We start from the raw sequence: 72089 nt of genomic DNA on the forward strand, positions 1-72089 counted from the left end.
ACCAGCCCAGACACTGGGAGAGTCCAGACACTAAGGGACTCCCATTTGCAGCACCTGCTGTGGGAAGTCACTAATATCAAGAGATACATCAGCAAAATGCAAAGCCAGACCAGCCCTCCAGTGTTATTCCTGTCCTCCAGTGCTGTCAATTTAGGTAAGAGAATGGCCTGTTTGTTATAATACATGGTAAGCTTCAACAAGAATGAAATTACAGGTGGACATGGTGGCACATGACTATAATCCCATCACTCGGAAGGCTGAGGCAGGAGAATCACCTGGGCTACATAGTGAGTTCAAGGCCAGCCTGAACTACATACCAAGACCCTGTCTCAAAAACAAAAACAACAACAATAAAAACAATAAAATCATAAAGCTGCTCATAATACAATTTGAAAGGAATTTTTACAACCTAAACTTCTTAACTGAATGACTTTTTCCCAGATATAATGATGTGCAATTGAAAACAGACCAGGATTAAAGGACACATACTAGGAAAAAATTCTACCTTAAAAAAAAAGTCTTACTTTATAATTTCTGATGCAAGAAGCTGTTGAGCTACAAAGCCTTCAAGGTCCCCATTGAAGCTTTAAGGAAACAGTGCTTGCACTACACTTCGGGGCAAACACTGGTCCCCCCTGCAGTGTTGTAATTAGTCTGTTTACTCCGAACACTCAGGGCAGAGTTTACAGGCTGCTGACTAAAGCCTCATTCACTTAAGTGCTGTGCCTCTCTCCACGAGAGATGTCAATTACGGCTTTGTAAATTGTGCCAGCTTCTCAGCAGAACAGCAGGCCTCTGTCCATGTGGACACCAGATGTGTCACATAACCTAAAGCAGAGGTGTTTGTGAGAGTAAGCTCCCAACAACAACCACAAAAGTCAGCCTTTAGGTAGCTTAATGAGTTTTCATGTTACAGATTTAGGTTCCTGCATCTTTCATGTGAGCAGAGTTCAGGATCCCCCCAGCAGGTACTGTGCTGGTCAGCTCTCTGTTACTATAACAAATGCCTGAGACAAGTCAGCTCATTAGGAGGAGAGGTTTATTTTGCCTAAGTTTCAGTCTGTGATCAATTGGCCTACTGCTTTTGGGGCTGTGGCGGAGGTGCTATCATGGTGGAGCACGGTCCAGAGGCGCTGCTTACCTTGAGACATCCGGGGATCAGGGCGGAGGAAGAGGAGGGCTGAGGTCCTAGCATGAAGATGATGACCTCAGTGCCCTCACTTTTTTCTACTAGGCCACAACTCCAGAAGGTTCTGTCACCTCCACAGCCTCTCAGGCTGGGGACTGACCTTCTACACAGAGGCCTTTGGTGGACATGTATTACCCTACTGATGGCAGTACCAAAATCTAGTTAGATGATAAGAATAAATGCTAGCATTTTACAGCACAGCAGAGTGATGCTAGTAAACAGCAATTTATTATATATTTTTCAAAGAATAGGATTTCAAAGAATAGCAGAAAGGATTTTGAAGGGATCCAACTCCATGAAGTGATAAATGCTTAAAGAGGCAGACATGCTAATTACCCTCATTTTGTGATTACGCATTATTTACAAGTATTGAATTATCAAACTCCATCCATAAATACGGGCAGTTGAAAATGAAAAAGTGGTGGGAAAAATCATGGCACTTAAGAAAAATATTAATCCTTATTAAGTTCCATGACTTGTATGTAACTTTCTAAATTGTTCCTTTTTTAAGTGTTAAAGGAAATAGCTTTAGCTATTCAAAATCACATTACTTGTGAAGATACTTTTTCTTTGAAACATGGATCTCTTAGTGGCTCAGGTTGGCCTTGAGCTCACTATGTAGTCCAGACTGGCCTTGAACTCTTGGCGAGCCTCCTGCCTCAGCCTCCTGAGTGTTGTAGATTACAGGCATGCACCATCATGCCCAACACTTTTTTAAAATTATTATTTTATTTTTCACTTTTTGAAGCCAAGACCTCACACATGCTAGGCAAGTGCTTTACCATTGAGCTACATTCCCAGCACAAAAATACTTTAAAAATTACTTTTGATATAAAAAGTAAATTTTAAAAATGTTGTTTAGCCCAGGATTTAAATCCCAGGAATGGAAAAGGAATCATCAATTCGGGATTACCACTGCATGTTAACCCAAAGTTAACACTCCACCCTGTGGAGTGTACTTCTTTTCCGACTTTTAATTGGCCCTCCCACACCATGTTTCTTTTCTTACTTTTAAAAATTGTAAAACGTTGCTGCCCTTTGCACTTGTTTTGCCCAATCCTTTGCTCAGCACAAGGAGGAACTAGGAAGAATCTATTAGTAGAAAGAAAGAAAAGAAACCAAGGCATGTGCTCCACAGGTCAGCTTTATTCCAGAACAAACCTGAGCGGCTGCTCTGGCCCCAAGACACACAGCTGGGGGGTCTTTTATAGGGTCATGGGGAGCTCAGTAGAAGAGGACTGTGGCTGCCTGCCAAGGTCGGGGCCTGAGAAAGGGCAATGGCTGCCCCAGGCGAGGCTTGGGAACATGCAGGGCGAAGTGCACTATCAGAGCCCCTGATAGTGCTGTGAGTCACTGGGTGCAGCTGTGTGGCGGGGCGGGCTCTGGAGTGGCCTCTGCAGGAGGGTGGGTGACTTCCTCTAGAGTCTGCAGGAGGAGTCCCCAGACGGTCGCTGTACACTGCACAATGGCCCGGCCAGCTCAACAGAAAGTTACAGTGTGGTGCCGGAAGTCTGAGTGAGTTTGCAAGGGGTCAGTTCCATCTCAGGACTGTGAGGGAAGAACTCACAGCTGCTCTTCTTGGCTTTAAGTGGCGTCTTCGTGTGATCTTGCCTCCCTCTCCATGTTTAAATCTTCCCTTTTAGCTGGGCATGGTGGCCTTGCCTGTAATCTAGGCATTTTTTCTTTTATTTTCTTTTATTTATTTTATTTATTTTTGGTACTGGGGATTGAACTCAGGACCTTGCACTTTCGAGGCCAGCGACAGAACCACTGAGCTAAATCCCCAGCCCGATCTAGGCATTTTAAATATTGAGGCAGGAGCTTTGCCACCAGTTTGAGACCAGACTGGGTTACACAGTGACACGCTGTCTAAAACCCCCAAAATATAAAGTCATCTTTCCTTGTAGGGACACTAGCTGTAGTAGAGTAAAGCTCATACCAATAACAGCGCTAACTTGCTTCCCTCTGTAAAAATAGCATCATCAAACATTCCAAAGCACTATGGCCTGAGGCTTCAACATGGGCATTTTTGGGAGGAAAAGGCACATTCGAAGACAGCAGTGCTCATGCAGGTCTGCTTTACACCGGACACAACCACTCACATCTTCTGTAGGTGTCATAGTCATTTCTGAAACTGCCTCAAAGGAAGCAGCCAGGTGCAAGCTTCCGAGGAGCTGAGAGGACCTTCTGCGGCAGGTCCTCGAGTGGCCATAGAAGACCCATTTGAAGCACCTGTTCCTCACCCTCCCAAGAAGAGGTGGAAAATGGAACTTTCTCCTTGGAGAAATCAGAGAGAGCCAGGAACACTGCAGTTATTGCTGCACAAAGTGAAGAAAACCTCCGAGTGACAAATCCGATCTCAGGCTGGTTAGGACTCTGCAGGGGAGAGGTCGGGGCTGAGGGGCGACCGTTTTCCTGTCCACTGGGAGAGCCACAGTCCCACCCTGGGGCAGCCTGGGCTGCACCCTCTTGGCCCGCCTTCAGCACACAGAGCAGCTCCCAGGTACGGCGCACAGAGCCTTTAGGTGGTTACCCTGGATTTCCAGCAGTTAAATTGCTAGGTGTTCACACAGTGTGTTATTTGCTCTACAGCACTTTATCTGTGTTTATAAACCATGTACTTAATGTTCCTGCCAACTTCAGTGTAGAGTAATTGAAATTAAAAAAAAAGAAAAAAAAGCAAGTGTCAAATCTGAAGTTCCCATCTATAAAACAAAAAGAAAAACCAGCCAAATTTCTAAGCTAACTGCTGCTCCATCTGGATCTGTAGTTTTAAAAACAAAATCAAGACAAGGAATGTCTTCTAATTACAAAGGAGTTTTGTACAATTGACAGAATGTAACTATAAATTCATTCATGTTTCCTTATCATGTTATCTTATATATACTCTATCATCTATGCATGTGAACAATAAGAATTCATCTATAATTGCACTATGATAAGGTTTAAGAAAGCTTTAAGTTTATTTGACCTATGAATTTTCAACTTGCACAGTGAAAATCTACATAAAGCTAGAAGTTGATTGGCTGGGCGTGGTGATGCACACCTGTAGTCCAGCACTTGGGAGGCAAAGGCCAGAGGATCCCTGTGAGTTAGAGACTAGCCTGGGGTACATAGTGAGTTCAAGGCCAGCCTGAACTACAAAGGGAGACCCTTTGTAGTTCCTTTTCAAACAAACAAAAAAAAGCCCCAAACACCCGCATAAAAACTAGAAGTTGGTGCCCAATGTTCTATTGTCTTCAGGATCATGAATAAGATCATGTTATTCCCATTCAGACATGCTTCTTTTAACTTCCTTCATTTTCTAAGTGGGGCTCAGTGATTTTGTTAATTACGGTTTACACAATCAGGACTCCAACTCGATCTATTTTATTTTTCAGTCTTTAATCTTCTTGTTAGCGTTTTGGAATCTTTTTTGTATATATGTATATTTTTTCTTCATGCTTTATTTTTATATGAGTCAGAAGAGGTAGCAGCAATTTATATGCCTTATGGTCTCTGTTTTCATACTTCTCTAATGCTAATCCCTTCAAAGAATTTCTGTAGCTCTCCTGGCCTGTTAGCCACTCTAGGAGCTGTCTGACCTACATTGTAAGCTTCTCCAGGCAGGGATCTTGTCACAGTGCTTTATAGTGTATTCTAGGTGCTCCTTACCAGACTCTGAGCAATCAGAATATGCAGACCAGTGTGATGAGAACATGAGTCTGGGAACCATAGTGTACATGACAGGTAATGTTCTGCACCTAGTGACGGTGCACTGGAGCCTCAAAGACAGTCCAAGGTAGGGAAAACTGTTAAAAGCAAACAGTGGAAAGAGAGCTATTAACAGGCCACAGAAGCCCAGTCTGTTGTGATATGGCTACCGATTAGTCCCAAGAAGTTGAGGACATTTGCAGGCCTGGAGAAGACAGGTGTGTCAGACAGGCTAAGCAAGAAAGTAAGAAAGCCCCCTTCTGCTCCGGAAACTGGAAAAGAAAAACTGAAAGTCAGTGAAGGCTTGGAAAGTGTAGTGGCAATGTGCTACCCTAATCGGAAAATGCTCTGACCTGTGACCCAAATGAACTTCTTTCCAGGCTCGAGATTGCTGCAGCTGCAATCACCATGACTTTGAGAGCTGGGGAAGTGACAAAGTAGAAACAGAGATTAGAGGCCCTCCTGGTGTGCCAGAGCACTTCTGGTCACTTCCCCACCAGTTTTATTAAATCAACTGGAGGACCATCCTCAAAACCCTTATTGGGGGTTGGTTGTGGTGACATACACTAACAATCCCAGATACGTGGGTGACTGAGGCCAGAAGATCCATAAGTTTAAAGCCAGCCTGGGCAACTTAGCCAACACTTGTCTCAAAAAATAAAAAGGGATTAGGGACGCACCTCAGTGGTAGAGCACTGGCCTAGCATGCAAGAGGCCCTGGCTTCAATCCCTGGTACTGGAACAACAACAAAAATCTTTAGTAATTATCTAGCAGACTAAATTTATAACTAACCATCCCTCCCTCGAAAAACAAAATAAGATAAATGAATAGAAGATAAAGGTTAAGAAATTGAAAAAATAATAATGTTCAGAAGAGGAATCGAGGCCTCCCCAGGACTTGTGGATTCTGACACTTCTGGCGACTGTCTTTGGGCAGGGCCGAGGCACCCTTGGGTGTTGCGATGGAGGCAGCTCCAGATGTAGCAGGGGTGTGGGCAGCTTATGGGAGGGGGCTGTCTGACCCCTCCCCAAAGGACAGTGTGCACCAGTCAGCTGAGAGGCTCTCCAGAGGGACATGTGGCCTGCAGGGAGATGCAGGCTGGGAAGAGCCTTCTGTGGGGAGTGAAGGGCTAGGGTGAGGCTTGCCAAGTCTTCAGCTGCTTCCCAGGACAGCCTGAAATAAAATCTAGTACAAAGGATCCAAGGGTTGGGGATTTAGCTCAGTGGTCCTGCTGCCGGCCTCGCAAACACAAGGTCCCGAGTTCGATAACCGGAACCCCCCCCCCCAAAAGGATGCAGAATATGTCCAGGAATCTGCTGGAAAATGTGTTTTGGGGGGAGAAGCTCACTTAATTTCAATGAGGACAAAATGAGCTTTAGTATTAAAATTGAAATAAAGATTAAAACCAAGAAAGTCCTGATTTAATATGTTTATTGTCTTTGTATATATCCTACTTGTGATTTAAAAATGTCCTTAATCAGTTCATCAGGAAATGTACACTCTGTAGCACTTCTGTTATTTCTGATTCAGTGTTGTGTGTAATCACGGGAACACTGAGATCATCAGACAAAGGGATAGATTGCCTGCCCTGGAATCAGGCTTTGTCCTCTTATATGCAATATGGCCAGCTTTGTCTCATTTTGTTACATATTCTATTTTTCATAAAATGAGCAACAAAACACACAACTCTGCTGGTATTACTTTATGTCTTTTCAACTGTCATTTAAAATTCCATTAACTATTACACTTTCTTTTATTATTTTATTTTTTGAGACAAGGTTCTTGCTATGTAGTTCAGGCTGGCCTTGAACTCACTATGTAGCCCAGGCTGGTCTTGAACTTGCAATAGTCCTCCTGCCTCAGACTCCTTAGTGCTGGGATTACAGGTGATTACATCATGTACCACCATGCCCAGCTCAAGATTGGTTATTTCCATTCCAAAACCTTTTCAAAATTTATATATTTGGTAGGTAAGCTGTTTTTGTTATTTAAAGCTAGTGCCTTCATAGATGCTTCTGAAAGAACCATGTGTTTATCACACAGCTTTCTTCTTTTCTTTGTGAGCGCCTGTTTTTAGATCAGGAGGAGTTTAGAAAATTCAAAGCCTGGGAATTTAAACAACACAAGGAGGTTTGACGTGTTGAAATGATACTTATTGGTAGGATCATCACCTTTGAGCTAAAGGAGTATGTAGATGTTTATATATAAATATATATGCATGCACATGTGATCACAAAAATTGTCTTCCTTATCCAATTAGCATTTCTTTTTAATTCCTTTTGTGACTGTATTGTGACCCTGACCATACTTTTCTTCCCAGAGTTTTGTGGAGAAGAATGAGTGTAAGAATTGAGGAGGAAGTTGTGGGGGCCGAGTTTGGTGATGGATTCTGGGGTAAACCCAGGGTTTGCCTTGCAGTTCCTCAGCTGTGCAGAAGCAGCAAAGTCCCTATATTAGCTGGAAGACTGATAGCTAGACCTCAGCTGGAGCCCAGATGATGGAAATCCACCGTCACCTGGGACTGGAACTCTTCTTGCCCAAGCTCACTGTGTGGAAGGAATTCATTCATTTATAAACTATTTCAAGTGAGATTTAATTTCCCCCTTCCACAGTTCCTCTAAAACTATTCTTTTAAAGGTTACAAGTCATTGATATTCTTTTTTTTTCGGTACCAGGGATTGAACGCAGGTCCTTGTGCTTGCAAAGCAGCTGCCGAAAACACTGAGCTAAATTCCTGGCCCAAGTCATCGATATTCTTGTTGTCAAACACAATAAACACTTGTCAGACAATATCTTGTCTGTTCACCAGCTGTCAATGCTGATGGCTCAGTCAGTCACCTTGGCTCCTGGGTTACTGTTCAGCATTTGTTTAAACCTAGGAGTCTCCTCTTTCTTCAGCCCTTCTTTGATGGGTTGTATTATGGTTTATATCTAGATGCCCCCACAAGCCAATGCACTCTTAGGTGGGGCTTTGGGGAGTGACTGGATCATGGGTGTGTGATACTGGATTAATCCACTGATTGGCTTAGCATATTTCTCAGTGTGAATGATGGACTTACAGAAGAGGAAAGAACCACCCTGGGTATGGGTGGCACCAATCAACAGGTTTGAGTCCAGATGGAATAAAAAGGCAAAGCAGAAGGAAGGCTGTTGCTTCCTGCCTGCCCTGCTATGGACTGTTTCTCCTCTGTATTGGCTTTCCACCATGCCATTCTGCATTGGAGCCACCTGACTGTGAACTGAAAGCTCTACAAACTGTGAGCTAAAGTAAATCTTTCCATCTTTTAACTGTGGGTGTTGGGTATTTTGTCCCAGCAATGAGAAAGTAACTAAGACAGCTTGCCTCCCAAACCTTGTCCTTATTCTAAATTTCCTGTCTTGGTTAGTAATAGAACTTACCCACCTTGGAGGTATGATATGATAGCATGACAGATAAGGCAGGTTGGTTGACTGACTTGGCTCTAAATCCTGTCTTTGCCACTTTGTGTGCCCTTGTGAATATTGCTTCTTGGACCACAACACCTTCATCTAAGTTGAGGTAATAATAAATATGTAATGGAGTTATTTATGGAGGTTAGACAAGGTTATGAATATATATAACAACATATAGTACATAAAAAATATTTAATAAGTGTTGGGTTCTTTTGTCTAAATTTTTTCCTAGTTGCTTCAGCCAGAAGCTTGGAATCATCTTAGGGTTTTTCTCATTCTGCCCCTAAACTCACTGAATTTCATGAGGTGATCACAAAGTGCTCTACTTCAACTTGCCAAAATTTTCTGAAATGTATTACTATCTACCAATTCTCATGACCTCATCATCTATTGACTGACTCATTGCCATAATTTCCCCAGTCATTTAATCCAACTCCCACAATACAGCAAAAATAAAATTTTAATTCTGCTGTGCTCCACCAAAAATTCACCTGGATTTCCTTGAAAATTTCTTACTTCCCATACCTTTCCACATGAGGTCCTTAGCACTTGAACTCCTCTTCCTGTTCCCCTCCTCCAGTTCATGTGGTAATCACGCAGAATTTCTGCACAGCTCAGGCTGTCACTCCTCCATGAAGGCTTCTCAATGAGAAGCACCAACATGGTGCATCTATCCTTTCTCACTGTTCTTTTCATACTGTGTGCACACTGTGGCCTCAGATGGACTGCACACATTTTTTTTTCTCACTGAATTAATGCTCTAACTTCTTCTTTAGACCAGCTGCCCTCTGGGAATGTTCTATATAAAGTATGTTTTATATATACTATATACATATATACATACACACATATGCATGTATATAATGAATAGAATGTTAAATTATTATTTAAATGGAATGGGTGGATGGAATGGCAAATTACTTGAAATTCTGAGAAAGAGCTAGATGGACAGGCAGAGCAGTCTTCATAGACTTCATAGCAGTCTTTTCTTTTTTAAAGGTTTTTTTTTTTTTTTTTTGGTATCGGGGATCGAACTCTGATCCTTGCGCTTGTGAGGCAGGCAGCATAAACACTGAGCTAAATCCCTGGCCTGCAGTCTTTTTTCTGATCTTTAACTCACATATGTGATTTCCATTAGATGATTTGGGGTTTTTTTTGGAAGGGTGTTGTTATCATTTCTTTCAACCATGGCAAACCAATATAAATTCTTTCCTTCTGATATCTGTTGAGGGTGGAGAAAGAAAAGAAATAAATTACAAAGTTTTACTCATTCTGATGGTTTATAGACTTTTGTATTACTATCCAAATGATAAATGAAATATTATTTCTCAGATAGTTGCATTTAAGAGGTATGACTGGAGCAGAGCTGCCCCCAGCACAGAGGAGGTGAACCTTCTGGCCCACTGTAGCACCACCCCCAGCGCTGAGAAGGTGAACTGCACAGATGCCAGCAGCACGCATCCCCCCACCCCACGTTGAAATGAGAAGACACTTAAAAAAGTCTCAAAACCAGACTCCCATATCACCTAAAACAACCCCAAAGGAAAATGAGATGGAATAATCTGATACTCAAACACCTGGACTCCCTGAACTGGCAATGAAAGAGGATCTGGAAAAAATGAAATCAGAAATAATTTATCAGATAACAGCAGAGATTATGCCCATAGTGCAAGACATGATTAATAAATCTAGAGTGGACACAGACAGAAAAATAAAGGAGCTGAGGAACATGATAGAATCCCAACATAGGAAACAAATGGAATCCATAAAACAGATGAAAACAGATTTCCAGGAGATTAAAAACTCCATTGAAAGTTTATGAATCAGAATAAGGCAATGTGAGGATAGAATTTTAGACATAGAAGATAAGATTGCAAATAGTGACCAGGAAAAGAAAAATTTCTTTAAAATACTATGGGACCTTGAGAAATCAATCCAGCAGCTGCTAGACAATGCAAAGAAGAATGACATAAGACTGACTGGAATCAATGAAGAAAGAGGAAAGAGTGCAGATGACATAAAAAAAACTGTTCTCAGAAGTGATGGCAGAAAACTTCCCAAGCAGGAAAGTGACATACAGAAAAGTAAGGCATGTAGGTCTCCAATTAGCCTTGCTCAAAAAAAATCTGCACATAGGCATATAATAGTTAACATTCCAGAAACCCAACAGAAGAATAAAATTCTACAAGCATTTAGAGAAAAGAAACAAACCACATACAAAGGAAATCCCATCAGAATCACAGCAGACTTCTCAACACAAACCCTCAAGGCAAGAAGATCTTGGAGTAATATATTTCAAGCCCTAAAGGAAAACAGCCTCCAACCAAGGCTGATGTACTCTGCAAGACTACCTTTCAAAATTGATGGAGAAATAAGATACTTTCATGACAAACAGTACCTTAGGAACTTCATGAATACCAAACCAGCACTCCAAAAAAATTTTAGACAATATCCTATGAAAAAGCAATGAGGAACACAACCCCAGGAAGCCCAGCAGGATGAATCTATCGGGCATGACAAGAAATTAAATGCAAAGGGGGAGAATCCAACAAAAAGAAAAAGTCATGACAATGTTAACATATATTATATATATATATATATATGTATCAGTTATATCCATCAATGTTAATGGTCTCAATTCACCAGTCAACAGAAATAGAGTGGTAGAATGGGTCAAGAAGAGAGATCCAACAATATGCTGCACATAAGAAACACACTTAATTCAAAATGAAACTCATAGACTGAAAGTTAAAGGATGAAAAACAATACTGCATGCAACAGGAACCCCCCCAAAAAGCAGGAGTAGCTGTCCTCTTTGCAGATCAAGTGGAGTTCAAACCAACACTGATTAAAAGAGACAAGGACACTACATCCTTGTAAAGGGAACAATCCAAGAGGAAGAGATGACAATCATAAACATATATGCACCAAACACTAGTGCACCCAAGTATATAAAACAAATACTAACAGACATGAAAAATCAAATAAGCACTAATACAATAAGAGTGGGAGATCTCAATATCCCACTGTCACAAATAGATAGATGAACTACATGAAAAATAAACAACAAAATACTAGAACTTAATCAAACTCTTGAACAAATGAACTTAACAGATGTTTACAATGTTCTACCCCCCAAAATCAGAATACACATTCTTTCCAGCTGGACAGGGGTCATTCTCCAAAATAGACCACATACTCACTCAAAGAACATGTTTAAATAAGTGCAAAGGAATTGAAGTTATCCCCTGTATATTATCAGACCATAGCGCGATGAAATTGGAGGTCAATAGCAAAAGAAACTGCAAGAATTTCATAAACACATGGAAATTGAACAACAAACTTCTGAATAATCAATGGGTCACAGAGGAAATGAAAAAAGAAATCAAACAGTTCCTTCAATTAAATGACAATGACAATACAACATATCAGAATCGATGAGACACAATGAAAGCAGTCTTATGGGGGAAATTTATAGCAGTGAATACTCATATTAGGAAAACAGAACGAGCCCAATTAAACAACCTGATGCTGAACCTCAAGCTTCTAGAAAAGGAAGAGCAGGACAACCCCAAAGCTCATACAAGGGAGGAAATTATAAAGATCAGAGGAGAAATCAATGCAATGGAGACTAAGGGAATGATACAAAAAATCAATGAAGCCAAGAGTTGGTTCTTTGAAAGTACAAAGAAAATTAACAAACCCTTAGCCAACCTTGTCAGAAAAAGGAAAGAAAAGGCCCAAATCCATGCAATTAGGAATGAAAAGGATAAAATTACAATGGACCCAGCAGAAATCCAGAAGATCATCAATATCTACTTGGAGACAATATATGCCAATAAGATGGAAAACTCGGAAGAAATGGAGAGATTCACAGACATGTATGAATTACCAAAGTTGAATAAAGAAGACCTAACAATTCTAAACAACACAATATTAATCAATGAAATTGAAAACATAATTAAAATCTTACCAACTGGGCCAGGGATTTAGCTCAGTGGTGCCAGTGCCTGTCTGGAAAGTGCAAGGTCCTGAGTTCAATTCCCGGTACCAAAACAAACAAACAAACAACAAAAACTTACCAATTAAGAAAAGCCTGAGTCCTGACGGCTTCACTGCTGAGTTCTACAAGACATTTAGAGAGGAACTACTTCCACTACTGTTTAAACTCTTCAATGAAATTGAAATGGAAGCAATACTCCCAAATTCATTCCTGGAAGTGAGCATCACCTTGATCTCCAAAGCAGAGAAAGACCCAACCGAAAAAGAGAACTATAGCCCAAATTCACCAATGAACATAGATGCAAAAATCCTTAATAAGATACTGGCAAATAAAATGCAGAAGATCATCAAGAAGATCATACACCCTGATCAAGTGGGATTCATCCCAGGGATGCAGGGATAGTACAACATACGCAAATCAATCAATGTAATACACTATATCAATACAGCCAAGGACAGAAAACATATGATCATCTCAATAGATGCAGAAAAAGCATTTGACAAAATCCAACATGCATTTATGTTAAAAACCCTACAAAAAATTGGAATAGATGGTCTCTATCTCAATCTGATAAAACCATCTATGAAAAACCAACAGCCAATATCATACTAAATGGTCAAAAACTGAAATCCTTCACACTAAAATCAGGAACAAGACAAGGATGTCCACTATCACCACTCTTGTTCAATATAGTTCTGGAAACATTAGCCATGGCAATTAAACAAGAGAAAAAAAATAAAAGGAATAAAGATATGTAATGAAGAAGTCAAATTGTCATTATTTGCAGATGACATAATACTCTATATAGAAGACCCCAAGAATTCCACCAAAAGTCTTCTAGACTTAATAACTAAATTCAGTAGAGTAGCTGGATACAAGGTCAACACACAAAAATCAATAGCTTTCCTCTACATGAACAATAGACTCACTGAGACAGAAGTAGGGCAAACAATTCCTTTCACAATAGCATCCCAAAACCTGAAATACCTAAGAATCAACCTAACAAAAGAAATCAAAGACCTCTTCTCTGAAAACCATGTCACTCTGAAAAGAGAGATTGAAGATGATATCAGAAAATGGAAAGACATCCGTTGCTCCTGTGTAGGAAGAATCAACATTGTGAAAATGGTCATACCTCCAAAACTACTATATAGATTCAATGAAATCCCAATTGAAATTCCAGCAGCATTTTTCACAGACCTAGAGAAAAAAATCCAAAAATACATTTGGAACAAGAAGAGACCCAGAATAGCAAAAGCAATTCTAGGCAACAGAGACCTGGCATGGGGTATCACAACCCCCAACTTGAAACTATACTACAAAGCTACTGTGATAAAAACAGCATTGTACTGGTAAAGAAACAGACCTGAGGACCATTGGAACAGATTAGAAGATGTAGAAAAAACCCAGACACACTCAGCCACCTCATTTTCGACAAGGGAGCCAAATACCCTCACTGGAGGAAAGATAGCCTCTTTCATAAATGGTGCTGGAAAAATTGGGCTTCAACTTGCCAAAGATTAAAACTAGACCTATATCTCTTACCATACACTAAACTAAAATTGAAATGGATTAAAGATGTAAATATTAAAACAGAAACACTGAACAGGCTGGAGCTGAGGTTAGGTAGAACTCTTGAAGACATTGTTGTAGGAAAAGATTTTATGAACAAAGCCTCAGTTGCCCAAGAACTAGCACAAACAATCAACAATTGGGATCTCTTCTTATTAAAAAGCTTCTGCACAGCAAGAAAAACAACCAATAGTGTGAAAAGACAACCCACACGGTGGGAAAAAATTCACCTGCTGTTCCTCAGACAAAGGTCTACTATGTAGAATCTATAAAGACCTTAAAAAAATAAGACCTTCCAAATTTAAAGACCCAATCCAAAAATGGGCATCTGAAATGAACAGACATTTCTCAGACAAAGAAGTAGAAATAACAAATAAACATATGAAAAAAAGTTCAACATCACTGGCCACTTGAGAGATGCAAATGAAAACAACACGGAGATTCCAGCTCACCCCAGAAAGAATGGCTGCCATCTAGAAATCAACCAATAACAAATGCTTGTTGGGCTGTGGGGAAAGAGGAACCCTGCTCCACTGCTGGTGGGAGTGTCAAGTGGTACAACCACTGTGGAAATCAGTATGGAGACACCTCAAAGAACTAGGACTGGAAGTCCCATTTGATCTGGCTATTCCCCTGTTGGGTATCTTCCCCAAAGAATTAAAAGAATCATACCACAGTGATATATGTTCACCCATGTTCATAGCAGCACAATTTATAATAGCTAAAACTTGGAAGTGGGCCAATTGCCCATCAACTGGAGACTGGATATAGAAAATGTTTTTTTTAAAAAATAAAATGGAGTACTACTCAGCCATAAAAAACAAGAAATTATAGTCATTTATAGCTAAATGGATGCACACTGAGGCGATACTCTTAAGTGAAATATATAGGACACACATGTGTAAATACCGAATAGTTTCTCTAGTGTGAGAAACTGAAAGTGTAAATAAGGACTGAAAGGTATAATAGATAATGTGAAATAGGAAGAAAAGGGGCAAAGGGGAAGGGGAAGTGGGAGGGGTAGGGAAAAGGAAAGAAGGGAGTGGAATTAATATGAGAAAATGAAAAAAATGAAAGCAAAGTCTTTGTAAATAGGGAGGGATGGAGGGGTTGATGGGTGTGGGGGTCCTTGCCCCCCCCCCCTCGCTAGTACTCTTGAGTGCCTTTTACGGGCATGTCTAAGCCTGCTGCAAGTCTACCCGGCAACAAGGAAGTACCCCAGTACCCTCCCCTTGCTCCCTCCCTCTAGCCCTACGGTATATATGCTGTAGCAGCTTCTGCAATAAACGAGACTTGATCAGAAACCTGTCTTGTCTCCATCTCTCGTGTCCCCTGTCCTTTGTCATTCTCACTCCCCCTCTAGGGTCTCTGTTGACTTACCCATGGGCCGGGACAGATGGGAGGGCAAAGGAATGGGGAAAAAATAAGAACCAAAAGAGATTATGAAAAGGTGCAAATTTCCAATGATGAATGTCATTATATTGTATACCTAAAATATACCAATAAAATTAAGTAAAAACAAACAAAAGATTTACCATACTTTTTCAATCCCAAGTATGTGCCCAAGGCTCATCCTCAGTAATTCCGTCCTCTGCCTGGGCTGTACCTCTTAACAATAGAAAAAAAAAAATAAAGAGCTATGACTGACAACAGAAGAAAACCACATACATGGAGATAAATGTAATTGTTGTACCATTTTAGTGTTCTGTCTTAGTTTAGAAATTGCCTTTTCTTTCCCTTTCTTTATTAAACCCTTTTTTCAAATATTTTCTTCCATGTTTAAAGGGGGCTTCCAGACAAAGACCTTCTTTGGGGAGTTAAGGGCCTCTCCAGAACAAGTTCCCACCTTATCTTCTCAGTGCTTTGTGTACTTTAGACAAATAAAACAGGTGGGGAACAATGTTTTGAGCCAAAGAACACAGTGCAGTTGGAAATACTTGCCTCATGTAGCCACAGCCATGTTTGTTGTTGTTCTAGGTAACAGACACTGGAGGACTGCAGAATGGCTGTTGGGGTTCCCTGGACACACTCTTCTCACCCTCACCCCGGTCCTACTGAGGTCCTGCACTACCCCTCTGCCCCTGTCTCTGCTTTGCAAACTCCTCTTTGTCTTTAAAACCTCAGGTCCCCTTGGAGACTCTGGTGAGTAGCACATTTTGGGGTGCCCTCCTTGAACTGCAGGCATCTCTGCATATCTGTCTTCTTGGCCAGGTTGTGAGTATCTGAGAACAAAAGCCCAAGTATTTCACAACCAGAGCCTCAGAGCCAAGTTCAAGGTGAAGTTGGCAGGCCGTGGTTACTCAAATGTTTGTTGAACTCATATTGAATAAATGTGAAGATCTCTCCTTAGTCTGCACTGATCAACACTTGCGATCACTGTTTCAGACAATACTATCCTAAGTAGATAAATTAAGCAATATGAAAACATGAGTAAGACTTTTTGTATACACACAAAGTACATTGAATGCAATTGTTTTAAATACGAGATAAGCATTTGGGTTGATGTATAGTAGTTCTGTAGAACAAGCTAGAAGTGTGGACTTCACAGTGCTCAGGACTGGGACCCTTACCATGTGGAGTTCGAATCCTAGGTTTTTAACAATGAACCTCTCTTACTTCAATTCCATTGTTTGTAAAATGAGTAAAACAGTCCCTCCCAGTTAATTTTTTATAATCAGAATATGTCAGCAAAACTCTGAACACATTAAGCAATAAGTGAATGGTTCTGTCATTAGTAGTGTTTCTGAGGCTCGATGTACTGCAGCACTGTGTGATGTTTCTCTGAGGCCTGTTTGCACACCGGTTTCCCCTGTGTACATCTTGTTGGCAGGTGCCAGGATCTGACTTCAGCCGCGTTGACACCAAGAATCACAAGGTCGTTTAAAGTGACAATGTTGTTGATATTTTCAAACCCAGGCCTTTTCACCCATTTCTTTTTCTGCCTTCTTCCTGCTGCAAAACTTTCCTCACAAAACTTGAAGTTGAGTTTGGGAGAGTAAATAGGTTGACTGCATATTTATATCTAAACTCTGTCCCAGATGTTAGGTTAGTCTTCTAGTCTTGGGTCCTAGGGATAGAACTGAGGACAGAAGCTTAGGTGGATCTAAGGTATAGCATTTAGTGGAGAAATTGATACAAATATCTAGATAAATAATTGAATCAGGATGTTGATTCAAAGGCATTGGACCAAGGTCCAGAATTTTTTTTTTTTTTTTTTTAGTACTGGGAATCAAACCCAGGACCTGGCACTTGCCAGGCAGATGGGGCACCACTGAGCTACATCCTCATCTCTAGGTGAAGAATTTTGAGCTGTGGTTATATAACTAGAAAACTAGAGAGAAATAGAGTTTGGAAATAAGGTTCAAGAAGGTCAGAATAGTGTGTCTGAACAACTCCCGAATCTGTGGAACATAATCACAGAGTAGCAAATTTAAGCTCAGCCTGGACAACTTTGTGACTTAGTGAGACCCTGTTTCAAAATATAAAATTTCAAAAAGGGTTGATGTGTTGGATGCAGCTCAGTGCAAAGGCTCTGGATTCAACCCTCAGTACCAGAAAAACAAAACAAAACAAACAATCAAGTTGCTAAACCCCACAGAGATATGGTGGCCTGTAAACAGTGGTTCAGATTTCACAGCCTGCAGCCATCTTTCTCTATCCAGGCTTGTTTTAAAGAGATAGGATAGAATTAGGTAAAAGCAAAAAATTTAAAAAACAATGACAGGAGTAGTCCCGTGAAGCTGAGCTGCCACTTAGCCAGGTAGGTGCTAGCTTTCAGAGTGGATGGGGTGCGGGTCTGATGCGGGCCTGGCCCTGCTGCCGGTGGTTTCTGACCCCATCTCTGGCTCTGGTCTGGGATGGCACAAGGGCGGACGTGGGGTTCCAGGGAACATGACCCCAGCATGGGCCTGTTTCCCTTGTTTTCTAGGAACAGATGTCTCCTTTCCTGATGCAGGAAATGAGCAGAGTTGGCTCAGCGGTACCTTTCCTTCTCGAGATGGCCAGAGTGCACAGCTGCAGTGCACGATGGTGAGCCAGGGAGGACTAGTGCAGCACAGCGTAGCTCTGCTCCTTTCTCTTGCATCTCCATCTCCTGGTTCCCTTTCTCCCTGTTTCCTTTTCCCTTATTCTCCATGTCTTTGTGTCACTCCTCCTTTCTAATCGGCACAGAGCCCTTGTCCATGGGGTGGAGCACTTTGGACAGACAGCACTTACATAGGATAACATTGTGTGGATCATACTGTAAATTCTATTGCTATTGTTTTTATTGAAGAGTGTTTAGTTCCTTTCTTGGGAATAACCTGCATCCACCTGAGGACATGTGGAGGTGCTTGATTCTGGATTTGCACAGAGCTGAGCCAGATGCAGACTGGCAAAGGCATAACAGAGTGCACTGTGCCCGCGAGTGCTGAGAGTGGCATGGGACAAATGTCTGCTGCTTTTTCATTAGCAATTCTTTGTTAGATATTATACATATCAGTGACTAAATATAGACAGAGGAAAGGGCTATTGATAAGTAAGAGATTATACTAAATGTATGCTTACATAGCCAGAGTCGCTTTCCAGGTGACTCATAGGGGCTTTATACAAAGGATCTCACATGTGAGAAACAATAACATGAGAATAGGTAAAGATCAAAATTCAGCATAGTCCTTTTAACTTATTCTTTTTCATAGAGTCCTATAGAAGGCATGAGAATGAATGAAGAAAAATTGCTTTTCTTTTTTTTGAGACAGGGTTTCACTATGTAGCCCAGGCTGGCCTTGAATTCATGACAATCCTCCTGCCTCAGCCTCCCAAGTACTGGGATTACAAATGTGCATTACCACAGGAGGCAGGAAAAATGTTTTTAAAATATGCTCTCCTCACCTTTTCCTTAAACAAGTTGTTTTGGCTACTGTTGCCATTTTTTCCCAATTTCATATATTTAAGTACTAAATGTCAGCTTTTTGTTGTCTTTCTGGCATGAGATAACTATTCTAAATCAACAATCTGTTTTCTTGTTTGTTTTTTTTAATTAAATTCTTTTATTGGTACATTGTAGGTATACAACACAATTACATTTCTCATTGGGAATTGTACCTTTACATAATGCATCTTGGTTCTTATTTTTTCCCCATTCCTAGCCCTCCCTTCATGCCCTCCACCCTGCCCTATTTACAAAGACTTTATTTCCATTTTTTCCACTTCTCATCAATTTTCCATTCCCTTCTTTCCTTTCCCCTGCCCCTCCCACTACCCCTACCCCTTTGGACCTTTTCTTCCTATTTTACATTATCGGATTATTCATTCTAATAATTGGTACATTTTAGGTATACAATATAATGACATTCATCATTGGAAATTTGCACCTTTACATAGTCTCTCTTGGTTCTTATTTTTCACCCTTGCCCAGCCCTCCCTTCAACCCCTCCAGTCCTCCCTATTTACAAAGATTTTGTTCCTATTTTTCCATTTTCTCATATTAATCCCATTCCCTTCTATCCTTTCCCTTAGCCCTCCCACTTCCTTCCCCTTTGCCCCTTTTCTTTCTATTTCACATTACCTATTATACATTTAGTCCTTATTTACACTTTCAGTTTCTCACACCAGAGAAACTATTGAGAATTTATTCATGTGTGTCCTATTTATTTCACTTAAGAGTATTGCCTCAATGTGCATCCACTTAGCTATAAATGTCTCTAATTTCTCATTTTTTATGGCTGAGTAGTACTCCATTTTATTAAAAAATCCGACATTTTCTTTATCCAGTCTCCAGTTTATGGGCATTTTGGCTGTTTCTGAGTTTTAGCTATTACAAACTGTGCTGCTGTGAACATGGGTGCACATATATCACTGTGGTATGATACTTTTAATTCTTTGGGGAAGGTCCCCAGCAGTGGAATAGCAGGGTCAAATGGGACTTCCAGTCCTAGTTCTTTGAGGTATCTCCATATTGATTTCCACAGAGGTTGAATCAATATACACTCCCACCAGCAGTGGAGCAGGGTTCCTCTTTCCCCACAGCCCTGCCAGCATTTGTTACTGGTTGATTTCATAATAGCAGCCATTCTTTCTGGAGTGAAGTGGAATCTCAGCATTGTTTTCATTTGCATCTCTCAAATGACCAGTGATGTTGAACACTTTTTCATGTATTTATTTGCTATTTCTACTTCTTTGTCTGAGAAATTTCTGTTCATTGATGCCCATTTCTGGATTGGGTCTTTAAATTTTGGAGGTCTGATCTTTTTAAGTTCTTTATAGATTCGAGATAGTAGACCTTTGTCTGAGGAAGAGTAGGTGAAGATTTTTTCCCACACTGTGTGTTGTCTCTTCACACTGCTGGTGGTTTCTCTTGCTGTGCAGAAGCCTTTTAATAAGAAGAGATCCCACTTGTTGATTGTGCTAGTTCACGGGCAACTGAGGTTATGTTCATGAAATCTTTTCCTACACCGATGTCTTCAAGGGTTCTACCTAACCTCTGTTCCAACTGGTTCACAGTTTCTATTTTAATATTTAGATATTTAATCCATTTTGATTTTGGTTTAGTGCATGGTGAGGGATACAGGTCTAGTTTTAATCTTTGGCAAGCTGAAGCCCAAGTTTTCCAGCACCATTTATTAAAGAGGCTATTTTTCCTCCAGTGAGGGTGTTTGGCTCCTTTATCAAAGATGAGATGGCTCAGTGTGTCTGGCTTTGTTTCTGCATCTTCTAATCTGTTCCACTGGTCCTCAAGTCTGTTTCTTTGCCAGTACCATGCTGTTTTTATCACAGTAGCTTTGTAGTAGAGTTGCAGGTTGGGGCTTGTGATACCCCCTGCCATGTCTCTGTTACCTAGAATTGCTTTTGCTATTCTGGGTCTCTTCTTGTTCCAAATGAATTTTTGGATTGTTTTCTCAAGGTCTATGAAGTATGCTGCTGGGATCTCAATTGAAATTGCATTAAATCTATATAGCAGTTTTGGAAGTATGGCCATTTTCATTATATTAATCCTTTGTACCCAGGAGCAGGGGATGTCTGTCCATTTTCTGATATCATCTTCAATCTCTCTTTTCAGAGTGCCATAGTTTTCAGAGAAGAGGTCTTTGATTTTTTTTCGTTAGGATGATTCCTAGGTATTTCAGTTTTCTGGATGCTATTGTGAAAGGAATTATTTGCCCTATTTCTCTCTCAGTGAGTCTGTCATTCATTTAGAGGAAAGCTATTGATGTTTGTGTGTTGACCTTGTAACCAGCTACTTGACTGAATTTGGTTATTAAGTCTAGAAGACTTTTGGTGGAGTTCTTGGGGTCTTCTATATAGAGTATAATGTCATCTGCAAATAATGACAGTTTGACTTCTTCATTTCCTATCTTTATTCCTTTTATTTCTTTCTCTTGTCTAATTGCCGTGGCTAATGTTTCCAGAACTATATTGAACAAGAGTGGTGATAATGGACATCCTTGTCTTGTTCCTGATTTTAGTGTGAAGGATTTCAGTTTTTGACCATTTAGTATGATATTAGCTGTTGGTTTTTCATAGATGGCTTCTATCAGTTTGAGGTAGAGACTATCTATTCCAATTTTGTGTAGAGTTTTTTATCATAAATGCATGTTGGATTTTGTCAAATGCTTTTTCTGCGTCTATGGAGATAATCACATGGTTTTTGTCCTTGGCTCGATTGATATAGTGTATTACATTGATTGATTTTCATATACTGAACCATCCCTGCATCCCTGGGATGAATCCCACTTGATCAGGGTGTATGATCTTCTTGATGATCTTCTGCATTCTGTTTGCCATTATCGTATTAAGGATTTTTGCATCTATGTTCACTAGTGAGATTGGCCTATAGTTCTCTTTTTCGGTTGGGTCTTTCTCTGCTTTGGGGATCAAGGTGATGCTCACTTCCAGGAATGAATTTGAGAGTATTGCTTCCCTTTCAATTTCACTGAAGAGTTTAAACAGTAGTGGCAGCAGTTCCTCTCTAAATGTCTTGTAGAATTCAGCAGTGAAGCCATCAGGGCCTGGGCTTTTCTTAGTTGATAAGTTTTTTATTACATTTTCAATTTCATTCGTTGACACTGGGTTGTTCAGAGTTTTTAGGTCTTCTTCGTTCAACTTTGGTAATTCATATGTATCTAGGAATCTGTCCATTTCTTCTGTGTTGTCCATCTTATTGGCACATAGGTTCTGGAAGTAGGTATTGATGATCCTGTGGATTTCTCCTGGGTCTGTTGTCATTTCACCCTTTTCATTCCTAATTGCATGGATTTAGGCCTTTTCTTTCCTTTTTCTGACAAAGTTGGCTAAGAGTTTTTCAATTTTGTTGATTCTTTCAAAGAACCAACTCTTGGCTTCATGGATTTTTTGTATCATTCCCTTAGTCTCCATTGCATTGATTTCTCCTCTGGTCTTTATAATTTCCTCCCTTGTATGAGCTTTGGGGTTGTCCTGCTCTTATTTTTCTAGAAGCTTGAGGTTCAGCATCAGGTTGTTTAATTGGGCTCATTCTGTTTTCCTAATATGCATATTGACTGCTATGAATTTCCCTCATAAGACTGCTTTCATTGTGTCCCATAGATTCCAATATGTTGTATTGTCATTGTCATTTAATTGAAGGAACTGTCTGATTTCTTCTTTAATTTCCTCTGTGACCCATTGGTTATTCAGAAGTGTGTTGCTCAATTTCCACGTGTTTATGAAATTTTTTGAGTTTCTTTTGCTATGGATCTCCAATTTCATGGCATTATAGTCTGATAATATACAGGGGATAACTTCAATTCCTTTGCGCTTACTTAAACATGTTCTATGTGTGAGTATGTGGTCTATTTTGGAGAATGACCCATGTGCAGCTGAGAAGAATGTGTGTTCTGATTTTGTGGGGTGGAAGGCTCTGTAAACATCTGTTAAGTTCATTTGTTCAAGAGTTCGATTGAGTTCTAGTATTTCAGTACTTATTTTTAGTCTAGTTGATCTATCTATTTGTGACAGTGGGGTGTTGAGGTCCCCCACTACAATTGTATTAGTGCATATATGACTTTTCATGTCCTTTAGCATTTGTTTTATATAGTTGGGTGCACTGTTGTTTGGTGCATAGATATTTATGATTGTCATCTCTTCCTGTTGGATTCTTCCCTTTACAAGGATGTAGTGTCCTTCTTCGTCTCTCTTAATCAGTGTTGGTTTGAAATCTACTTGATCTGCAAAGAGGATAGCTACTCCTGCTTTTTTGGGGGGGTTCCTGTTGCATGGAGTATTGTTTTCCACCCTTTAACTTTCAGTCTATGAGTTTCCTTTTGAATTAAGTTTGTTTCTTGTATGCAGCATATTGTTGGATTTTGCCTCTTGACCCATTCTGCCAGTCTATTTCTTTTGATTGGTGAATTGAGACTATTAACGTTGATGGTTATAACTGAAACGTACTGACTGGTCATTGCCATGACTTTTTCTTTTTGTTGGGTTCTCCCCCTTTCCATTTGATTTCTTGTCATGCCAGATGGGTTCATTCTGCTTTGCTTCCTGGGGTTGTGATCCTCAATGTCTGTTCCTAGGCTATTGTATAAAATTCTTTGGAGTGCTGGTTTGGTATTCACAAAGTTCCTAAGGTGCTCTTTGTCATGAAAGTATCTTATTTCTCCATCAAATTTGAAAGATAGTTTTTCAGGGTACATCAATCTGGGTTGGAGGCTGTTTTCTTTTAGGGCTTGGAGTATGTCAGTCCAAGCTCTTCTTGTCTTGATGGTTTGTGTTGAGAAGTCTGCTGTGATTCTGATGGGCTTTCCTTTGTATGTGATTTGTTTCTTTTCTCTGACTGCTTGGAGAACTTTGTTCTTCTGTTGTGTTTCTGGAATCTTAACAATTATATGCCTATGTGTAGATTTTTTTTTGATCAAGGCTATTTGGAGTCCAATATGCCTCACTTATCTGTATGTCAAGCTCTTTTCCCCTGCCTGGAAGTTTTCTGCCATTATTTCTGTGAAGAGAATTTTTATGTCATCTCCACTCTCTCCTGTTTCTTCATTGAGTCCAATCAGTCTTATGTTATTCTTCTTTGCATCATCTAGCAGTTGCTGGGTTGATTTCTCATGTTTCCTTATAATTTTGAAGCAATTTTTCTTTTCCTGGTCACTAATTGCAATCTTATCTTCTCTATCTGAAATTCTGTCCTCACATTGGCTCATTCTGCTGTGTAGACTTTCAGTGGAGTTTTTCATGTCCTGGAAATCTATTTGCATCTGTTTTATGGATTCCATTTGTTTCTTATGTTGGGATCCCATCATGTTCCTGAGGTCCTCTCTAGATTTATGAATCATGTCTTCCACTAGGGGCACAATTTCTCCTGTTATCTGAGAAATTATTTCTGATTTCATTTTTTCCAGATCCCCTTTTGTTGCCAGTTCAGTGGGTCCAGGTGGTTGAGTATCAGAGTGTTCCATCTCATTTCCCTTTGGGGTTGCTGTAGGTGATCTGGAAGTCTGGTTTTGAGACTTATTTACATGTTTTCTCATTTTGACTGGGCCGGGGTCTGTTACCGCCTGCAAAGATTACCTCCTCTGAGCTGGGAGAGGTGGGACAGGGGTGGGGAGCAGTGGTAGGGATGGTGACCCAAAAGCCCTTTCCTGTGGGCTGGGAGCAGCGGGAGTGATGGTGACCAGGAAGCCCCTTCCTCTGGACCAGGAGCAGTGGGATGGCGGCTCAGAAGCCCCTCCCTCTGGGCAGGGACCAGCGGGACTCAGTACCTTGGTCTGGTGGTCTGGTGTCCTCTGTGTCTTTGTATTGTATAACCAGGTGGCTGCCTGTCTGCAGCAGGGTGATTCAGCGTCTTCCATGGGACCTCTGTAGGGTGTGTACAGGCCTGCCTGTCTGTAGCGGGCTGATTAGGCGTTTTCCCCGTGACTGGGGACCTCGGTAGGGCGTGGACTGACCTGACTGTCTGCAGCGGGGTGATTCGGTGTGTTCTGTGAGACTCAGCACCTCGGTAGGGCGTGGGCATCAACAATCTGTTTTCATCTGAAAAGATTTACTTACATATAGAAAATATCATTGAGGTATAACGTATAACTATTGTTTATTTACTAATTTTACAAAAAGCTTTGGGGCCAGGGTTCACCCAGGGACTCACACATACTAAGCATGTGCTCTATCGCTGAGTCACACCTCTGGTGTTTGCTTTATTTATTATTTACTCATTTTTTCTGTACTGAGGATTGAACCTAGGGCCTATGCACTGTACTACATCTCCAAACCTTTTTGTTTTTTAATTTAAAAATTTAATTTAATTAAAAAATTTGAGACAGAGTCTCACTAAGTCACCAAGTCTCACAGGCTGGGTTCAAACTCGTAATCCCCCTGCCTCAGCCTCCCAGAAGTGCTGGGATTGCAGGTGTGTGTCACCACGCCCTGGGTGGGACTATTGGAGACCCTCAGACCTCAAGTCTAAGGCTCAGTGTGTGCATCTTGACTTGCCATTCATTTGCCATCTTGGGAAACTGAACTGTCTTTTCTGGGCCTCAGGTTCCCCCACTTTGAAAGGGGCCATGCTGCTTCACAGCGATTAACAGACCAAACAGACAGCATGGAAGATCCTAACCGCTTGGCAATTCCAGTTGTACAGCTCTTAGATTTCCTTCCTTCTAAAGTGCACGGATGGTGCCTGTCTCTCTCTCTCTCTCTCTCTCTCTCTCTCTCTCTCTCTCTCTCCTGTCTGTTTTTAATCCTCAGCGCTAATAATGAGCAATACACAGCAGGCCTGCAGAAGTGTGTATGGAGGGGTGGAGGGGCTCTTGGTATTTTCAAGGTGCCTGTGCTCAAGAAAGGCTGTGGTTCCTCCTCACTGAGCTTGCTGGCCCTTGGGTGGTGGGTGCCTTCCCACCCCGGCACCACCCGGCACATACTGGCTCAGCCCAAGGACTCCAGCAGGAAGGAGCCGAACCTGCTGAGGAAAGCAAAGGGCGCTGGGACCATCATGTGTGTTTGGCCTTCTTTGCAGCCACTTCAGTGAACAGAGGCCTTCCGGTCACCGATGCCAGGTAAACCTGGCGAGCACTCATAAGGAGAGAGTCTTGCAGGACACTGGGAATAGTAAATAACCCCAAAGAGATCACAGGTGCTGTACTGTAAGTGCTTCAGTAAACTCCATAGATCTGTTCCAAGGGAGAGAATACCCTGTAATAGCAGGAATTAGGATCTGTTAAAAAGCGCACACAGGGTCTGCAGAGGTCGCTGGCTGTGGATGAACACTGCTGGGCTGTCCAGCTACGCTCTGCAGCTAGTGAGGCTGTGCAGAGCCCTCAACCTGTCAGGGAGGCCACCGAATCACAGGGAGCCTGTGTTGGCCTACAGCTCAGCGCAATGGGCCAGAGATGTGGATTCCAATTCCTTTTCTGCTACTGGAGTATAAAATGAAAAAAAGCAAGTCAATCAGCCCCCATGGGCTTCCATTTCCTAACCTCTAAAGTGGGTATTAAAATATGTTTGCTCTACTACCTTGAGTGTAGCTGCAAGGAATGGAGGGTGCATTTAAAAGTGTTTGGAAAATAACCCCAAACTCTCTTTGCAGATATTTTGCAGTGACTCGGGCTATCGCTGCTGCTGTTTGCAAGCCTGTGTGATCTCGTTCATAGCCCTCAGTTAGGATTTTGACTGTGGGCATGGTTTTCACTTTGGTCACTGTGCTTTCTCTCCCCATGACCACGCTATTTCATTGTCATAAAAATCACCTCCTTAGCTCAGAGTGAAAGTTGGAGCTTTGACTTTATTTATTTATTTATTTATTTATTTGGTACCAGGGATCCAATTCAAGATCTTGTGCTTGGAGGCAGGTTTGATGCCACATCTTCTGAAATGGAGCCAGACACATAATACGAGGGCTGCTCAAAAACTATGGTTGTTTTGAAATTAAAGAATGGATTACAGTAAAATATGCATTGGCACTGACACCCCTCAAATTGTGGCCCCTACTCTGATTACACCTATCCCATCCTTTTTTCCCCCCTCTGAAGCAGTTCTGGGAGCCCTGTTTCATGAGTGTCTTTACAAGGTCTGATAAAAGACACAGCGAATGCTGTTGCCAATTGCTATACAACAGAAAGGCAAGCTTGTGGAAACAGAATGCTGTGTCCTCATCCCCCTCATTCACCTGATCTGGCCCTGTGTGGCTTCTGGCTCTTCCCCAAAGTCAAAATGACCATGAGATGTACACATTTTGAATTGATTCATGACCTCAAGGCAGCTGTGACAGAGCAACTAGAGATACTCACGAAAGAGAGCTTCCAGAACTGCTTCAGAAATTGGCAAGAGCCAAGTGAGGTGGTGCACACCTGTCATCCTAGCACTTGGGAGGCTGAGGCAGGAGGATGGCAGAATGTTCAGGGTCAGCCTGGGCTACCCAGTGAGTGAAAGTCCAGTCTGAATGACATAGTGAGACCCTGTCTCAAGAAAAAAAGAACAAAACTGGCAAGAATGTTGGGAAAGAGTGTTGAAGCGAGGAAGAATATTTTGAGGGACATTAATGGCAATATGTATTTTACTGTAATACATTTTTAAAAATTTAAACATTCTGTGTATATTTTCATCACACTTCATATATGCTCAATCAATATTTGTTAAACAAATGAATGAATAATCTCCATATTAATTAGGTGATTTTTCCAAAGAAGTATTTTTAAGCATCCTACAAGTTTCTTTGGAAAACTGACAGCTGGTGAAGAAAACTTTTTGAGGAACTATGATCAGATAACAGCTCTCATCAGTAGGTTAAGAGCAGTAGTGGATGGCTAAATGGATGGCCAGCCCTGGGCTCAGCCTGCCGTGACACCCTGTGGCTGCCGGGACTTGAACTCAGTGCATCAGGGCACAGGACACATGGGAGCTGTTTGCAGACATACGAGCTCAGAAGGGTTACTATGTTTTCGTTTTTCCTTATAGTGGGTGGAATTTTCACAAGGGGTTAAGAAATGTGGTTGTACATTAACTGGAGAGTTTCTGATGAATGAATCATCTTCATTTATTCAGCAATTCCTGAGTGTGCCTTGTGTATCAGGCATTGGCCTACAGTTCAAGGTTCAAGGTGACTAGGAAAGATGCATTCCTTGCCCTATGGGTCTCATTTTCACTTGGCAGATGACAGACACTTGAACAGGCAGGCACAGCCTTTGTGACAAGAGCCCTGGGAATTCCCAGCAGCATCACCCTGGCAGTCCGGTTCTGTTACTGTCATGGGATACCTGAGGCAGGCTAACTCTGCAGAAAAGAGGCCCCATTTTTCATTTGCTAGTGGACCCTAAATATTTGATAGGGATGGGGCTATTCAGTGGTGGAATGCTTGCCTTGAGTGCTCAAGGCCCTAGGTTCAATCCCACACATTGCACAGAATGAATAAACAAATAAATTAAGTAGCCTTGTCTGGACACACGATGAAGCTGGTGCCCATAAAGTCCCACGAAGGAATTCCACTGTTGAGCAGCTAGCAGAAGGGAGCAGGTCTGAGAGAATGGCAGCTCTGCTGGCTGTCTTGCTGTCTCATTCAAGGTGGGCCACCGTTCCCCCGAGGGAGGGAGAAATAGGTGTGAAAGAAGTGTGCGCTGCTGGGAGTGCCGAGCAGTGCACCTCAGGGGCTGTAGGTGGCTTTGCTGATTGCCCAGCAAGTGCAGCTTCCGGTCCTGTCCTTTCCACTGCCTGTACATGCCCAGCTTTGTTTAGAACTCACTGAGGCCCCCCAGCAGCAAATTCTCTTCCTACTGCACTGACTTGTGTTTTGTTTATAGATCACCCTGTTCTCTGAAGCCCTGACTTCTATTGTCTTTTCCATGCTGAGCATTATTCTTGTATATTCAGTTGTCATGCTGTGCATTTATTTTTTCATCAGATATACTTAATGCTAGTTGGGGATGGTAGCGCATGCCTGTGATCCCAGCACTAGGGCGGCTGAGGCAGGAGGATCACCATGATTTTGAGGCGAGCCTGGCTACATAGTGAGTTCAAGCCCAGCCTGAACTACACAGTAAGACTTTGTCTCAAAACACACACACACACACACACACACACACACATATAACACATATACATTTACTGCTACAATTGCTGAGAGTAAATTATATACTATATATCCTATAATCCTGTTGTTAGATTTAGATAGTATAGAATATTTTGAAGCAAAAACTAAAGGTTCTTTCTTCATACTACCTCTTGCAGTGTTCTATGCCTTCTGCAGTCACCTTGGCCGTAGCCTTCAATGACAAGTGTCCCTCTTACTGCTGTGGACCCCTCCTGCTCGGGACTTGCTGACTGCCCATCAGCCTGAGAAGTTCACAGTGCCTTTGCCGAGTGTCCGGAGCCCCCAGGAAAGGTGAGTCAAAGCAGAAAGGGAGCAGACTTGGGAGTCACCAAAACCTCGGTCTGGACTTAGGCTTTGCTACAGTGCGCTGCAAATATTTGGGCGATTATGTAATTTCTTTGCTCCTGAGTTTCCTCATCTACAAAAGAAAGACAATAAGGGCCGTCTTGCATGGCAATTGAGAAGAATGATTACAGTAATACACTTAGGGACATCCAGCACACACTCACAGTTCAGTGACAGCAGCCATAACGCAGTGTTCAGCACTTTCTCCTGAAAAGACCTGCAACCCAAGGCAGACAAGGATATTCTCTTGTATAAAATAGTAACAAGCATTCTCTCTCTCTTTCACTCTCTCTCCCTCTCCCTTGCCCTCTCTCTCTCTCTCTCTTTCTACTGAAGATTGAACACAGGCCCTTAGCACTGAGCTACATGTCTAGCTCTTTTTCTATTTTTTCATTTTGAGACAGGGTCTCACTAAGTTATTAGATTGCCCAGGCTGATTGCCCATGGCTGCATCCTCCTTCCTCAGCCTCCCAGAGGGCTAGAATTATAGGCATGCACCACCAAGCCTGGGTTCTATTATGCATCTAAATATAATAGATAAATATATACTACATGTAATAGCATATAATGTAATTTCCAAGGCTTATCTTGGAGGGAGAGGGGTAAGGAGGGGAGAGCAGAGGAAAGCAGAAAGACAGGATGTGTTGTGTACATGTACCAACTCCCCTTGATGAATGTAATCATTCCGTACTATGAACATGTGCTAATACAAATATAAATATGAAAGAAAATAAAGCAGAAGGATTGCTCCTTCAAATTTGTAATAGGGGATTTCAGATCTCTAAAAACTGAGATAATATTGCAATAAACATGGATACACCTTTTCTCTAGGTTCATCAACTATTATTAATCAATTGTTAATCATCACTAATAGCATTATACACACACTTTTTTGTTGCTGTTGAACTATCTTAAAGCAACTCAAAGACATCATTAGTCTTCATCTTTACACATTTTGGCACACAAGTCTCAGTGGTAAGAACATTTTTCTGGAGTGGTGCACTCCTATAGTCCCAGCACTCTGAGTCAGGAAGATCACAAGTTCAAGTCCAACTTGGGTAACGTAGCAGACTCCAATAAAAAACTTAAAAAGGGCTGGCGATATAGCTCAGTACCAAAGCCCTGGACAGTCACACACACACACACACACACACACACACACACACACGGACACACACAAACACACACACAGAAAAGAACACTTTCCTGTGTAACCCCCTGCATTGCACCTATGAGTGTAATAATGAGATCACCCGTAGGTGGGTGAAAGCCTCCATTATCCTTGTGCACCTCATATTTCAGCCCAAGCTGTCATGAAGAATCCCTATGGGTTCGGAGTCAGAGGCCGCCTGAGATGACAGCTTGGTGGGAAGCAGGACTTAAGGGCCGGTGGTGCTGGGGAGGAGCAGGCAGCCTTGCTGACCGCTGACCGCATTCTCTGGTCAGGCTGCATTCCCTGAGTCATCTTTCTTGCCCCCTGGTGTCTCTTTGCTTCCTCACCAGTTAGGTTCCTGACTCTGAAGTCGCTTTCCTTCCACCTGGGGGAACTGTGTGCCCGCCTTGGGTTTCACCTTCCCTGAAGACATCAGCTCACACCTTGGACTGCTATTGTACCTCTTGTGCAGCATTTATCGAACATGCTCTTACATTGTTGTTCTCAAATTGTCCTATATGGTGTTTATGAAACTAGACTTAGGTTCTGCATGTGTGGTGGTGCACACCTGCAATCCCAGTTATTGGGAAGGCTGAGGCAGGAGGATCGCAAGTTCTAGGCCAGCTTGGGCCACTTAGTGAGACTCCATCTCAAAAATTTTAACAAGGGTTGCCTCAGTGGTAGAGTGTTTGCCCAGTATGTGTGAGGCTCTGAGTTCAGTCCCCATTACTGGAAAAAAAAGACTTCAGCTCCATCTGGGTAAAGACAACACCTTCCAAACATAATAAGTGCTTAAGAAATATTTATTAATTGTATAAATTAAAATATTATTATATAATTAATATAACATTATTAGTTTGTTATTTATAGCTAATAAGACTCTGAGTAATAAATCCTGCACTGTCAATGAAAAAATGAGTTTGCACAACTCACACATGGTCAGCTGCACTCCCAGTTGCTTTGTCTTATGGGCTTGTCTTTATCAGTGACACAAACCCATCACTTGAGTCTACACCAGAATAGTGCTTTCAATTAGGTGGATGTGAAAATCCCGCCAGATGCCAGGTCTGCGACGTTATTCAGACAGCTTTGAGGTTGCAGTAATTCAGATGTTTCAGTAACTGAAATAACTGGATTGTCACATGATCTGCTCTATCGTTTCAACTATTATTATTTGACACATGGAAACACTACGCTTCCCCATGGCTTTACTTCTGGAACCGAAATATTGAATGCACGAATCTATATTCTTATTGATTCACTCATCCTATATTTACATTGGGCCTAAAATCAGACATGATTAAGTTCCCTAAACTTGTACATTTTACCATGATGTGGATGTTTAGTTAGCCACTACACATTTTTTAAAAGCTTTCAGTAAGACTTATTTCCATTTTCTTAAAAACTGGGATCATGGTAGACGATTTGTATTTTTCTAAAATGCCAGGAAAACTTTGAGTCTCCCCAAGTAGCACAGTTTTAGTCATAAAATGACTCCATTTAGGCTGCATAATTTAGGTTTAAATAACAGCAGGAGGTTTTCTTTAACTCTGTCTAATTATGAGTATGCTCTTGAAGGCAGTTTGTTATTTACTTCTGAGTTTTGATGCTTTTTTTTTTTGACGGGCATGTTTCTCTCCCTCTCCCTCTCTTTTTTTTTTTTGATTCTTGAGACAAGGTAGCCTAGGCTGACCTTGAACTCAGTCCTCCTGCCTCAGCCTCCTGAGTGCTGGGAGCACAGTTGTGCGCCACCGCACAGGCTCTGAGAGACTTGTTTCCAGAAAGCAGGAACCAATCAGCATTTCCCAGGGCTTGAGTGTGCTCCCCTCTTTGGGTTTTGGCCCTCCACACGCCAGTGCTGCAGCGGGCGGTGGGGTCACCCGGTGGCCTGCTGTTCCCTTCCTTTCTGTGTGGAGGTCTTCCGCAGCCTGCACACACAAACCTGGTGTTTACTCATCTCACCTTTATTTTGAATGTTTTCTGGTAGTGGGGAACGAACCCAGGAGTGTTGTATCACTGAGCTACACCTCTAGCCATTTTTATCTATTTATGTATTTTTAATTTTGAGACAATCTCACTAAGTTGCCCACGTAGCACTTGAACTTTTGATCCTCCTGCCTCACCCTCCCAGAGTGCTGGGATTACAGGCACGTGCCACAGCATCCACATAAACCTGATGTTTAAAAATTCGAATTTTGTTTGGGTTTTTTTTCTGTACACCTACCTAAGTTTGGATTCCATTGAATTTAACAGAAACAAAACAAAGCAAATTTATGCCCATCAATAGTTAATTTTACTTAAGTGATCTTCATAAATAATCAGTTTGGCTAATGTTACCATGATCCCACCAGTTTTGAGATACATTTCTTTAGAACCTTGTTATAATAAGCTCAGAAGGTAAGCTGTAGTGATGCAATCTAATACTTTCCCCACAGCTTCCTGTAGTGTTTAGCCACTTAGAGGGACTTACGCTTCAGCAGACACCATGGTCAGCCAGGTAAATGCCAAGCTCGTTTCTTCCTGAGGCCTTGTCCCGAGTACCTTCGTTCTCAGGCCGAGGTGAGTGACGGGTGACAAGGATCCATTCACGTACTCTCTGGGGCATTGCCTTCAGGGTGCAAACTTCCTCTAACACTCAAATACACAAGGGGTGGTGAGCAGTTTAAATTATGTGAGCAGTTTAGCTTTTAAAAATTCCTTGAAATGCTTTGTCACTGAACTTAGATTGAAATAGTTCATTGATAGAAAATTAGAATAAATCAAATTTAAATTCAAAATAATCAAAATTTAGTGAGCAAATGTACTTACCAAGTAGCTGGGATTAAAGGCGTTTGCCACCATGCCCCAGTCTACATATATTTCAGTACAAGGGAACACAGCAGAGGAAAGGTAAAGTATTATTTTCTTGGTAGGTTTCTCAAAAAGTGTTTATTTTTCCTTTCCTCTCCTCTGCTTTCTTTTTGAGACAGAGCCCCGCCTTGTAGTTTAGGCTGGGTTCAAACTTCCAGTGAGTCTCCTGCCAGTGCCTCCATGCCCAGCTTCCCCTGCTCTCTTTTACCCTTTCGAGCTGTTTCCAAGTTACTTTCAGTAAAAAAAGTCCATCTCTTGGAACAGAATGGAGGCATGAGCAGTCTTGCCATACCAAACCAAATTCATCATCTTCCTTTGTTCTCTCTCTTTGTTCACCTGTCTCAAAATGGTCTCTTTCTTAAACTAGAGTCTGAAGAGTGCTTTTTGTTGTTTTTAATCAAAAACATTTCCCATAGCATTTTTCCTTGTATGGTCTTCTTAAATTCTTTGACTTTAATTTCAGAAAAAGAAAAAAGTAAGCAAGCCAAAATCCCTCAGTACTACCAAATTCCAATTCCAGTCTTCAGAACACAGTTTTACTTTCTAAATTGTTTCTGGACTGCTCTTCCTTCCATACATTTCCAGTCTTATGTCAGCACTTTTGAGTTTTTCCCACTTGGCCTCCCTTCCCCTGGAAAACAGTCTGCCCATATTCACCCTCACCATCACGATTTTCTGCTTCGTGGTGGTCACTTCTTACGGAGACCTATGCACCAGTTGTGTATTAGGCTCTTCCACCTGGCAGGTGCTATTCTGACGACAGCCTATGAGGCTTTACAGGTGTGGAAACTGAAGCTAAGATAGTACAGTATGGTAGACAAAATGACAACCCCAGCCCCTGAAGATATTCATGTTCTAATCTGTAAAGCTTGTGCATACATAGATTATGTTATGTGGCAAAAAAAAAAAAAGGCCTTGCAGATGTAAATGAGGGTCAACATTTGAGGTAGGGACTCTATTATGGGTCAGCTGAGTGGGCCTACGCTAGTCACAGAGATCCTTAAATGCAGAGCACCTCTCCTGGGCAAATTAGAGAGAAATGTGACAACAGAGAGAGGCTATTGGTTTGGAAGCTTGAGGAAGGAGCCACTAGCAAAGACACAGGCAACTTCTAGAAGCTGCCAAAGGCAAGGAAACAAGTTTTTCTTTAGAGCTTCCAGGATAAACACAGCCTTGACTACACCTTGGTTTTAGCCGAGGGAGGCCCATGTCAGACTTCTGAGCTCCATAAATGAAGGACAACAGGTTGGTATTGTTTAGTTAAGCCATTGAGCTTGTAGAGCTCACCACAGCAGCTATAGGAAGCTAAACAGAGTGACTTGTTTGTAGCCATAAAAAGCTCTAAGAAATGGAATCAAAGTGGAGCTTGGTGGTGCAGGGCTATGATCTTAGCACTTAGGAAGCTGAAGCAGGAAGACATGAGTTCAAGGCCAGCCTGGGCTACATAGGGATGTCATGTCTCAAAAATCCAAACCAAACTAAAACAACACAACTGGACTCAAAATGTTACTGCTCTATTTGGCTATCTTCCAGGCCCTACTGCTGTCTTATTGGTATCCAGAAGATGGGAGCGAGGTCTCCTCAGCACATCATGAACCTAAGCCTGTTCTCTGCCTTGATTCTTCCTCTGCATCTCTGGACTGTCAATTCGTCCCTGCTCTTGACTAACCTGCACAGGGCATGCACTTCTCAACAAAAGCCAAGCTATGAATGGCAGCAGAAAGACGTCCATACTCTGTGTGCATGTCCTCTACTGCTCCACTAACAATGACGCTGAAAAACAAAAGATAGAAATTTAAAAAAGGTAAGTGGAGCCTGTATTGCCCATGTGGTATTTGCTGACAATAAAAATGCCTTTGGTTCTACATAGAAGAAAAGGCGTGTTCCATTCTATGGTGGCACACTTGAATTGAAATTACAAGTTAATTTAGTACTCAGGCTGCAGCTAGATTTATACCCACTTGCCATCTCACCGCTGTCCTTATGGCACTGTCTCTCTATTGCTCTATTTACAGAGGAAAAATGAAGACGGTGATTTGTAAATATTGACCTAACAGAGGACATTTTGGAAAGGATTGAAGGAACTCCCTGTACTTTCATACCCTCAAAGTGGCGGGAGCACACAAGTCATCTCAGTAGCCCGCATCTTGAGAGACTGGACTGCTCAGAGCTAACATTCAAGACAGAAAACAGCGATAAGTAGTAGAACAACAAAAATGATCAGATGACTGAAGCTATTCTTAAAATAATATGAAAGATCTTGTTTTGTACAGATATTCATGGGATAAGGTCTCTTCCTTTGCACTGTGGGAATCCCTGAACACTGCGTCTGAAAGCTGAATAAGAAACAGAGAGGTAAAGGATGAACAGGTATGTAAAGAGCTAATTACTTTTCTTCTCTAACAAAGAGATTGCTAAATACTGGAGCACAATGCTTAAGGAAATCATGAATGACAAATTTAATAGTTCTTTTGTTTTATTATTATAATTAATATTTGCAGTGCTGGGGCTCCAATGTTGGTCCTACAGCATGCTAGGGAAATGCTCTGCTGCTGAGTTACATTCCCAGCTTGTAAGAGTCCTTTTAGAATAGAACATATCCTTTATCTGTTAGTGACTGTTAAAGTAAAGCCGATTTTGGATCTGAGAGAATGGCTTAGTTGATTCCAATAATTTATTTTTGTAGAATTATTTGCTATTTTTGGTGGGTACCACTATCTTCTTTGTCTGTGAAGTTGAGAACTGAGATGGATTTTTCAGATTTGAAAGCATCTTCCAATCAATATGTAGCTTTAATGATGGCAAAATATTTTTTAAGTCAACTATTTTTTAATCACCAACTATTGGTGATGCAAGCCTGTAATCCCAGCACTCCAGGTGGCAGAGGCAGGAGAATCAAAAGTTCCAACCCAGACTGGGCAACTTAGAGACCTAGTGAGATCCTGTTTCAAAAACAAAAAGTAAAAAAGGGATGGGGATGTAGCTCAGTGTGAAGACCCTAGGTTCAATCTCCCATACTGCAAAAATGAACACACAAACAAATAAATAAAACTATCCTTTTCAAAAAATAATTTCTCTCCCAATAATTCATTACAGAAGGTGCCTCGGGTGGGCTCCTGACCTCTGCCTGCTCACTTTTCTATTTACAAGACAGACGCAGACACAGATGCCACGCGGGAGTCTGAGAATGGCCTCCCTCTCGGGAGTGGAGTCACAGCAGCCCTAAGGATCCCCTCCTTTGGGTTTTGTCTCCTTCCGTGAACTCTGAGGCAGAGGCTGAGACTCCTGAGCCTGGGGATCCCTGAGTCCTTCGAAACCTAACACTTTCCCGTGAATGTGCAGAGCGCACAGACCGGCGCAACAGTAAATATCTCGTGTGGTACACATGCTTCACTCCTGTTTACCTTGAATAAGTGCCCGCTACCAGTACACATTTTAACTTGGAAATAATTGTTTATATTTTTAAATTAAATGACATCTTTTTTTTAACACAAGATTGATATTTGTGTGTATTTTCTTCCAGTCTATAATAAGCTTTAATAAATACAGTGCAGTGAATACTCAGAGGTAAATGTGTTCTATTTCCAGGCACTTGAATGGCAGCAACTTCCGTGTTTAAAACAAAAGGGGTTGATCTTTTTTCCAGAACACTCCATGGTGCCTGAGCTGCCACTGCTTTGCCTTTTGCTCCCTCAGTTGGTGGATGGGTTCGATGAAGCATCTGGACAGGCTAGGGCTGACCAATAAACCCTACTCCCACTGCCTGCCCACCTGCAAAGGAGGAAGGGCCTGCGCAAATACCTGCAGCACTTACAGCCTGTATAACTTTCTTTCTTCTGTTTGCCACATTCTGCATACTCTGTGATGGGCCCCTGGCCCTGTCGCAGCCCCAGTTGGCTGTTCAGATTGAGATTTTGCTCCCTGGTACCCAGGTAGGTCTTGTCTCAGGAGTTGCCATCCCAAAGGGATTCTGCTAAGTGTGGCCCTGTGATCCGAGGTATGTGACACCGTCTGCATTAGGTCTTTTGCTGGTGCATTTGGGAAAGACATTCTTTCTGCCAGCAGCTATCCCAGCAGGACATAAGGCCAGAACTGTTGAGGATAAAATCCCGAATCACACAGAGCTGAGGACAGAGGCATGTTCCTGAGGAAACTCAGGGAATACGGGTCCAGCCATGACGTTCCCCTGGACTTCTGAGTTAGGTGAACCCGAAATTGTCTTTTTGCCCTTCAATTTCTTTGAGTTTCTCCTGAGTCAAGCTCTATTCATGATTAAAAGGGCAACACATCACAGAGATGTTCTGGTTGGATCACAAAGATCCCAAATGAAATCTGGACTCAAAATGATTTCCTCGTTCACTTCAGGAAATGCACTCTTGTCAGTGTCCAGTCATTTCCGTACCCATGACAGACACTGCTGATCAGTCAGTACAGACAGCGCAGAGTCCTACAAGGGGCTGGAGTGACATGGAAGGTGGCAGCACATCGGTACAGTGTTTTCTTAGAAGAAAAGAAGCTGCCCTGGGTGACAGGTGCTTCAAGGAAGAGCAAGCAAACCACGTGGGGGCCGTGGGGCTATGCTCCAACCTCAGGGAACATGGAGAGTGAGGCCTCTTCTGTCCCACGTCCTGCTCTGTTCTGTGCTTTCTCACTTCCCAAGTTTTAAATCAGGTAAATTCTTTGCCGTTACATCTCAACAGATGTTTACAATGTCTGCATAGAAATGTATTTATTTGGCAGGAAACATAAAAGATGTATTACGTCTGTCTTTATTTCCTTTCCTTTTTTTCAGTGCTAGAGATTGTACCCCAAGTCTCTGCCCTTCTAGGCAAACACTCTCCCAGTGCACTGCATCCTCAGTCCCTTTTATTTATTTTTAAAATTTTGAGACAGAATATCACTAACTTGCCTCAACTTACAACCCTCCTGCCTCAGCCTCTCTACTACCTTGGATTGCACATACACATTATAACACCTGGCTTACTGCATTGTTTTTTGGGGGCTGGTGGTGGTGAGAAAGCCTTGAGAAAATAGAACCATTGGTTTTTTACCTTTTTTTGTGGTGCTAGAGAGTGAACCCAGGCCTTTTGCACTGAGATACATTTCTAGCCATTTTAAATTTATTTTGAGACAGGATCTTGCTAAATCACTAAACTGCCCAGGCTGGGCTTGAATCTGAACTCCTGACTTAGCCTCCCAGGAGCCTGGCATTACAAGCATGGACCACCATGCCCAGCAAACTTTGTACACTTTTCCTGGCACCTTCCCATGTCCCTTACCTCCCAGACCATGGCCACCACCATTCTACTCTCTGCTTCTGAGTTTGAACTAAAGTGCCACTAGGTGAGATCATACAGTATTTGCCCTCTGTCCCTGGCTTATTTGTCTTAGTAGAATGTCTTCCAGCTTCATCCATTGTTAATCATAACAATCTAGACCTAAAATTCCACCCTGACTCTCATGTATTCAGAAATGAGGCTTTTGAAAGATGATTGGATCATGAGGCCCTGTACTCATCAGTGGATTGATCCATTGAAGAGTTCTTAGCTGACTGTGCTGTTAGCAGGTGGGCCAGTTGGAGAAAGTGAGTCACTAAGCACATGCCTTTGGAAGGTAGAGCCCTCACTCTAGTCCCTTCTTCTCTATGCTTTCTGGATACCATGAGTTGAGCAGCTTTCCTCTGCCAGGTCCATCTGTCATGATGTTCTGTATTGGAGCCAGTTAACCATGGACTGACCCTCTGAAACTGTGAACCAAAATAAAGCTCTCCTCCTTAGATTGTGGGTGTCAGATATTTTGTCACAGGGATGAGAAACCTGACAAATATATCCATATTGTCACAAAGGACAGGATTTCTTTCTTTTTAAAGGTTGAACACCATTTAATTTTATTTACTATATTTTGTATATACAGTATGTCATTAGCATGCTTATATACTGTCTTTTGAAATGGTCATATATTTTTGTTCTTTTTTCTGTTACTGTGATATACCACACTTACTGATTTATGTATGTTGAAACATCCTTGCATCCCAGTGATAAATCTCACTTGATTATTGTATATAACCCTTACAGTGTGCTGGTGGCTGGATAGCTAAATTTGTTGAGGAATTTTTCATCCCTGTTTATCTGTAATATTAGTCTGTCATTTACTTTTCTGTTTTCTTTCTTTCCTTCCTTCTTTCTTTCTTTCTTTCTTTCTTTCTTTCTTTCTTTCTTTCTTTCTTTTTTTCTTTTTTTTTTTGTACCAGGGATTGAACTTGGGACCTTGCGCTTGTGAGGCAGGCGACAGAACCACTGAGTAAAACCCTGGCCCTGTCATTTACTTTTCGTTAGTATCCTTGACTGATATGGTTATGGTAGTCCTATGAAATGAATTTGGAAATGTCCTTGCCACTTTAATTGTTTGGAAGAAAAGTGGATAATGTTTTTCTTATTTGTGTGTTATAAAATTAATACATGTCTTAGTACAAGTGCATATTACATATTCATTCATTCAGTGAGTATTTCAGTGTCTACTTTGTCCTGGGTTCTGTTCCAAGTCACAAGGCACAGCCATGGGCCTGGCAGGAAATCTCTAGGCTTGTTAAACTTATGTTCCAGTATCTAGGCTTTTCTAAAGATGTCATCTGGATTTTCTCATTTTTATCCTTAGCACAATGTTGGAAGGATTATGTGTATGTGTGTGCATTTGTGTACATGCTGAAGACTGAACCCCCTGCCTGTGCTTTCTTAAGCATGCTCCCTACCCCTAGATTACATCCCCAGCCATGGGAGGAGGGCTGTATAATTTATGGATGCAGAAACTGTAAATGCAGAAGTGCTAAGTCCTTCACCGCAGCCACACAGTAGTTCAGAGAAGGTGCAATCTGAGCAGAGGCAGGCTGACTCCAGAGCCTACCAGCAGCATCAGGACAGATAAATGCCTTTTAGTGTGGGAGAAAGTGTTCAGTTAATGCTCATTAATGCATTGCTGTCTTTGAGAAAAACATGCCTTATTACTGAGGCACTTGAGTTTAGCCAAAGGATGGGGGCATATTTTTCTAGATAAACAAAGTGAAGAACAGGAGGGCTGAACCGGGGTGATGGTGAAAGGAGGGGAAGCGGCCTCACTGGAGAGGTCACAATGTAACCAGCACTGGCTCAGCACACTTTGTCACCCAGTACCTTGGCCTCTGACACTTAACACAGCACATTGTTTAACCCTCTGTCTGTCTCCATGTTCTTGCAGCTCCCTTTCCAGGCTGAACCACTGTGTTGGCCCCTAAATGAGAACATGAGGATTCAGAGGCACGAGGAGCAGAGTCTGCAGCATCTGTCCTTTCTAGGAAGAGCATCAAATGAAAACTGGCAGGGCATGGTGGCCCATACCTGTAATCCTAGCACTGAGGAGGCTGAGGCAGCAGGATTTCCACAAGTTTGAGCCCAGCTTAGCATTCATAGTGAGTTCAAGGCGGGCCTGAACTGCATAGGAAGATAGCAAGACTCTATCTGAAAAAAGAAAACAAAATATTTGTTTTTGAAATGTCAGCATCCATTGGTGGTGACATTTCTGGGTGTGAAGTTGTGAGATCTCATGCCAGGATTCAAACATTTCTCAATCCTGTGGCGAGGAATCAGGCCTTTTGTCTGAGAGAGCTGCTCCTAACCAGAGAGGAGGAGGAGGAGCCGGGGAGACTTGAGGACCTGCACAGGCTCAGTTCCTGGGAGCCAACAGCAGGCCTTGGTCTGATCCCGGTTAGATGCAAGTACACGTGTCATGTGTGTGTGAGAGAGAAAAGGCCCCTGTGTGTGTGCATGTGGGTGTGTGTACATGCATGTGACTTGTGTCCCGTTTAGGGAAATTGTTCCCCAAGGAAGTGTTAATTCCTTCCCAGGTTGAGAAAGCTGCGGCCAAGCTGTCTCTTCAGATGGCACCATAGGGAGCCAACCTTTCTTTAAGCAGCTATTTTGTCCTGAGCTCATGTAGCTGTAGAAAGGGTCTTCTTTCACAATCATAGACTTACAAGGAGAGAATCCCAGGCATTTCCGGGCCATACTTGTTTCTTTTTTTTTTTGCCCTTTTTGTTCCAGTACTGAGGATCGAACTCAGAGCCTTTACACTGAGCTACATAAGCAGCCCCCCCCCCCCCCCCCGCCGCCAAATCGTTTTGAGACAGGGTCATGCTGAGTCACTGGGTTGCCCAGGCTGAGCTCCAGCTTGCAGTCCTTCTGCCCTAACTGGGCCTGCAGGTGCGCACCACCCCCTGGCAGCCCACCCTTGGAGGCCTGACTGCCTTTGGTCATTACATTTGGATGTGGAGACTAAGAGTGATCTCCTCCCTTAGTTATTAATTCCATTAGGAAGGAATTTGTCCTTCCTGATAGAAAATGAAAGGGGTATGTGCATGGTTGTGACTTTAGTGTTGTAGCAGTCAAGGGTCTTGGGAGGAACAGAGCCATTAGAATGCACAGAGCTCTGAGCAGGGTCTCTTGTTGGCTCATGCAGTTAGATGTGAGTAGCCCATGATGCCTGTGTGCAGGCAAAGAGTCAGAGAAAGAAGTGGCGCCTCAGCTGCGAAGCTGCAAGCCTTAGAACAAGAGACCCATGTGGCAGCCTCAGTCTTCACTTGGAGTTGCTGCTGTGAGTCCAACTTCAAAGGCCGAAGAATCCAAAGTCCAGTGCCCATGGGGACAGCAGCATAAAACAATGACAACAACAAACAACTGAAAAGCCCCAAGCAGCACGCCCGCTCAGGAAGGTCCAGTTCAGAGCTCCCCACTTCCACTGTGTGGTTTCACGCAGGCCCCAGACTACTGCACTGTGCTGCCGTTTTCAGCACAGGGACCCCACTCACTGTGCCGCCCCATGCACCATTCCTGTCTGGAAATGTCACACACATCCAGATGTGCACTTTGCCAATTCTCTGGGCATCTCAGCCCAGGAGAGCTGACAGCCGAGATTAACGGTCACAAATGGGTTCCTGCAGAACTTGGATTTTAGCAAGAAATACACAACCTTTAATCTGAACTACAAATTACACCCCCGTACTTGTTGTCTACTACTATGTAATCACCTAAAGCCCTCAGAGGCTTAAAATAATAAAAATGTATTGTTTTACATTTCTGTGTTGGGAATGCAGCAGTGGCAGCTTATCTGAACTGCTCAGCCTCTGGGGTTCTTAGGAGGTCACAGCTGAAGCACTGGCTGAGACTGCCATTACCGCAAGACTGAGTGGCTAGGAGAGCCCCATGCCTCGGCCACTGAGTGGCCTTAGAAGATCTACTCTCAGGCTCTGCCCACTGGGCCTTTAGACATGTGGCTTACAAAGGCAGCTGGCTTCCCCAGAGCAGTGACCCCACAGAAAGCGAGGTGAGCTCACTGGGCCAAATGACAGAGCTTTCAACTGATCTTGGGACAGACCTCGCACTACTCCTGCCATGGTCTACTCACTAGAGGTGACCTGTGAGGCTAGCCGCACTGAAAGGGAGAAACTATGAGACTGAACACCGGGACCAACCAGCTGGGGCCGTGTTGTAGGCTGCCCGGTACTCTTCACGGAAACTTGCCTGTCTAACTGTATATTTGCTCATCAAATGCACAGATATTTATGTTCATTCAGTGAAATATTTGGTGAGGTTAAAGAATATTGCTAGTAATTCTAAATCAGAGCTAACTTGCATTTGTTCTAAGTAGTGGATATAAGAGACAAAAGTTCTGAGACACTTGACTGTGAGCATCAAAGATCACCGAATCAGTTTGATTAAATCAGCTTTTATTAAGACGTACTAGGTACAATGTAGGCTCTGCTCCGTCTGATGTCCTTTTATTTCTTCACACACAGAGTGCACCATCTGATTAGTGATCCTGGTGTGTGGCTGATGCTCTGGGGTCAAGTGCTCACTCAGGGAATGACCAAGATAAGTGGTTGAGTAAAGCAAGACAGACAACTTTCTTTTGAATAAAAAGACAGAAGTTGATCCCAGCAGTGAATGAGTGTCTTTGAGCAAGTAGTTACTCACATGATGGGAAAGTGTTGTCTTAAGGGTTAATCAGTAACAATAGGTAGAGTTGCTATGGCAATGGGTGTGGCATTCTTGACCACCTGGTGGGAGGATGGTGTTGGAAATGTACAGGGGGTCATGCCATGAAGCTAGGGAGCTATGGTAGGCTTTGAAGTTTGGCTGATCTTGACCCACTAAGATCAGCAACAAAGACTGTTAATCCAGGTGTACTGGAGTGATGAAGACCTGGCCTGGGCGGTGGGGCAGGGAGCCAGGGCTCCATTCACCACTTAGTGATGCATCAGATGCTCTGAATTGTGACACGTGAATATTGCAAATGGAGACTGGCTTACCTATAAACAATAAAGCACATCTGCAAATTTCATACTCTATGCATAATAGTGTTTGAGGCTGACCAACTTTTCTTCTAGTATTAGAAAGGGGCTTCTGGAAAATAATCTTTTGGTGCTTAAATCTATTTTGCAAGTGTCATTTTATAGCTAGATTTTCTCCCTTTGATTAACAGACTGTTTCCTAAATTAATTAGAACCCATTGGCCTTAAGATAGAGTCAGGATAATGTGATTTAGTTATAATAGAGACGTTTGAATTTATGCGCTAATGTTTTGATATGATGGATTTACAGGTAATGGACCCTGGGAAATGGGCTCTATCACTTATGCCTGGAAAGCCAGCTCCTTGCTCCCCAGGGGAAAGACTGGTGAAAATTTCCCAGCCTGGGTAGCACCTATGACAGGAGAGCCCACAGGCAGAACAGCTCAGACACCACCGCAGCCCGGCTGCTCCAGGGCTTCCTCCCTTCCTGATCTCCTCCTGCCTCCCTACTCCCTTCTGGGAGGGAGCTGCCATTCTCTTTGTCTGAGTTTAGCTTCATCCATACATACCTGGTGAGCTTTTCACTCATCAAAATGGGCAATTTGTTTAGAACAATAGTTCTCGAAGTGTAGTTTCCAGACCAACAGCATTACTCAGGGATTTGTCAGAAATGTAAATTCTTGGGGCCCTACACCAGGCCAACTGAACCATAAGCCCAGTTAATGATTTTAATGCGAGCTACTTTGAGAACTGCTGATTGAGTTGGAGGAAAACATTCATGCTTAGTTCCATCTTTGAACCTGGGAGTTAGTCTTAAACCAGATCTTTGAATCTCTTCATTTGTTGTGGCAAGAAATAAAACAATACCATCATCATTGACTCAATCACAAGCAACGTCAAAGAGAGGCCAGGAATGGATAACTGGATATAATGATAATTGAGCTCACTAGGAATTCCTTTTCAAAGCTCTTTGGGGACATTTACAGCACAGAACTTTTCATATCGCACAGGAATATTCTGCACTTGAAAAAAAATGCAAAGTTGATATGCAATAGTGCTTTCTTTATTCATCAACAAACACAAGCTGTAGCCCCCAAAGCTGGCAGCACTCCACTGTTGCAGGTTGGCCTGGTCTGTCTGTGGAAACCACCATTGTGTGGAGTCCGGCCTGTGTAGGACTGGGGGCGGGGAATGGCAGGGAGCCCAGGCACTCCTCAATCCGCTCCCCTTTCCCCTTCCTGTGCTGGAGTGCCTTTGAGAACAGACTATTTAAAAATGAGATATTGGCTGAATCCAAATGCAGAGAGAAGTATCTCAGCTCTTTCTCCAAAAAATGTTATTGCAGCAGAATTTCCCAGGGTCTAAGCTGTTCTTTGGCTGCACATGTACCTTTGGAAGAACACAGCAGGGTCCCTAGGCGCAGGAAGTAAACCAGCTGGGTGTGCTTCGTACAACAAACAGATTTCCACCCAGCCTGAAAATCATGCTTTTGTAAATCAAATTACATTTTAAATTCAGCAGAAAAATTGCCATTTAAAAGGAATCTCCCGGCAGACCTTTTGCCAGGAACATAATTATTTTGCTATTTACTTCTCTGTAAAAAAAAATTCTATGTACAATAAAACTTCAGTCAAGCAGAATTTTCTAGGAATTGGGGGATTCTTGTTACTTATTCCTTTCTTTTTTTAATTAACAAAAGATAAACTGAAACAAAAGCCTGTTTCTAACTTTTGTTGAAAAATCTTTTTAAGATAAAGTTCACTTTTAAAAATTGATAGGCAGTGGAAATAATCAAATCTTCCTTGGCTATTAAGGATTCTGCAGCATGTTCATGTCAGCTGCACTGAACCTAAAAAGGAACCTGTGCTGAACCTTAAAGGATACATTGAAAATTAATGTCTGAAATACTGCAAATCATTTTTAGCCTCCTTTCTTTACAGTTGATATTTTATATAAATATCCAGCAGAGAAGAATGTTAATTTAGAAACTTGCATTGTTTCCTTGGGTCCTGGTTAAAGTTTAACTCTAACAAGTTTACCTAGCCAGCATATGTTTATATTTAGAAACACAAATAAGAAGCGAATTGTGTTGAAACATTGTTAATATGCAGTCATATTCCCATGGAGGTCTTGGGGATGGTTCTCTAAGTAGGAATTCTTTGCTCTAATATTCTATCATTACTGTTCTCAAGACTAAAGAAGTGGCTTCCAAGGTGCTGGAGCATGCAACTTAGGACAGCTCTCTGTGGAGGAGCTGGGTGGACCCTGGAAGTCCCGCTGACACACACAGGGAAATCAGATGGAATCCTAGTTTACCGTACACTCAACTCGTCCATTAATCCTCAACTGTCGGTGCTGACAGAGATAAAAGGATGAGATGACCCCAGCTCTGAGAATTCACCATGAAGGCTTGGGAGACTTCTGGTGTACGTGGGTGGGGTAGAAATGTGAGTGGGCTCCAGTCCAGAGATATGTTCAGGAATCCTCAGGCCTGACTGGGGTGGAGGGTGTGGATGCCATTGAGAAACACTATGGAATGCTGCTATATCACATTTCACCAAAATACAACCAGAAAACACGATGACTTAAATATCTGTGAGTACTCTAAAATCACAGCTGTGAACACCCAGGCCGCAAAAATAACTCCAAGCTGTCAAGCTAGGCAGGATTGACAGTTTCTCCGTTTTTCTGTTCCTGTTAATATACTACTCGTTAATTCATTTTGTCATCTGCTGGCACTTGTCACTAGACAACCAGAAACAGGTGCCAAGAGTTTCAGGAAAACGAAGGCTGGAGAAAATTCTGTCCATTAACTTCACTTAAAAATGTGATGATCAGTTAATTTCCGTAGCAGCTCAGAGGTCTCCCCACTGCCAGTCTCTGCTCGTTGGGAAAGTGTGGGAACATATGGGTGCGGAGGGATAAGACCTGGTGTTCACAGGAGCTTGTTGTCCTTCCTGCCCACCGTGGCCAGGAAGCCCGGAGCAGTGCCTCTCTACTCCCCATGCCTGAGGTACGGAGGGCAGCCTCCTCAGCATCGCACTGCTAACGTGGCTTCTCAGGGAGCTGCTAGGCTGGAATGCGGACCATCTCTCCCTGGAAAGACAAGGTCATAATAATTATTCGGCTTAATGAAATTGTATTAAAGTAATAGAAAGAAGATACAAATGGGCTAAAAAGGTTTTGTGGCTTGATCTTGAAAGTCTTCTTCCTATTTGTATTATTTAAGTTGAGTAGGGTTTTCTTATTTTTCTATGTCAAGCACTTTCTATGTTTCCTCTTTACGAAATGGAGACAAAAAGCTCCTCACCTGCCTGGCATAGTGGTGCATGCCTGTAATCTCAGAACTCTGGGAGGCCAAGGAGGAGGATCAGGAGTTTGAGGCCAGCTTGGGCTCCATAGCAGGGCACTATCTAGAAACACCCAAAATAAATAAATACAAAAGTAAACAAACAATTAAATACAGTGTTCAAACCTAATAGGATTGTTATGAAGACTGAGTGAATTGTATCGCTTGGTGCCTGACAGCTTAATGACTATCAACCCGTTACTCTTAGTATTTCTCTTCCGCTACTGTAAGCTCATGCACACATGGTCCCACCCAGCATGGAAATTCAAACAAAATCTATTGTGGATCAGAACATCTTGGTAGCTGGGGCCTGCTCTGTTGCTTGATTTTCTTACTATGTTGATCTTTACGGGACCAGCTGCTGACCTGCAGCTGGGCTGGGCTATGGAGCAGTTGGCTTTTGTGGGGTAAGCAGGGCAGTGGGCAGGGACTGGTCCAGACCCATGGCTCCTCCTGGAGCCTTCAGCAGGGCTCTTTCTGCCGGGAATTTGCACCCCCAGCCCTGCTTGTATGCTCAGGAGCAGGGCAGGGCTGAGGCTCCAGATGGGAAGCAGTCTCAGAGGCTGTGGTCTGAGGCTCCAGGTTTTGAGGGCAAGGGAATCTCCCATTGTCCAGAAGAAGCAAAGTTTGACAGTTTGGTCTGAAGACCTTCAGACTGGATCAAGAGGAAGCTGGAGACAGGGAAATTTTGACGTCTTCACTTCTCAAAGTATGTCCAAGCCTTGCAGTCAGCATCTTCCTGACACAGCTCTGGACTGACTTTTCCAGACACTGTAAATAAACACTTGGGCTCTGTGGCTGTCAGACTTGAGAGGAAACATCTACTGAGTCCTTCCTCTGAGCCCTGCAGAGCTCACATTAGTGCCAGGGCCAGAGGGGCGAAACAGCTGCACTTTCATGAGGTTGAAGACTGTAGCAAAGTAAGGCATCATAACTCTACATCACACAAACTCTGCCAGGTTTTGGATAAAGTATGGCAGGGGTCACAGAAAGGAATGGCAGACTGCCCTGTACCATCAACTTCATTTCAGCACCAGGAGGCTGCTTCATCTTTCTGAGGTTGTCCAGTGAAGGAAAATATGAAGATACAGGTGTAATAAATGAGCTCCTCAACTTCTAGGGGATCTCTTATTTATTTTGGTTGGAGTCACCCCAGATACCCATTCTTTGGCGTGTGGTAGAAAGTTTTCCATCCATTCGACAATCTCTCTATATTTTTAGTCTTACTGGGTTTGTGTTATCCATAAAGACTTGCAAAAAGGACATGTTAGGGAAAAAGGAGTATTTTAGTGGGACAGGATGGCACAAGCCTGTAATCTCAGAACTCTGGGAAGTTGAGGCAGGAGGATCATAAGTCTTAATGTAGCCCAGGGAGCTTAGTGACTTAGTGAGACTGTCTCAAAATAAAGCTTTTAAAAGGGATAGGATGTAACTCAGTGTGAAGGTCCTGGGTACAGTCCCCAGTACCAGGAGGACAAAAATATTTACCTGCTAAGATTGCATTCTGTGTTAGTTTATTTGAGTGACAAACATCTCCAAAGATGAACATGACCCCTCTTTTAGCACAGTGGAGCACTCTCAGGGCTCTGGAGCCAGGGTCTCACTGGAAAGAGAAGCATTAGTGTTGCCCACCCCAGAGGAATCGCGTGCCAGACCGTTTGCAAGAATAAGCCAAAGAAACTGTGGAGCATGTTTGGGAGGTGAAGTGTCTGCTCTCAGTGAGGTGCTCAGCCAAGCAGAGGGAGGAAGAAGCAGGACAGCCTTTAACCAAGACTGAGGACACTCAGGGGGCGGAGACACCTGGAGCTGCTTTCGTTGAGAAGATGGAGAATGAGCCTGAGAGTCTGTTGTTCCTCATGCTTCTCGCTGTACGTGGCGAATAAATCTATAAGGGGCCAATAATGAAATGATACCTTGGTACAGTGGTGTGTGTCTGTGACCAGCACTCGGGAGGCTGAGGCAAGAGGATCGTTGCAAGTTCGAGGCCAGCCGGGGCTATGTAGTGAGTTCAAGGCTAGCCTGAACTACACAGAGAGACTCTGTCTCAAAAAATCAAGCAAAGAAAAATGATAAACATTAGCAAGGCCTTATCTCAAAGTAAAAATAAAGAAAAAACTGAGGTATACTTCTGAGGTAGAGTGCTTGCTTGGCATGCTTAGGGCCCTGGGTTTAATCATAAGCACTGCAAAAACAATCACATAAGACAAAAAAGCCCCTTATATTTAAAATACATATCGAAAACTTCTTAGAGCTCTTGCAAAAAAAGAAATTTTTTGGGGGTGGTACTGGGGATTGAACCTAGGCCTTCACACTAAATTACATCCTCAGCCCTATTTTATTTTTTGATTTTGAGACAAGGCCTCACTAAGTCACTAAATTACCCAGGCTGGGCTTGAACTTTCAATACTCCTATCTCTCCTTTTCAGTGTTGAGATTACAGGTGTCTGCCACCTTGCCCATCTAGGTTCTTGCAGTTTGAAAATTTAAATTGTTTGTTCCACCCAGCAGTGACAGGAGACAGAATGCATTTTTAGTTTCTGTTTTTCTCTTTAATCTCAAATAGTGGCTTTTCCCACTAAATCATACTTTTCTCTTATCAGAGTTATGTTTAAATTATATTTTTGAAAAATGATGCCTTAATCCTTACTCTGAATATGTGGCACCTGAATACCATTTCTAATGAATAATTCTTACTGTCAAATTGAACCCAAGACCCCCAAATTGTCAAATCTATAGACTAGTTGGGCAGATATTATATATTTCAATCCCCCACTGGGATGAAAATGGAAAACTTCAGTTGTCTAGGTACCTATAAACACTAAATGATGGGAATATATTTATTTTAATATTTCACATGAACAGAGTTTTGTATAGACATGAGATGAGTCATGGAGTTTGGGAGTGGAGCTGAGAGTCACATTCTGGGTCTGTTGGTTTAGATGGTTTACATACTTGGGTTCCTTTCAGGAAGCTTTTTATTTTACTCTTCGGGATGTGCCCCTGTCTAATACCTGCTGGGGGCAAAGAGCCACCTGCTGCTCTCTAGTGGGTCAGGACCAGCAGGCACAGTAGGTGGAGTGCTGGGGAAACCCATCCAGCCTGCACTAGGGTTACCACAGGTTGCCCAGTTTGGGTGGTTTCAAATCCACAGGCATTCAGGCTGATCCTGGCCTCTGGTTGTGGGGTTGGACAGCACTCTAGGTGTCTCTTGCTGGCCTGACCATGGCTCCCTGACCATGGATGTCTCCTGATGTTGCCCCTCACCCAGTCACTGTGGAGTTTCAACACTGAGAACCCTGAGATGAAGCCAACCCTGTTGCTCTGAGTGCCAGGTTCAGCTGGCCTCTCCCTAAAATGGCATCTGGCCAAGCACCCTCTCCAGGGGGCATGGCAGTGGCTTGGACTGGAGTGACTCAGCAGGTGTTATAGCACACAGCATCCACTACTCTGTTACACTGGTGTGTTTCTCCCTGGAGGTGTCTGGAGTCACCTGCACTCACTGTGTCTCTGGAAATTCCATCTTTCTTTTTTATGCAAGAAACAGGAGCCAGGGAGAAAGTGCAGACTGGCCCTACATTTTTCTGGGTTGGGGTCTGTCTCTTTACTTTTGTTGTGGCTCCAATTTTGCCTTCAGATCTTTCCTGGGTCCCAGGGATCTACCTCCCTCCTTCTTTTCTTCCCCAAATTGTTATTTTCCAGTGTCTGGATTCTGAATCTTGTACAGGTTGATTTGTTGCTGCTTACTGCTCTGCCATCTTCCTGGAAGTCCCCTGTATTTTTTTTTTTTTTTAATTTGAGAGACAAGTCAGACAGAAAGATCTATTTAATCAAAAGGCCATGAAGCAAGGAGGCCAAGAGAGTCACACAAACCTCACTCAGTAGCCTAAATAAACAATATCCTAATTACGTCTCAAGCAAGCCATCTTTCAGCTGTGCAGTTGATCACACGGGGGTGGGCAGCTGTCTCAGCTCACAGCATGAGTTACAGTACCTTCAACAGGATCCTACCTCTAGCTGCCCCTTCCTTCACACCCCTTTCAAGCTTTGCATTTATCTCCATTTTAGTGGCAGGGGCACCTTGCCTTGGGTCAGTGAATTTTGGGTATGTTGGGAGGAGTCATTCCAGGAAGCAGCAAGCAGGAAGAAAAGACCTAATAAAAGTGAGGACTCTCCCTTCTTGGGTTAATGAGAATCAAGCTAGAACATTTTCTCTTTTTCTTGGCTCAGGCAAGAAGAGGATTTGGCATCACTAAGTCTTTTTGTGTTTCTGTATTTGAAATCAACAAAATGGTACCACAGACTATTGCAGGAATTTTTAAATAATGTATGGCAGTAAAATGGAGAGTGCAGTTAATTATTATAGTTGCATAGTTTGAGCCAACTGAATGGTATAGATAATATGTGATTTTTTTTTTTTTTTTTTTTTTTTTTGCAATTGCTTTATTTTGCCAAGGCAATTTGCCTGCATGCACATATAGCCTTAACAAATGTAGGGAATACCCAGATTGGAATGTTAGCCCTCTCACGCTGTGTTTATAATAACATTTAAGGCTGACTTTGTGGATATTTAATTTGAAGGTATATTTGCATACTATGCGCACCCTAGAAACAAAGACACTGTATGTGTAAACCCAGCACATTTTAAAGGATACTGGAATTTCTGCTGCCCCAAACAGTCTTGCCACACCTCCCAATACCTTGGGTGGAAATTCTTCATTTTAGCAACCAGTCTGATCCTCAGACACTAATTTGCTAAGTGAGTCCCTGTATATTTTAAATTGTCTTAGGCTCAATTTCCTCATTTGTAAATTTAGGGCTTGGATACACTCTTTTTTCTGGTCTGATTATCTATGTTCTTTCCTTTTTTTCTTCAAATGAATTAGTTTTCTGTTTAGTGTCTTCCTATATTCAACTTGGAAAGTGTTATAGATAATTTTAATTATGCTGCAATCAAAATGTCAACCTCTAATCTTAGCAAAACAGGCTGTAATTGAGTAGGATTGGCCCTAAGTACTTTCTTATCGAGGAATTGCTTTCTATGCAAATCTCTGATAACCTTTCCCCACAGTACTGTAAGAAGTTCTTGACCTCCACTTGAGTGTCCTTTCTTCTTTGAGAACATTACACCTTCCTTTCCTTCTGTGCTTCCCCTGGGTGGGCTAGAAAGCCTATCAATAGTTTCAGTATTATTTTGAACTGGGAGGCACATGGACATTGTGAGAGAGCGTTTTAGGGGTGGCCCTGTCAAGCCTAACTCTGGCACCCTCCACAACAGGCCTTTTGGCCTTCATTTTAGAAATTTTTGGCTATATCCATCTCTCATTTGTGTGTAGCAATAGCAATTGTGCCATAAATGCAACACACACAAAGGTGTGCAGAGTTTACATGGTGCCTACAGGACAAGTCAGATACTACCTGATGAGTGAGTTTGGGAGAGGAGAGGATGAAGCGGAAGCTGAACATGTATCCTGCTTTACAGTGACCTGTAGCTCCACTTGGCACAACAGGTGTTTGGGAGGTGGGGGCTGAGTTTTGAGTCCAGGTTGTACAAAGCTAGACGAGATGCTTGTTAAATTCAGTCTCTGTCAATGAAACCACTCTAGGGCCACCTCTCCCTACTCCTGAGGTGCCTCATAATTCAAATGTCATCAAACACATGCCGCAAGGAAACACACCAAGTGGAAGAGCACGTGACTCTCACCTGAAACTGCATAGCCTCGGTTTTACTCTGAATTTGGCTTCCATAGAGGTACTGACAGTTCCAGCATCAGAGCGAATAGAGCAAGCCTCAAAGAAGCTCTCCCGGCAGCATAAGCTGAGTTCAGAGAAGCTAGGAAATGGGCTCTCTGACAAGGACTGCCCATTAAGAAGGCTTCAGATTATTGTAGATAGGCAAGTTAATTAGAATCTGTAGGCAGTTAGACAGGGCCCGGCCTTGGGGAGCTAACATAGAGGACAGTCAAGATTCATTCCCTGAAGGCCAGCATTGTAAAAGAGGAGAAACTACTGTACCACATGCTTCCCCTAGGGATGATTAGCAGTGGTTGATATTCTAAATAGATATCAATCACCTGGGTAGGGGACCAAGGTCTTAACCCATTCCTTCCAGGAAAGGTCCCTGATCCACCCCTACCGAAAATCCTTGCTCATTCCTTGAATGCTTGCTACTACAGGACTTGCCTCTCCATTGGATCTTCATTTAATCAATATTACCTAAGTAACTATACTTGTTGTATACTGGTTGATCATAGTTTTGTCCCACCTCATGTCCACCTTGTGATTTCTCACTGGACCAGTATTACTAAGCGACTATACTTGTACACTTATTAGTTGACTGTAGTTTTGTGCCACTTTGAACCTGCCTCACCTTGTGGCTTTGTCCCATAAAACACCTTTGAGAAGCCAGGTTGGGGGCCAGCACACTTTCCGCGTATCCCCTCCTGTCCCTCTCAGGCAGGAGCTGTCTCTCCCTCAATAAGTTGTTCCTACTCTTAACTTCCGTTTTTCCTAGAATTCATTCTTCAACTTTAGAGAACAAGAATTTGTGTTTTGGATATCTAGCAGATTGGGGGTTAAATCTATTCCTCCTTATCAGTATCACCCTCCAAACTGAAAATGATGGCCTAGAACAGGACGTTCCCTCCCCTGCTCTCCCTCTCCCTTTCTTCTTTCTTTCCTAACAGAGAATACAAATATTAATATAATCTATAAGAATTTTTAGAAGAAGCCCTCCTCCCCCCTACCCAATTGTGCCCTTTGTTAATCAGAATGAAACTGAAGTAGGAAATACATCTTAGGGAGAGCCCAAGAAATCAATAAAATTTCTTCCTCTTTGATTTCCATTAGAAGCAGTGATTTAGAAGCAGACAATTCCGAGTTATTCCAAACTCAGGAGCAATCCGCACACATCAGTTGTTTCCTACGAGGCCTCTCTGTTCTCTTGGAGCCAGGCTTGGTGGTACATGCCTATAGTCCCAACATTTTGGGAGACTGAGTAGGTGAATTGCAAGATTTCTAGTTCCAGGGTAGCCTGGGTAACATAGTGACTCCTTCTCAAAATAAAAAATTAAAAAGGTTGGGGTTGTAGCTCAATGCCAAGACTCTAGTTTCATCTCCAATACTGCTACTGCCCTCCCCCAGATAAGAGTCTTCATTGCAATCCCTGTATGGGTTACAGTACACACTCTAGGCCGAGTACTGGCAAACGGTGGTCTGAGAATCCTGTCTGGCCTGTTGCTTGATTTTGTATATCTTATGGATTGAGAGTGGTTTTCACATCTTCTGATAGTTTTAAAAAGTCAAAAGAAGAGAAATATTTTGTAAAAATTTGAAATTAATTCAAATTTAGTATGTTCACAATTGGTTTTGATGGAACACAAATACATATACTCATTTACTTATTGTTTACAGCTGACTTCATGCTACAAAAGCAAAGCTGTGCAACGCAATAAGAGTTGCACGGTCTGCAGCATGAAACATTTAGCATCCAGTCCTGTACAGAAAAGCTTGATTATCTATATTATACACATTGAGAATTCAGCAATAAACAAAATAGCAAGAATTCTGCACTCCTGGAATTTCATTCTAATAGTGGAAAAAAATCAAAAACAAAAATCCTACAAATGAACAAGACAGTTTCAGACCCTGACTGTATCATAAGAAAAACTGAACAAGGTGATGTGCTGAGAGGCCAGAGGAGGCCTCTGGCAGCTGAGCTGAGAGGTGCACGAGGAATCAGCAGTGAGGAATTTGGCTCTAGCCAGAGGGCCCACATGGCCTACAGGACAAGAGAGCAGGGTTACATCTGCGGAGGTGCGGGGGAAACAGGAGGTAAGGTCAAAGAAGACATAGGACTAGACTGGGGGCAAGCTCACGGGGAGCCTCTTCAGCGGAGGCCATCAGGTATTGTTTTCTTCTATGGGAAGAGAATTCCCTGAAAGGTTGTATGGGTGGAAGGACATGATTTGAGTCACATTTTAGAAAGATCAATTTGGCCATTTTATGGAGAAGAGAGTCTCATGACAGTAAAATATAGAAGCAAGTGGTTAGAGATTATTGCGATTAGCCATGTGAGACATGACAGTGGCTGACTTGGGGACACAGTGTGGAGGATCAGGGAACCCAGGCTGAGTTAGGAGTGAGCCTGAGGGTGAGCTGTCCCATCCTGCTGTAGGGGAAAGCGAAGAAAGAGAAAAATTGAGGATTACAGTTAGGTTTGGGCAAATGGTGCTATGTCTTCACATAAATTGAACTTAAAACTATTAAAATATATGAATGAACTCTACCTTTATGTATCAGACGAGACTTTCTCTCTAGTTAGTGGATGACATCCCTGGTTTCGCACAAAGTGCTGTCATCGTCTGCCTCTCATGCTTTGCCAGTTCCTTCCTTTGCTCTTAGTGCTGGATTTAGAAATAACTGACAATGCTTCAGAAACAACTGGGACAGAGCTTTAACCTTGAAGCCAGCGTCAGACCTCTTTCCACCGAGACGGAAGAAGAGGTATGTGCTGCTGTGGCGGGCCAGTTTAACCTCGCTTGTGGCCTTTGGCTTCATGGGGTATCTGGGCTTGATTTATTGATAATAAAGAAACAAAAAATCAGACTGATGTGACACTCTTGCTTATTGCCCTTGATTCTGATAGGTACTTCCAACATCAACTCAGTTATTTCAATGCAGCCTATTTCTAATGCAGTTGAGCCCAGCCAAACAATAGCCTATTTTCTAAAGATGTAGAAAGACTGTGTTTGCAGAAAGAAAACACTTGCCTTCTGGTCTTGTCAGCGTGAACAAATATTGACGATGTGTAGCGACAGAAAATTGTTCTGAGAAAATTGGGGACATTATGGCAACACTACCATTCAAAAGACCATAGCAAGAAAGACAAACTTTTGCTCGATTTTTTTCAATCTTCTAAAAACAAAGTCAGAACTTTAAGCTTTCCTAATGATGATCATTTAGGTACTCTCATGACTTACAAAGATCACACAACTTTGAACACTTTCAGCCACTGAGATGGTAAAAGACAAACTGGGTGATAGGAAGATTGTGGTAATCAGCAGTTGATTCAGAGGGACTTTCTGGTAAGTATGTGAGCGTGTTTGCATGTGTGCATGTGTGTGTGAGATAGAGAGAGACAGTCTCCTGGATTCAGACTTGAATCAATGGCTGAGCAATGACACCTTTGCAGAAATAGGAAACAAGCAGAAAGTCACTTGAAAGGTGATGCCTATGGTTACAGTTTGGGGCTCATGTTCAGCTCGAGTTTGGAGTGCTTGTGGTCCTGGATGCACACAGCAGATAGAGATATGGGTATGAAGTTCATAGAACTAACAGAGATTAAAGATTTGGGAGATTTTGGAATCTCAGGAATAAATAAAATAACCCAAAGAAAGTATGCAAATAAAGAACAACTAATATTTACTCTCTAAGGAATAAGGACAAGAAAAGAAACTTGTAAATAGATACCAAAGAAGACACAGAAAGGTTAAGTAATAAATCAGCACAGTGAGGAACCATAGAAGCTAGAAAAACTAAGATTTTAGAGTGACTTGTAGTATGAAATGCTAGAGAAAAGGCAATTAGAATACAATTAAAAATATTTACTGCATGTAATTATATATGGACTGGTAATCCTGATGCAAGCACTTCTGGCAGAACCATACTAGAGGAAAGTGGATGACAATGGGCTGAGTAATATGAGTGGGAATGAACACTGTCAAGTTCTTCAGAACATGTTTGACCCTGAAGAGTAGAAGTGATATAAGCATTGGATAGAAGGGATTTAGGACAGATGTCCTTTGTTACCTACCATAAGATTTGGGCTTGTTTAAACTCTGATGAGAAGGAGTGAGAGAGAAAAGGTTGAATATACAGTATAAGAAAGAAAAGAAGGGGTAGCTATGGATCAGTGTTGAGAGCCGTGGGATGGAATTCATAGTGCACATTGAGGGCCTGACCTCACATAAATGATTAATACTGTTATTCTTTCAATATGAGAAGAGAAAAGGAGGACTGAAAACAAAAGTTGATATGGTAGAAGTATAGATGGAAGTGACGTGCCCGTGTGATAACTTCCGTTTTCCCAGTGGAGTGGGAGGAAGGGTTATCTGATGGACAGGAGAGATAATTGTATCTGTGAGAGACTCCAGGGCACACTGGGCTGGCTCAGAGCTAGAACGGTGGCCTAGCATGTGCAGGGCCCTGGGTTTAGGTCAGCAGTGGGGGAAGAGGGGGCTTGGAAGGTGTGAGAGTTCACAGCTGCTGGGGAAGATGGGAACATGCTAAGGAGCTGTGGGAGGGTTATAGCCAGGTCAAAGAGCTAAGACTGCTGCCCACAGATTCATGACAAGTTGCCTGATTCTTACTTCTCTCCTGCAGCACATGACACAGCTGCATAGAAAAGGTGAAGAGTTGGGTTGCTGTAGGGCTTTGTCGTGCAGATGCTGAGGCAGGGGAGTCAAAGTGTTGGTGAGAGGAATCATGCTGTTCAGCTGTGAAATCCATGGGATAATTAGGAAGTGGAGATAGGAAGGGGATTTTAGGCCAGGAACGAGTAGAAGATGCTGACAGAGTGCCGACATCCATGCCAGGCATAATGTGCATGGGACAAATGAACACTGCCTCGGTGATGTGGGCACAGCATGGCCAGTGTGAGCTCAGGCATGGCTGCTCCTGGACCCAGCCATTCATTGCACTCCTCTGCCCACCCTAAGTCACCCACCTTTATGCCTTGTGTCATATCAATATCCTGTCTTAGTACCTAGCCCATTCTTTTTGCCTGCTCAAATAGGATTCTAATTTTCAATCTTAATACTTTATTCCCTAAACTTCCAGCTAAGAAGAGGGAAGAGGGGAAAATCCCTTGACATTTATTGAAAACCTCTTAGGTGCCAGGAAATGAAAGCAGTTCCAATTCAATTTGGGCGCTGGAGCTCTCCTCTTTTTAAAGTTTATTTTTTGTTTATTATTAATTTTTTTGTGTGTGTGGGAGTGGGGAGTGAACCCAGGTCCTTAATGCTGAGCAACATCTTTTCTATTTTTTATTTTGAGACAGGGTTTTGCTAAATTGCCCAGGCTGGTCTCCAATTTATAATCCTGAGATTGTAAATACACCACCACACCTGACTACACATGGATTTCTTTTCATCAGTTGTGTGTCTATGTGTTTATAATTCAATGAAATATAATTCAGCATTTGACTTTATTTTGAAAAATGAATACTACATATATAATTTAGGTAATTTTACATTAAAATTTGTGTAGTGTTTTGAAAACGGCATTTTAAATTAAAGTTGGCTAACATTTTTTAAAAGACTTGACCCAAATAAAAAACAGTCGTGTTTATAAATTGGCTATGTGTGACAGCAGTCCAAATTTCAACAACAGCAGCAGTTTGTTGGTGTGAAGGCAGTGGGACCAGCTCATTAAAGCTGATTTGTAGCCTCTCACTGAGAAACTATGAAGTTCTCCACTGTGAATCATCAAAGTGTTCTTCTCTCCTTTTCCAAATTCTCCTCCTCAGTCTTTAGGAGGTTTAAGAGAGTTCCATGCTCATATGCTAACCTTCATTGAAAGCTTTGCCAACATGATGTTCATTTCACATATGAGTTAAATCAAGCACAGACAAGCTGGACATATCTGAGGTTCTGCAGAAAGTTTCTCCGAGAAGCAGCAACAGAATTGGAGTTTCCCATTTGCAAATGATGCAATTGCTTTAGAACACTGCACAACATGGTTTTTGTAGGTTAAAAACTGACAGACTTATTATACAAGATGAATGGATCAGATTTTATCATATTACCATCTTCTTTTGCATAGATACCATCATTTTCTTCATCAGGTCAATTACTACAAATGTTCATTCTATTATAAAATAGTTGAGCATTTTAAATGTTGAGAAGTCTTTTGCTATAGAACAAAGAGATTTCCTAATTTTTAAATCACTTACTTTAAGTGACAAATAATTGCCATGAGAAAGGCCATTTTATAGTTCACCTGTATTTGCCATTAGAGGAGTCTATAAAAGCTAATAGAAGAGCCAGGCATGGTAGCACACATCTGTAATCCTATCACTCAGGAAGCTGAGGCAGGAGGATCACTGTGAGTTTGAGGCCAGCCTAGGCTACCTAGTGAGTTCAAGATCACCCTGAACTACATAGCGAGAGCCTGTCTCAGCAAACAAACATAATAAAAAAGCCACTAGAACATAATCATACTTTGTATTTGTAAAACAATTGTTACAGCATATTTTTATAAATTTTATCTATTTTTTTCTTTTTTTGTAGTACTGGGGATTGAACCTAGGCTTGAGCATGTTAGCCAAGTACTCAGTCATTGCACTACACCTACAGCCCCCTTTATCTAATTTTTCAAACATAAAAGTACTTTTTTCCTTATTGCAATAGAAATGCATACACATTTAGCAAAATTAAAAAATCACTTCCATATAAATAGAAGAAAAAGAAAATAAAATTAGTCTAAGTTTCTTTGGCTATCTTAACTCAACCCTGATGAATACGGTTCTACACCTCTGCTTTTATTTTCTCTGCAGGTAGATGTGTCTGTATTATCATCATATACACAGATTTGTGTGTTCCTTATACTCTCAGTAACTATATTTTATACATCACTGTGTACTAACAGCCTTTTCTGTTTCAAGTAATGGAGGTCAGACCCTGGGACCCAAGCACAGGTGGCAAGCACTCTACCACTGAGCTACTGAGCCACATCTCCAGGCCCTAATAGCTTTTTTCCTTATATTTTTAAATAGCCTCATACTACTCTATTATGTAGGCATGCTCTCATTTATTTAGACAATTTTTCTTATTGGACATTTGATTGTTGGTAATATTTTGCTATTACAAGCAATACATTGGTAATTATCCTTTTACATATGTCTTTCTGCACTTTCTTAATTATTTCTTGAGGCTAAATTTTTAGAAGAGAAATAAGTAGGCCACAGGTCTGGACATTTTAAAGTCTAATAATTACAGCTAAATTGCTCTCCAGAAAGTCTTATAATCTATGCTCTGACCAAAGATATATGAGGATGCTGTTTTTCCCCTACAAACAGAAATTAAACTGTTTGTCTTCTGTTTTCAATCTGATTTTAACACAGTTCTCTGAGGTGGACAGGAGAAATTAGGAGAGATGTCGATGTCACACGTCTGAAAGTAACCAGACTGATGGTTGGGGTTCCTGACTCGCTGCACTGCACGCTTCTTCTATGTCACACTTTGCCACTACCCTGCCAACGATGGCAACAGCGAACAAATTAAGGGGAGAAACCTAGAGCCAGATCCCGCTGAAGCTACAGCCTGACTCAGGCCCGTGCTGCCAGCAGCACCCTGGACCCTAGCCAGGGCACTGTGGGAGGCACGGTTCTTATATTCTGGGAAAAAGGCAAGGTTGGCACACACTGAACAGGCAAGGCCTAAACCAGTGGGGTAGGAGGAGGTAAGGAAGCTGGAGGCAAAGAGGCAGTGGAGGGCGATCAGAGTATAAACCCTGCAACATGTGTCTCTAAATCTTTCAGTTCCTAAACCTATATTATGAGCAAAATAATCCAGGCCTTTCTTCTGATTTAAAGAGTTTTAATTAATGAATTTGTCTTAGTATTTTTATTATAAGATTCATATACATACAATCTATTTCTATCCTTTATGTATTTATTCATTTACTTGTTTATGTGTTTGATTATTTTTTCAGTACTGGAGATTGAACCCAGGGCCTTTACATTGAGCTCCAACCCCAGTCCTTTTTTACTTTTTATTTTGAGATAGGGTTTTGCTATGTTGCTAAATTTCCCAGGCTGGGCTCAAACTTGCCATCCTCCTACCTCAGCTTCCCAGAGTACCTACTACACCTGGCTATTTAAAACTTTTTTATTATTACTTTTTTTCAGGGCTGGGGATTGAACCCAAGGCCTTACACAAGGCTTTGTTTTTATCATATAAAACACTCGCAGAGCCAAGTACTTTTCCAATGAAAGAGAAGAAGTGTTGAAGGAAAAATTCCCTTTTGGATAGAAAAACAAGAGTGTTTTTTCTTTCTTGTCTTATATAGTTTAATAAATTTAACACAAACATAAGGAGAATTGGGGGGAGAAAGCACCAAAAAACCAACACTGAGTGTAAAATCCTGTAGAGTCTAAAAGTCCTAAAACTATTTGGCTATAGTGTTGTGTGAGGAAACTGTTATGCAAAAGTGCAAGTGACATTTGTTAAAGCTGAAGAAACCAATCACCCAAGCTTGCTGGTAGGTGGTGTGGGCTGCTGAGAAGCCATTACAGGCTCTGCCTCAGGAGCAGCCCCTCTTTTGGTGGCACCAAGACAGCTTCAGAAAGGCCTGTGACTCCCAGCACTGGTTGGCTCACTGTCTTTTGGCCTTCAATCACCCCCTGTAATTAAACCTGCTTCATAGACTGAGGCCCTGTGCTGCAGTCTGTAAACCCCGCAGAGGCAGGCAGGAATCATGCCATGTCCACATTGCAGACAGAATGAAATTGCACGGTAGAATGTTAGAGCATATTTTACCATTTGAGGGTAGGAATTATTTTTCATTATTGTACTCATACTTCTCAAGAATATTGGAGTATACTTTCCAAGTTGATCAAGTTGAATTTATCTGACAACTGACAAATTGATTTCAGGCTTTATTAATTTGTAAATTTGGGCAAATCTTGTAATTTATGGCCTCAATTTTTTTCACCTATAAAGTAAGAGTATTGGGCCAGATGAAAAATTCTCAGCTGCTGCTGGTTAGACTACTTGGATGGAGTGGGATATGTTAGAATCTTCATTAAATTATCTTATTTGAAAAACTTTTCAGAATCACTCTGTAATTTGAAACTAGAAAAAAGGTGCTCTATTTATAATATTTAACAACAGAAAGAAAGGTTCTGGCAAAGGTTGGCTCCTAGGTTTCTCAGAAGTCAGAGGCCAAACCTTTCAGGAGCTGATACAAAGATCTCTGTGGCAGCTGTGTGAGAGTCATCATTTATTCTGTTTTACATTTGCCAATGAGTTAACCAAAGCTTGAGACACTACACTAATCTCTAAAAGCTCCTGTCACCTAGGGTTTCATGGCAGGCCACAGAAACCTTGGTTTTCTTTGGATATGGTAGAAGAGCTCAAAAATCTTTTGTGTTTTTAATGTGTGTGTGTGGGGTCTGGTATTTTTAAGGGACTAAACACTGTGCTCTCATGGTGCTTTGGTCTTTATTTAAATTAGTCTTTTCGGTAAATTAATTATTTGCTATTTGGCAATTGAATGGCTTCCTCATTCAATAAAAACGATCAGGTCACAACTCCTTACAATTTTTGTATCTCTTTCTGGTCATGAATATCCATAAGCACAGCAAAAGCACAAAATGGTTTTAAATGCTCAGTGAAGACTGGAAAACAAAATAGAGATTGAGATGTTACCCTATGTCATAGTTGACATAAGTTAATTCTTTTTGCAGTGTCCTCTGTTGCTTCTCTTGGCTGGCTAGATGTAGACACAGCTGTGCAGATTATGCTGTGATTGTCAGGGGTCTGGTCCAGGCTTCTCTGTTGATGTGGTACCTCGATAACTACTTTTGTCCCTGGAATTAACAGCAACCGGACATTCTTCACACCACTTATGGGCCAATGTGGGCTCCCTTTATTCCTCCATTCTCCTGTGTGCACTTCAGATACAAAGAAACAATCTATTTGTTTTGTCTTGCGGTATTCTTTTTTTCAGAGGGGGTGTACTGATGGTAGGCTGGTGTTCTACTACTGAGCACATTCCCACTTCACAGTAGCATTCTTAAAATGTAACTTTCAGAATGCAATCTTGAATCTATCAATTCAAGTCCTTTGAAAAGCAGATGTGAAGATGGGATTCAATGGGTGTTAGGGTTGAGATCTAAAATGTCCCCCAATGCCTCATGTGTTTGTAAGGTGACTGAACAATGGAGATGTTTTTCTCATCAGTGGATTAGTCTTGATGAATTCATAGATAACTGTGCTGTTCAGAGTTAGGTCCTGGTTGGAAGAGGTAGTTCACTGGGGGGAGTGACTTGAAAGAGTGTGTTCTTGTCTTCCCCTCTTCCCTTTGTTCTCTGCTTCTTGGCTGCCACAATGTGGGCAGTCTTCCTCTGTCATGCCTTTCCACTTTACTGTTTCTGTTTTGGAGCCAGCTAACCATGGACTGAACTTACTGAAACTATAGACCAAAATAAACCTTTCTGCCTTTAAGATTGGATATTGTGTTGCAGCCATGGGAGAGCTGACTAATCCTACCACAAGCAAGAGATTTACTGGGGAAATTGTGCAGGACAAAGTGGGAAGAGCCCATAAATAGCAAAGACAGCCCTCAGACTTGACCCAGGACTGTGAAAGGACAGCAAGAAGGAAGACTGAGTTGCAAGGAGTCTTGGACTATCGCACAGTTCTGAGAAAGTCTCAGCCAGGCCAGTAGAGTCCCTGAGCTCCATGGTGTGATGTCTCCCATCTGAGAAGGCCTGTGAAGGGTAGAGGGGTTTGGTCTTAGTCTCCACACCACTTGGATATTATCTAGCAGCAGCCAGTGGGAAGTGTGACCTGGCCGGAGCTTTACAGTGGAACCAGCGATGAGGCATCTGGCAGCTGCCTGCTGTCTTCCCTGCAGCAGGTCCTCTGGAAAAGAGAGGTGCATGGGGAGGCTCATGACCAGTGCAGTGACCAGAGGTGTAACTTTAAATTCCAGGATCCTCAGCAGGCTTTTCCAAAGGTTACTGGCATTATTCCCTTGGCTCTTTACTCCCACCTTTAGCCCAACTCATAAAGTACGATGGGGGGCAATTCATTCATTCTTAGATTCTCAGTCCCCACAGAGCCAGTTTGGGTAGGCAAGAGATACCTCCAGAGGCTCCCCTGTGTTTCTGTTTCCTAGCCAACAAAACCATGATTTTTAAAAAAATCCCAATTCTACAAACATGACAATGCTAAAATTCCCAGCAAGTGCTAACTATAGAAAGTACAAGATAAACAAGCCAGTCCATGGCTCATCCCCTAGAAAGGGTCATGCATACATTAACAGAAATTTTAGTCATGGAATAAGTGGAGGAACAGCCTGGGCCAGACAGGCCTTTCTAGCAGCCTGGGCAAAGTCCAGCAGTCTCCAGGGGCAAATGCAATTCAGACAAAGGGAGCCGAAACAAGTCCAGGCAGAAGCGAGGGGGAATGAGAAATAGACTACCAGGAATGGGTGTTCGCGGAGGATAACCCATAGGACTTATGAACAGCAGGCACCAGAGTTGTGCTAGAGAACCTGTGCTTGTCTGTGTCGACCATTTTTCACACACGTACTTCATGAGCATGGAAAGAGATCAGCAGACAAGACCAGAAATGATAAGAAGCCACTGACTACTGAATGCTTATTTCCACCCTTTCACCGATGTGTTTGTAAGAGGACAGGGATCCTGGAAAAACGACTGCCCGACTTACAATCGAAAGACTTGGGTTGGCTGGAGGTACAGCTCAGTGTGAAAGCGAGTGCTTAGCCTGAGCCAGGCCCGGGATTCAATCCTCAGCATAAAAAAAAAAAAAAAAAAAAAAAAAAAAATCCACAAACAAACAAAACAAACACCCCCGCCTGATAAAAAGCAAAATCCAAAATGAAGCTAAAGCTCTTGGTTTCTCCTACCAGTTCCCAGGCTGCCATGGTGTAGTTGGTCATGAACCTCTAGAAATGGAAGTTTCTGTTCCTCATAAACCGGGAATAATGACCTTGCCCTGACTCCTGTTGGGCTGTTGTAAGGACCTAAGGTGAGAAGACGAACTTCTGAAGCACTTTGCAGACTTCCAGCACTGTAAAACCCGAGGGACGGATCCTACCTACTGTTCCCCGGGAAACCCCACGGAACACGGTGGTGCAGGCAGATGCTCCGCTTGCCCAGGAGAAAGCGCCTGCCTTCACCCTGGCTAGGAGGAGCAGCTCGGGAAATCACAACGCGGGGCTTTCTGTTTTGTTTCTGGAGACCGCGGTATCTTAAAGCCACTGTCACTGTGGACTCCTCCCCACGACTGAGCTTCTGAAATGATAGTCATCTGGGTCACAGAGTAACAGTGGGATAAGGGGCGGGGTTACAGTTTGCCGGTCAGTGGACTCGTGCTGGTGTGGGGCAGACGGTGTGTGCCGTGCTTGTGTGAGGGGGCGTAAGTGGAGGGAAGGAAAACAAATTCAGCTTTATCAGAAAACTTTCCTGATTTCCTGGGACGCTGTGGGACCTCATCCTCTCACTCTGCCTGGGATAAGTAGCAGTACATTATCAGATAACTACAACATGCCTCAGTGCTTTTTTTCCAGGAGACTTTTAAAAATTTTCTTTCTCTTATTAGCTGTTTTGTGTTTGACTATCAATAAGAAAACACCAAGAATATCATCAACAAACTTCATGTTCTGCCAGGTGCTCTACAGTACCATCCTGGACACCACTCCTGGAGTAGTGTTATTCTTTTCTTTTCTTTTCTTTTCTTTCTTTTTTTTTTTTTTTTTTGGTACTGGGGATCGAACTCGGGACATTGTGCTTTCAAGGCAGGCAGTGGAACCACTGAGCTAAATTCTTGGCCCCTGGAGTAGCATTATTCTAAAAGAGTTGCCTGTTTCATGAAGATTTTTAGTTTCATTTCTGAAGGAGGAATCAGCAGGAATGTTGGTGTATGAGATGAGGCATCTACTGGGTTCATTCAGGGAATTACTGATAAAAATATTAATTACTTTTCTTGACTACTCATAGAATAGGTTGAATTTTACCATCTTAAAACAATAACCAACAAACAAAAGAAAAAATTAAGTTCTTTTTAAGAAAGCTGTCATATGGCCTATAGAAATGTTTTGGAAAAGAATTCCTGGGAGAAGGGGATAACTGACCCCAGAAATGGATCCAGTCAATACCAATACCAGCATCTCTGCTTCCTGTAGTGTCTGAGTGCCCGGAATGACAGCTTCAAAGCCTTCAGCTGGGTTTGAGGAGTGGTCTGGGGTCTGTCCTGCAAACACACACATGCTGCACATGTTTGTTTGTCAGTTTCGTTACTATAATAAATACCGAGATGCTCAAATTGTAAGGAGAAGAATGTTTTGCTCAGAGTTTGGGAGGATGTCGCCCATGACCAGTTGAGCATACTACTTTTTGTCTGTGTTCCTAGCACATGATGGGGTGGGTACAGCAAAACTACCCACATTGGCTAGGATGAGAAGGTACAAAGGGAGAAGCCAGAGCCACTGTCCACCTTCAGGGAACCCTGCAGTGACCAGGAGACCAAGCTGAGGACCAAGCCATGAACATGTGGGCTCCGGGCATGCTCCAGCCCAGGCCACAGCACTGCAGCACAAACCACCCCACGTTCAGTAGTTCACAGAGACAGCTCATTAGGTCACAGTTTCTGCAGATAAAGAGGATGGATGTGGGTAGCTGGGGCCACTGCCAGCCCTCTCAAGGCTGAAGTCAAGAGGCTGGCTGGGGCTGCAGTTTCCTTGGGGTCTTTTCTGAGCTTCTTGGTTGTTGGCAGCATTCAGCTTTCTGTGGTTGCTGGACTGAGGTCCTTGCTTTCATGCTAGCCATCAATCAGGTCTATTCACAGTTCCTAGTGGCCTCTTGCCAGTCTCTTTCCACAACACAGCAGTGTGCCCCTCATAGGCCGATAGGAAATTACCTCTGGTTTTGAATCTCTGATTTTTTTCCCTCAGTACTGAGGATTAAAACCAGAGCCTTTCCACTGAGCTACATCCTCAGCCACCTCTTTCTTTTTAAATTTTGAGAAAGGGCCTCACTAAATTGCTAAGTTACCCAAGCTGAGCTCAAACTTGCCATGTCCCTGCCTTGGCCTCCCAGAACAAAGGTATGCACCCCCATGGCCGGCTGAGCCTCTGAGGGGTTTGTGCTCACCCTGTGAGGCCAGGCCCAGCAATCCCATCTCACACTGAATTCACGGTCCATGCACTGGAGACCTTAACCATACTGGCAGAATCCCTGTCTGGCCCTAAGGGAACACTCTTGGGGACAACGCTCCCCATTGTGCACATGTCCTCTACGCCCTTGAGGGCACTCTGTGGTGTGTACATCCATCGGGGGCCAGGAATTGGGGGGACACCTCAGAGCCCTCTTCCCACTCGGGCTGTTTAGAGGCAGAAGCAGAGTTTTCACTTCTGTTTCCTAGCACTGCATGAGCCAAGCAGTGGGCAGCGGCAGTAGGGGTATTTTTGCTGCAATAACTGATGTGGTTGAAAAATTTTCCTGGGTTTTCCTTGGTAGCATTCATGACTGATTCTTTGTCCTCAAATAGATCATACAAAGCTAGTGATTATAATAAACTACCTTTAGTGCATAATTTTATCTGTAAAATTGGTGGAGCAGTATCATCAACTGGATCTCTTTTTATATCTCCACAAAAGGTGCTTGATTCTGGATTGCTTCTATAAATTCATGGACTCTCAGAGTGGACAGGAAACTTCTGATTCTAGGAAAGTGTTCTTCAGAACCTGGTATTCTGCAAACACACTGCTAGGTGTGGGCTGGCCCATAGCCTAGCCGGTGTGAGATGCGCCTGCGCTCTCAGAACTGCATTCTCTTTGCACGTTAGAGACTGAAAGAGCCTGTAGGGAAAAAGTCCCAGAGGCCCCAAACTGTTAATAGTCTTCTCAATCCCGAAATGATTTCCCAAACCAAGGCCGGAAGAGGTGAGTGAGGTCCCAGTTCTCCCTGGGTTATTCCTGGGGTCACTGTGGTTGGCCCCTCGTGTTTTTGCCCCTAGCCCCAGAGACTGGCCAGCCTAGCAAGCCCTGCAGAAAGAGCCTCAGCCCTGGCCACTCGTACCCGCCTTCTACCATCGGGAAATCTCAACTCCCCTTGGGGTGAGGAACTGGAGTCACAAGAGGCTTCCTCTGTCCTCTCCTCTCCTAGTGCTGCTCTCCTAGTTCTCCCCTTTTTTCTTGGCAGCTCCCTTGCTGAAGGGACTGGTGCCCGGGTTAAAAACACAAACAAGCCAGCAAACTTTCCTCACCAGTTTTGCAGCCACCCAGACCCTAAAAGAAAGGAACTGGTAAACACTCCAGGCTACACTGGTCTCAAAGGCACCACACTGCAGCCATACCCAGGGCAGGTGGGGAAACCCACGGCCACAGGACCACTGGCTGGACGTGACCGGGAGTCACCACAGAGGTCTGGCACTGTGGGGGTTGCACTCCTTGTGCCCCAGCAGTTGGGGAAAGGTAACCCAGGAGTGCTGCTAGGAGTTGAAGCAGTTTCACTTTATTCTTACCCGCCTCAGTCTGTGGAGTAGGTATTCTCCGGCCTTTGAATTTAGCAACTGAGTCCCCACTCAGAGGCTTTGAGGCCAAAGTTCTACCTAAAATAGGTAGAAATAGAAAAAATTAGGCTGAGGCAGGGGTATCTCTTAGCTGGGAATTTGAGAGCAGTCTAGATAGCATAGCAAGGCCTTGTCTCAAAATGACTAAATAAATACCTACATAAAGTTTTTTAAAAACTAAAAAGTCCCATACTAGAAATACAAGCATTAAAGGGTCAGGACACACTTAAGCTCCTGTGACATGCTTATGGAAAACAAATTGGCAGAAGAGTTCCCAAGCCAAAATATTGGCATATTATTAAGCAAGCCGTTGAAATCAAGTTATAAATAATATTTTCCTCTGCTATCAATCCTCAAAACTGAACTCAGACTCTATCTAGTCTATAACTGATGAAAAGTTATGAGTATTTCAGGTAGAACTATAAAAGCGACTATAAGGAAGAAGTAAAGAAAGAGACTCTGGACGTGCAGATGCACCTTCCTGTCCAGCCCTGTGCCAAGCGCACACACCAGAGTCCCAGAGCAGTAGGAGGGCGCAGTGGTCTGCTGTCAGTCTCTGGTGTCCCCTTGGGAGCCCATACCCGGGTCTCCAGCCCGCGTCCCGGCTACCCCATTGCTGCATGGAGGAGCCCCACTGCTCTTGATACTCCTTAGTTAGAATGTTGTTACTGTAGGAAATGTGGATTCACATCTCAGGAACTATGTGTGCTTAATTTACATTATAAGTGAATTATTCGCATGAGATATGTTTCTAGAGTTGGGGGCAGTACAGGAAGGGGCAAAGGACATTTCTCCTCTTCCTTTAATCTAATGGCCTGAAGTCAATGCAGTGTATTCTAAAGTGAAATTGCTTCCTATGAGGGCTCTGATTTATAGTGAGCCGAGGAACAAAAGAAAGATGAATTTCAGGTTCTTGGTAGAAAGCTTGGGTATTTTCCCAGGCACTCCTGCACCCTGCTTCTTCCATCTACATTCCAGGAAGGAAACAGGAGGTGTTGAGGGTTTGGATAAAGTTCTCCGATTCTTTTATTCTTTTTCTGTCTCTGACTCCATCTCTCCGTGTCTCTCTCTCTCTCTTTCTCTCGCTCTCTGTCTCTCTCTCTGTTTTCTTTCCAGGATGTGGCTTTAAATGGCTGTATTCCTGGTCTAAAGCAGAAAAAGTTTCAGATGAGTACTCAAACAATTTTATCTGGCCCTGTATGGGCTGTGTGTTTGATAAGTCAGTGGGAGAACCAATCTTCCATTTCAAAGGAGCCGGCAGTAGGTCAGGAGCAGGGTACCTGCTGAAGCTCTGTGGGCCACAGTGGGTGCCATGGTCCTGGACTTCAGACTCTGCTCCAACAGACAAAGCCCCACAAGCAAATATTTGTTTTGCCCCTTTTTACGGTAAACATTGCAGCCCTCTGTAAGATGTGATCTGTAGAATTTATGGCTGTTTGTACAGACATTGTAAAAATAACTGTAAATTCTATTTCCTTGTTATTTTTCAAGGGTTACTAGCTAAGCTGACATCCTGGGTAAGGGTTTTGGTAGAAGTTATTTGAGCAGGAGGCTTAGGGAATGAAAACTGGCAATACAAGGTCTGGCTGCCAGCGCTCGGCTGTCATATGCAGGAGCCAAACTGAAGAAGCATGGGGCAATTATCCCATAAACCTGGATCCCTGTAAGCTCGGACGTGACTCTGCAGGAGCCACAGAGGGTGGGGCCTCGGCATTGTATCTGAGACTGCACGTCCTGTGAACACATTCCTTGTTGTGTTTTAGTATATACTATCTTGTATTCATTTTTAAAATTAAGTAGTTCTTTCCTGCTATCGGTGTAAATCTTGCCTCTCCCTGTGGGCTCTTGCTTCTTGGGAGCGGGCCCATTAGGTGCCATGGAACAGCCCCACACGTGGGCTGAGCCACGCTGAGAATCAGCTCCTCTCCCTTCCTTTCAGGTTCTTTCACTTACTGGCTCTGAAAACATTGCAAAGTTAGTGAACTACTCTGAGTCTCTATTTCTTTTCTTTTCTTTTCTCCTGTTTCTTTGGTTTTGGTTTGACACGGGGTTTTGTCACGTAGTTTCAAATTTGAAATCCTCCTGCGTGACCCCTGAGTGCTGGGACTACAGCATGTACCACCACACCCACCTTGGGTTCTACTTCTTATCTCAGAGATAATCAGACCCACTTTACAGTTCTGATTTATGTATGAAATGGTCCATATGCAGCCCACAGCTCAAATCCCCTTGTTCCATGTATTTTTCTTTCTTGTATTTCTTTGATATTCACTTACCCCAGCACCCTCTGCTCCCACTTGATATATAATTTATTTAAGTATAAACACAGATGCTTTCTGAGAGTGGGTTTCAAGGGTTAGCAGTTGTTTAATATCAGTTTGTATCAGTGCTTAAAAAGCCTGGTCTGCCTCCTCTGGGTCAGGAAGTCAGATTTCTGAACGCACCTCACATGAGCGAACTTGGCACCCTGCCTGGGTGGACACAGGCTTGCGAGGGCTTAATGGTCTCTACCTGTGAGTCTGCTTCATTCTGGAAACAGAGGCAATGGTAAAGTGAGGAGTGAAGAAAAGACCAAAGATGAAATCCTGGAAAAATATTGGAGAAAACAAAGCCCCAGAGGGCAAACTGAATGGAATACACTTAAAGGAAAAAAATTACTGAAGACATATGACTTGTCAAAGAAGTGGGCAGACTTGCTCAAGTGCAGTGTGAGCTTGGATGTAGGGAATCAGCTGCCACTGTAGAGTCTCAGGGGGGCAGAGAGCTGAGGGATAGGACAGAAAGTTTAATAAATATAATTAATCTAACCTGTAGACCAAAAATATATATACATGCATGACTGGGTCAAACTTACAAAGGATCAGTTAAAACACAGAGTTAATGAGTAGCACAGAAAAACAATGCCATTGGAATCAGCGCCCCAGATCTGAAATAAGACCTTATTTAGGAAATTTTGAATGATACACATATTTATTACACATAATAGTTTAGTGTTGCTGTGTATAGACACATTGGAATCTTTCTATCAAAGCTCTGTAACCCTCAGTTCTTGATTCTTTCCAGGACATTTAAAAAAATCTACTTCAATACCATAAATATCCTTCAAAGAACTTGAATTTAATTTTCCTATGAATTTGAGGGCAACATTTGAAATATATCCAAATTGCTCAAGGACTCTCAAGGGCTAAATGAATACATTTTTCACAGGACCTCCTTTTTCTCCTCCTATTACTTCGACTTCTCACTAACTCAGTTAAATTTAAATGTCGGGACTAGTACAGTCAGGAAGGAAGGAGTTTTAAGGTCATATACACTTAGATATACATAACAGCCAGGACCCTATTATCCCCAGAAATGGCTCCACTGCCACCAGGAGAGGTTGCTGAGAGGCATTTCCGGGAAACTGTAGTGTACTGTGGCTCACATTTGTCTAGCTAGGCAAGGGACCTGCAGATTGGAGACCAGGCAAAGAATCCTAAGTCTCCCTGCAATAGTGCTTGTAAACCCTAGTGCAAATATTCTGCACAAAGCCCTTCTTGAATGATTGCAAGGCATCACATTTCTGCAATTATGTGCTTCCCAAGCAATTTGTACATTTGTCCATTACAACACTTAGCACATTATAGTAATTACCTGTATAAAGCCAGCTTCTTACAATGCGATATTTGGCACACACCAAGGAATTGAGTGGATGAGTAAATAGTTTAAACTAAATACTGTTTTGAGTAGTCAGTTTTGATTGCTGAAGGATCTACAGTGGACCCTCAAGTTTCGAGCAGCCTGACATACGAACAACTTGGGTTAATTAGGTTAATGGAAGATTCATCTGCCTCTTATCTATAACGTGT

The 72089-nt window shown here is 42.5% G+C and overlaps 1 long non-coding RNA gene across 1 annotated transcript; it reads left to right on the forward strand.

Moving 5' to 3' along the window:
- Positions 1-2609: 2609 nt before the first annotated feature.
- Positions 2610-36744, forward strand: LOC110346553 (uncharacterized). Its single transcript, XR_002390660.2, has 7 exons — positions 2610-2704; positions 15868-16032; positions 29044-29197; positions 32840-32963; positions 34788-35058; positions 35270-35624; positions 36405-36744. It is a non-coding gene; the product is annotated as an uncharacterized LOC110346553 (long non-coding RNA).
- Positions 36745-72089: the final 35345 nt, after the last annotated feature.

This window comes from Heterocephalus glaber, unplaced genomic scaffold, assembly GCF_053883595.1.
Source record: "Heterocephalus glaber isolate CG9 unplaced genomic scaffold, H.glaber_assembly_v1.0 deba00000896, whole genome shotgun sequence".
In the NCBI taxonomy this organism is placed as follows: Eukaryota; Metazoa; Chordata; class Mammalia; order Rodentia; family Bathyergidae; genus Heterocephalus; species Heterocephalus glaber.